Below are 71259 nucleotides of genomic sequence, written 5' to 3'. Positions count from 1 at the left end.
AAAAAATCAAGATCCTTCACTAATACAAATCAAGAATAAAAAATGGCTAAAGAGTTGGGATAATATGAACCATCTAATTTTGATCAGACAACTAAAAAAAGACACATTTGATTTTTTATTTTATAATTTTAAATACTGAATTTGAATCTAAACCATCCGATCAAAATTAGACGGCTTTCGATGTTTGATGTTATGATTGCAGGTTTTTGCTGACGGCAAGAGGTCTATAATTATGAGGAAAATATTGCAATAATAATACTCCTCTCAATTGAATTATAAGTATTAAAAAAAATAGTTGACCATATTTAATCTATGCAATTCCAACAAAAATTGTTATGGAGTAAGCTTTGGCCCCACAAAATCTCTTATCTATGTACCCCTAAAATATAAAGGAAAAGATCAAAATATTCTCATGTATAGTACAAATGACTATTTTTTCATTTTAACATTTTTGGAACACACAAGTGTCAAAAAATTATTTTTTTTTTTGAAATTTTTTTTTTAAGTTTTCTGGTACACAACTTCAACTTCGGAAAACTTGAAACGAAATATTTTTTTTTAAGTTTTCTGGAACTACTGAAAAACTTATTTCAAGTTTTCCGGAAAAAATACACTACTCGACAAACTTCAATGTGACGTTTCCGGAAGCTACCGGAAAATTTCATCCACAAGCTTTTGGTAGTTGTTTGAATTTTTTTTAAATTTTTTTTTATTTTTTTTATTATATTAGTATTTATTAAATTTTGATTTTAACTATTTTTTTTTTCCAGTAGGTAAGGCTAAAGATAGAGAAGTCAAAGTTGTATCAAATTTTGCTGTAAGATAAACCCTGCAGTCAATGACATATCTTCTCAAGAGTCGGTAGGGGTCACAACATCCTCTTTATTTTAATTTTTTTAATTAAAATAATAGTGATAAACTATTAAAATATTTCACAAACTTGTTTTGAGAAGCTGACATTGCCTTTACCCTCTCTCTTCTCTTGGACTCTCTCTCCCTCTTGGTCGCATTGCCTTTATCCTCATACTATCTCAATCTGTTTTTTATCTTTTTTTCTTCCTACTTAAGTAATTATTCTCTGTCAATAGAGAAAAACAAATGTCAATGGTTCTTAAATCACAACCAAGTCGTTAATATCATATTAAAAGTTACACGGTTGAGGAGATAAACGAGAAATGAAGTAGATATTTATTAGAATTTATACTAATAAACTTAATACACCGAGCTATATATACATATAAAATACTTAATATCGAATGATAAACTAATTAATATCGTAGAGACAACTTCTAACACATTAATTAACAACACAACTACTACCTATTAACAAACTATAACAAAATTTTACATGTTATGTTACCAGTTGATATATGATATGACGTGATATTATTTGTTAATTGTGAATTGTTTTAGTTAATTTGTAAACTTTATGATAAAACTATTTTCACATATTATATTGTTTTAGTTAATTTTTAAATGTCTCTTTTCATAGATTATATTTTTATTTTGTATTGATGTTTTGTTGAATCTTTGATAATACACTTTTATGAATTTCAATTGTAATATTTTAGTTAATATTTATCGCTCCCTCCAATATTTTATCAAGATCTGTCACTGACTGCAGCATTATTATTTTGTTTCCAGCAATCCTGACTATTTTGACATTGAAAAAACAGATGGAAACTGATCTTGCTATCATCCTCGCGCAGCTGACACTGAGAACGACAGTCAACATTGCGTGTTTGCAACATCTCCTATGCTTAGGTCATATGCAACTCTTTATATACTAATTTTACATGTTTTCAAATTGTTTTTCTTTTAGATAAGCAAAAAGTGTGATAATTTTTATATTTTTTTAGTTTTCATTTTTTAATTTTAATTCCAATTATATGCTTTGATATTTTTGTAGTTGATTATTGTTGTTGACATTTGATCCAAATACATCGATTTGCTTGTTCAAACTATGCTTATATTTCTTTACTTGATATATTGTGTTATTTGTCGGATATATGTTACTTGAAACAAGTTTCTAACACTATTATGCACATCTTAAATTTCAGTGATAAAATAAATAAGTTATACATTATTATATGGTCACAATTACATTATTTTTTTCACATCATCTTTATACACATTAGTCAAGGAGTGTAGCACTTAACCCTCTAAGATTTCTTCATATGAAGAATAATAAATATGTCATGTTTATGAGATAGACATGCCCACATTTTTAGTTTCTACAATTGTTTAATTTCTTCAAATTAAATATTACATAGTATCATCACAAAAAAAAAAAAAAATCATGTTTTGATGGAAGTTAGCTTTTTTTAGTGGGATCTATAAAATATATAATTCTATCTCACATCACTTATTAGATAACTAAAATTAATATTTAAACTAGATAAAGAGATATAATTTAGCATTAAGTCAACAATTGGTTTGTTGAAGTATAAAGTTCTTTAAATTCACATCACTTATTAGATAACTAAAATTAATATTTAAACTAGATAAAGAGATATAATTTAGTATTAGGTCAACAATTGGTTTGTTGAAGTATAAAGTTCTTTAAATTCAATATATATTGTTTATCGTGTCTATTATATCATCATTGATTTGGACTTAGAAGAAAATTTGTATATTCTCTAAAATATTGAATTTGTTTTGCATGGTTACATACTAAAATATATTTTTAACTCTTTTTAAATAGTAAATTGTTTTTTTATACAAAATAGTAAAAAATTTTATGTCCTTTAAAAAAACTTATTTCAAACACATATTTTTTAAGCATTTTTTTTTGCATTCTATAAAATTTATTTCAATAGACTAAAATTGTAATTTATAAACATCTATACTCTTCAATTCACCGAACATTTTTTTTAAAGACAAAATTGTGACACTTTATCTAAATTATTGTCAAATTATATGTATAATATTACACAATATTTAAGAAAATTATATGTTTACCTGCGTAATACATTAATCTTAATATATTTAGAATTATTCGTAAATTCATTCAAAAACAGCTTGTACACCCTCCTAACCGAGAAGGCTCCATACTTTCCCCCTTTCCATATTATGACATCCTCAAGTACAAATGTAAATAGAGGAGTATTAAGAACTATATGAGCATGGTGTGCACTAAAGATATTATTTACTAACTGCATTCACAATTTTAACTGACAATTCATTCAAGTAGGTTGACTCCCCATTGGGAATGGGGATTGTGATAGGATGGTAACCATCTCTTAACCAATTTTCATCCCATATAGGAATTCTAGAACTCGTACCTATCAAGGAGTCCCGGTTGGTAATAAAGTTTTTGTAATCCAAATGCTTTACCATACATAGCTTGTATTGTGACTAAGGTTAGAAGAGAGAAAATTACTTCACAAAAAATATCTAGCTTTGAAGAGACAAGTGATCAAACTCTTCGGATTAGACATAAGACATCAACATTGTTTACTAAACATAGTCATGTTAAAAGTTGAGTTGTTTAACGCTCATTCTGCCATATCATTCTTGGAAATAGAGAGTTTGCTCCATGATAACCAATTGATGTCTTTAGTGTTCCTATCTTGTCAAAAAGAGTTTGTCATTCTTTCAATATTGTCTATTAAGGAAAATGCTCATGCTATATGTTGGAATAGACTGCAACATCGGCTTAATTAAAATTTTCCGACCTACCCGAGAAAGATTTTTACTAGTCCACCAATTAGTTTTCCTCCACACTCGATTCTTAATAAAAAGAAACATAGATTATTTACTTCTTCCAGTGATAGATGGAAGTCTTAGATACTTCCTCGTTCCTAGCACAACTTGAATGTCCTAAAGCTCAACAATTTTGGTTTTTAACTCCTCGGACATATTCCAACTACAAAAAACCTCAAACTTCTGTAGATTTATACTTTGACTGGATGTTGATTCATAGGTGGCAAGAATATTTTTCAGAATCCATGCTTTATTGGTGGTTGTAAGAAAAAATAGGAAGCAGTCATTAGCAAACAGTAAACAAGAAATAATCAAAATATTTCTACATACCTTTGCACCATGTAAATCACTCATCTCCTCTACTTGTTTAATAAGTCTTGATAGTTCTCTCACACATAATGATCAAATATAGTGAAAGTCCTTGCCAAAGACCCCTCCATGGAATTATAGTCCTTATTTGATCTCTGCTAACTAGAACTAAATATTCCAAGCCTAATAGATTTTTTTAAAATTGACCTATTTAAATAAGTAAATTCTTTTAAAAAGTTTGAATTTAATCTTTTTACTAAATGCATCAGATCGAATCAAACTTTTAATAGGTCATATCATAGGCTCTTATCCACCTATTCTCACCCTAATTGAGATTATGGCATTGTGACTCAACAAATTTGGATGCAAAATTTATATGTTGTCAAAAAGTGTATTGGAGCCTTGAAACCAACTTGCTTGCTCTTCTCTCTCTATCCCTCTCTTCTCTCTCTATCCCTCTCTACTCTTCTACCACCAACTTCCTTGCTCTTCTCTCTCTCGCTTCTCTTTGTGTGTCTCTCTCAACATCATAACATCTAGTTTTATTATTTCCTTAGAATTTTGAGTTTTGTTAATTTTTTATATTTTTATATTATTACGTCTTGTGTTTATAATTTTATTATTTTAATACATCCTTTGATTGTTTAAAAAGTAATAGTTGTGATTTTGAGTGAATTAATTTTTAGATATACTAAAAAATCAATCCTTTCTCCAATGGACAATGATGGTTGGGATCTGATATGATCCTAATAGTCATAGTTCACTTTAAAGATCGTTCTAGGTCGGAAACTTACAAATTTGAGTGAAAATCGCGTTTGGCTGGAGAACGTGATAAACGGCGCTGCGAAACTCCGATTCGGCCGATTCCAAATCGAGGTGAAAGATGACGTTCTGAAACGCAAGTTAGGCTTTTGAATCACCGAAAAACAATATATAGAACTCGAGATATGAACGCTGGTTACTGATTACGAAAATTGAAAGAATTGGAGTATTAGGATTTGATGTAAAGGAAACTCAATATTATTATTCAACAACGAAACAAAGGAACAAAATGGCGCCACAATCTTGAGATTGATAAGCCAAAAAGAACGCCACAAGGATTAACAGCCTTGATAAGTTCAAGATGAATTCTTTCAAGAACTCTAGAGAGCAAAGCCTCACAAAAATAATAATCAAAATCTGCCTTCAGAAAAATAAGGGTTTGCCTTTTATAATGGCAACTCCTAAAAAGTTCTCTAAATTTGGCCCAACTGACATTTTTTTCAGTTACACCCAAATTCTTATTAATTTAGTCTATTACTTTAATTAAAACTAATATTAAAATTTGATAACACATAGATGCCGCCTTCATTCCTTAACTTCTTCAATTTGGGTTAAGCAATTGACTATCTTGGGCTTTAATTCTTCATGAGTTGTACTTGCTTCAAATAAAGTGGTTATCAAGTTATTTAGAACCTCCTTCGCCTTCTTTGACCTTGCTCTTGTCATTGGGGTTCCAAGACCTTGAATATCCTCTAGGCTTTCTTCCTTGGTTATGCATTCTATGTCCTCATCATTCCCTCCTTCTTGAACTGAATTTGCCCTCAAATTGCAATCTTCTTCAGCTGCATCATAAAGAGACAAATCAGCCACATTAAAAGTAGGACTAACACCATACTCACCTGGAAGATCTATTTTGTAGGCATTATCATTAATTTTGGACAGCACTTGAAAAGGTCCATCTCCCCTTGGTTGGAGCTTAGATTTCCTTTGAGAAGGAAACCTTTCCTTCCTTAAATGAACCCAAACCCAATCACCAGGTTCAAACACAACCTTTTTCCTTCCTTTATTAGCTTGTCGAGCATAGCTATCCACTTTCTTTTCAATTTGTGTTTTTACCTTCTCATGTAATTTTCGAACATATTCAGCCTTAGCATTCCCATCCTTATGAATTAGAATAGAACTATTTGGCAAAGACATTAAATCAAGAGGGGTGAGAGGGTTAAAACCATAAACAATTTCAAAGGGAGAATAACGAGTAGTGCTATGAACAACCCTATTATAGGCAAACTCAACATGGGGCAAACATTCTTCCCATGTCTTAATATTCTTTTGGATTACAGCCCTTAGAAGAGAAGAAAGAGTTCGATTTACTACCTCAGTTTGGCCATCAGTTTGTGGGTGGCAAGTCGTGGAAAAGAGAAGTTTAGTTCCAAGCTTACCCCAAAGTGTCCTCCAAAAGTGACTAATGAATTTAGTGTCTCGGTCACTCACAATGCTTCTGGGTATACCATGAAGTCTAACTACTTCTTTAAAGAACAAATCTGCCACGTGACAAGCATCATCCACTTTTCTGCAAGGTATAAAGTGAGCCATCTTGGAGAATCTGTCTACCACCACAAAAATTGAATCTTTTCCGCTCTTAGACCGAGGAAGACCTAAAACAAAATCCATAGAAATATCAATCCAAGGGGAGTTAGGTATTGGTAAAGGAGTATACAAACCATGAGGCATAACTTTAGACTTAGATTTCTTACAAACAATGCATCTTTCACACAATTTGCGTACATCACGTTTCATGTGTGGCCAATAAAAATGTTCATGCAACATGTCTAAAGTCTTTTGTACTCCAAAATGTCCCATTAATCCCCCCTCATGTGCTTCCTTCACAAGCAAATCCCTAATGGAACCTTTAGGCACACATAACCTCTTTTCTTTAAATAAATAGTCATTATTCTTAAAATACCCATTTTGGGCAGCATGCACACAAGATTTATATATTTGAGAAAATTCGGAATCATGTTCATACAATTCTTTAATTACCTCAAAACCAATAAACTTAGTTTCAAGAGTAGAGAACAAAACATACCTTCTTGAAAGTGCATCAGCAACAACATTTGACTTACCTTTTTTATGCTTGATCACGTACTGAAATTGCTCAAGAAATTCAACCCACTTGGCATGTCTCTTGTTGAGCTTACCTTGGCTCCTTAAATACTTCAATGATTCGTGATCACTATGTATTACAAATTCCTTTGGTAAAAGATAGTGCTGCCATGTTTGTAGTGCTCTCACTAATGCATACAATTCTTTATCATATGTAGGGTAATTAAGGGCAGCACCATTAAGTTTCTCACTAAAATAAGCAATGGGATGTCCCTCTTGCATCAAAACAGCCCCTATCCCCACATTTGATGCATCACATTCAATTTCAAAAGATTTAAAGAAATTAGGCAATGAAAGAATAGGTGCATGAGTCAATTTTTCTTTGAGGGTAGCAAATGCTTGCTCTTGTTTTTCACCCCATTTAAATCCCACATTCTTTTTAATCACTTCATTTAAAGGTGCAGCTAATGTACTAAAATCTTTAACAAACCTCCTATAGAAACTAGCTAAGCCATGAAAGCTTCTTACCTCGTTAACATTCTTAGGAGTTGGCCACTCTTGAATAGCTTTGACCTTTTCTTGATCAACCTGCACTCCCTGTGAGCTAATAACAAAACCAAGAAAAACTACATGATTTGTATATAAAACACATTTTTCCATGTTTGCATACAATTTCTCACGCCTAAGAGCTTCCAACACACTTCTCAAATGCAAAAGATGATCATCGTAAGATTTGCTATAAATCAAAATGTCATCAAAGTAGACCACAACAAATTTCCCTAGAAACTCCCTTAACACATGGTTCATCAACCTCATGAAAGTGCGAGGCGCATTTGTTAGTCCAAAGGGCATGACAACCAATTCATAAAAGCCATATTTTGTTTTAAAGGCTGTTTTCCATTCATCTCCTTCTCTAATCCTAATTTGATGATATCCACTTTTAAGATCAATTTTTGAAAACACACAAGCACCATGCAATTCATCCAACAAATCATCTAATCTAGGAATGGGATGTCTATACTTTACCGTGATATTATTGATGGCTCTACAATCGGTGCACATCCTCCAAGTTCCATCTTTCTTAGGTACAAGAATAACGGGTACTGCACATGGACTTAAGCTCTCTTGCACCCATCCCTTTTGCATCAAGTCTTCAACTTGCCTTTGGATTTCTTGGGTCTCTTGGGGGTTAGCTCTATATGCTGGCCTGTTGGGCAATGAAACACCTGGAATGAGATCAATTTGATGTTCTATACCTCTTATAGGTGGTAGGCCTTGAGGAACCTCTTTGGGAATTACATCTTCAAAATCCTGCAACAAAGAAACAACTTCACTAGGAAAAGAATTGGTTAGATCTGCAACCTTTAAGTCACTCTCCTTGCTTAAAAGCAATAGCATTGGCTTTTTTAATTGCATAGCCTTTTTAACCTCTTTTTCTTTTATGAACAAATTTTGTGTTTTTCTCTCTTTCTTTTCATTCTCTTTTTCTTTTCCCTCTTTTTTTTGACTATTTTTTTCTTTTCTCTCTTTTTTTCTTTTCTCTCTCATTTTGGATTCATCCTCACCAACCTCTCTTGGAGACAAAGGAGCAAGAGTAATTTTGCGTTCTTTATGTATAAAAGAGAACTTATTTGTATAACCATCATGGTTGCTTTTCTTATCATACTGCCATGGCCTTCCAAGAAGTAAATGACAAGCCTCCATCGGAACTACATCACATATAACTGTATCCTCATACCTCCCAATAGAAAAATTCACTTCCACCTGCTCACTCACGATTTGCTCGCCTTCCTCACTAAGCCATTGAAGTTTGTATGGTTCTGGGTGGGGTTTAGTCACGAGGTTCAATTTTGATACCATTCTTGCACTTGCAACATTAGTGCAACTTCCTCCATCTATAATTAAAGAACATAACTTACCTTGGATGAGACATCGAGTATGAAAAATATTTTTCCTTTGTGTTTCATCTAAGTCTCTTGATTGGCTGCCCAACATTCTTCTAACCATAAACAAGTCTCCTCCTTCAGCAATTTCTTCCTCATTCTCTTCATCACTAGATGCAGCAGATTCAGAAGATGACTCGCTAGAAATATCTCCATTCTCCTTAAGCAACATGGTCTTCTTAGTTGGACATTCAGAAGCTATGTGACCTCTTCCCGAACATTTGAAACATTTAATTTCACTACTTTTTGTTTTCTTATGAGCATCACTGGATTTATTTTGAATTCTCTGAGGTGCAACCGTGGATGTGTTTGATGATGTACTTCCCTCCTTCTTATTTCTATCCTTCCAACTATAGGAGTTAAAGTTAGAAGAGTTCTTTCTGACACCTTTTCTTTTCAGTTGTTGTTCTACCTTAGTAGCTTGATGCACTAAGTCCTCCAACTCCACATAATTTTGCAATTCCACAACATCACTTATATCACTATTCAGCCCCTGTAAGAAACGTGCCATAGAAGCTTCCCTATCTTCACTAATATTTGCTCTAATTAAGCACACCTCCATCTCCTTATAATAATCATCCACACTTTTGCTACCTTGTGTGAGCCTTTGAAGCTTATTGTGAAGATCTCTATGATAGTAAGAAGGAACAAATCTCTTCCGCATTAACCTCTTCATCTCCACCCAAGTATCCACCATTGGTTCTTCACATCTCACTCTTTCTTTTTGTAATTGGTCCCACCAAATGAGTGCATAATCAGTAAATTCCATGGCTGCCACCCTTACCTTCTTCTCTGCTGTGTAATTATTGCATGAAAATAGTTGTTCAATTTTCATCTCCCACTCAAGGTAGGTCTCCGGATCACTTTTTCCTTGAAAAGATGGTATTTTAAGCTTCACTCCCTCTATTCTATCTCCTCTACCACCACCTTCAGTTTCTCTTCTCCTCCTCCTACCTCCGTCATCGCCATAATTTTCTTGATTTTCTAACTGTTCAATTCTAGCATGTAAATCTTCAGTATGTTCCCTCAACATTCTTTGCATTTGAGCCGTTATAGCCTCCACTAACAATCTGTTGTTTACTCATGGAGGAGGGCTATCATCACCACCTATTCCTGCCATACTTTAAACAAACGGCCGATTCCAAATCGAGGTGAAAGATGACGTTCTGAAACGCAAGTTAGGCTTTTGAATCACCGAAAAACAATATATAGAACTCGAGATATGAACGCTGGTTACTGATTACGAAAATTGAAAGAATTGGAGTATTAGGATTTGATGTAAAGGAAACTCAATATTATTATTCAGCAACGAAACAAAGGAACAAAATGGCGCCACAATCTTGAGATTGATAAGCCAAAAAGAACGCCACAAGGATTAACAGCCTTGATAAGTTCAAGATGAATTCTTTCAAGAACTCTAGAGAGCAAAGCCTCACAAAAATAATAATCAAAATCTGCCTTCAGAAAAATAAGGGTTTGCCTTTTATAATGGCAACTCCTAAAAAGTTCTCTAAATTTGGCCCAACTGACATTTTTTTCAGTTACACCCAAATTCTTATTAATTTAGTCTATTACTTTAATTAAAACTAATATTAAAATTTGATAACACATAGATGCCGCCTTCATTCCTTAACTTCTTCAATTTGGGTTAAGCAATTGACTATCTTGGGCTTTAATTCTTCATGAGTTGTACTTGCTTCAAATAAAGTGGTTATCAAGTTATTTAGAACCTCCTTCGCCTTCTTTGACCTTGCTCTTGTCATTGGGGTTCCAAGACCTTGAATATCCTCTAGGCTTTCTTCCTTGGTTATGCATTCTATGTCCTCATCATTCCCTCCTTCTTGATCATCAGGATCTATCAGCCATTGTGCGTAGTTGCAAAGCTACCACCTTTACTAATCCCACCACCGTTTTTGAAACTCCCACCCCCAACACCTCGACCAATAACACTAGATCTCCTCTTAAACCAACTGATTTCATAGAGCTAGAAAAATTGACAACCATCATAAATCCCAATACCACTATCTCCACCCCCACCCCCACCTCCACCTCCACCTCCGCCTCCGCCGCCAATATCCTTAAACCCACATTCACTATCGGCACTCCCGCTTTCACTTACACCAGTGTTCATAACACCAATCAAAATTCAACTTTTTATGATGTCTCAACACTCGGGATACAACAAGAAATGCAATTAAATCCACAAACTGATTTATTCACAAGAAAAAATCAACAAATGAATCTGGTTTGCCATGTGAATACAGAGAAGCTCTTAGAAGATCCATGGGCATGGAGAAAATATGGACAAAAACCCATTAAAGGGTCTCCTTATCCAAGGAATTACTACAAATGTAGCAGTGCCATAGATTGTGCAGCAAGAAAGCTTGTAGATAAAAGCACTTCCAAAGAGGACATTTTTGTTGTGACATATGTAGGACAACACAATCATGAAAAACCAGTTAATCGGACCTCTCGAAATCGAAACCAGGCTTTAAATACTCTCTTTAGAATGAAATATAAGTAAAAATGTTAATTAAAAATTAAGATTAGAAACATCAATTTTTCAATTATATTATTTATATTTCATTTAAGAGTAGTAATATATTTGATTAAATGATTTTTCTAATGGTACAATATTGCATAGAATAAAAATTATTAATTTATCACTTTATTAATTACTTTCTATTTTAAAATAAGTGTTGTTTAAAGTTTATCTTGAATGAAATTTTTCATGACCTTCTATTTTAAAAGTGAACAATTAATAGTCTTTATTGTGTGGAATATTGTACAATAGAAAAGCATTCAAAAGATTATATATAGATTTATGGCTGCTTACCTTTTGTATTTATATTTTGAGAGGGTCTTTCATATTTTTATTATGCATTATATTTATTTTGATAGAATAAATAAATTATATACAAAAAAATATATATATATATTAGGGTTCTATAAACCTTTCCACAACCCATTAGGGTTTGGCGCTCCAACCAACTGAGGTAAAGAGCTAATAGCACATAATACCCCATGAAGGTAGCCCTTATAGGTAGGGGCAACAATTGGGTGGTAAAGTTTACTTTGAGAATCATTATTATTTGCATGGTTAGTGGAGGATTTTGGTTGATTGTTATGAAGAGATGATTGAGAATTATCATCCTGGTTTTGGTGATCATAGTGGCTACTTATGACTCATTTTGTGGGGTGTAAACCATGTGGAAAATTTGGAGATTACCCTGTTGAAGGGTGTTTGAAACAAATGGATCGTGCTTATAATTTTTGGGATAATAAGATATTCCAGATGTATGATTTTACTCACAAGTCACTTGCTAGTAGAAGGGATTGGATTTTTGGTGGAGGAAACTCTCCTGCCTTTGTCGTGGCAGCTGCTGCAGTCCTTATGAGTAGGCTCTTAGCTGACAGGTTTGGAAGATTTGCAATTCAACTGATGGGATTATTCTTGGTGCACGATTATTCTCTCTTCGATGGTTCCAGATTTGCCCTTAATCTCCAATTTTGATCAGCGAAAATATGTGTCATTGTTCAAACAACCATTATCTCTCCTGTTTTGGACGCATTTTCTTATTACGTTGATTGATCATGACTTTGTTTCGTTAGAGTCGCGCTGGTGTTTGTCATGCAATTTAGTTCTTACTAATATATTATAAAAGTGGCTTTTATTCCCACCGACGATCATTTCGGTGGTGTCCCTTTTTCCACATATGAATTATATTAGTGATGACTTTTTCCGTTAGTGGTTATTCTAACGGTGCCTTTTATTTTCATGACTTACTTTACCTTGGCAATTTGTCCCAGATGCACTAGCCTTGCCTTTCTCTCCTTAAAGCACGCCTCTCTCTCCTTGAAGCAGATTTAAGTTTAAATATTTTGAGTCTCCATTATTATTGGTTTGAAGCTTCCAAATGCAGTTTTTTAGAAGAACGAAACTTGCTTTGTTCAATTGTCTGCCATGAATTTCTCTCAGGCTGATGATCAATCAGACTATCTGGCTAGGCTATATTTATAGCAATTCTCTATTAACATATTTCTTCTTGGCTCTATTGATAAAGATTCATATATAAGATTTGCAATTCAATTGATGGGATTCTTCTTGGTGCACGATTATTCTCTCTTCGATGGTTCCAGATCTGTCCTTACTCTCCAATTTTGATCAGCGAAAATATGTGTCATTGTTCAAACAGCCATTATCTCTCCTGTTTTGGACGCATTTTCTTATTACGTTGATTGATCATGACTTTGTTTCGTTAGAGTCGCGCTGCTTCTTCTTCGGTGTTTGTCATGCAATTTAGTTCTTACTAATATATTATAACAATGGCTTTTATTCCCACCGACAAATCATTTTGGTGGTGTCCCTTTTTCCACATATGAATTATATTAGTGGTGACTTTTTCCGTTAGTGGTTATTCTAACGGTGCCTTTTATTTTCATGACTTACTTTACCTTGGCAATTTGTCCCAGATGCACTAGCCTTGCCTTTCTCTCCTTAAAGCACGCCTCTCTCTCCTTGAAGCAGATTTAAGTTTAAATATTTTGAGTCTCCATTATTATTGGTTTGAAGCTTCCAAATGCAGTTTTTTAGAAGAACGGAACTTGCTTTGTTCAATTGCCTGCCATGAATTTCTCTCAGGCTGATGATTAATCAGATTATCTGGCTAGGCTATATTTATAGCAATTCTCTCCGACTTCGCATGCATCCCTGAGTTGCCTCTCCATATTTTTTATTATTTTGTGGAGCAAAATATTTTCTTGTAGCAAGCTAAAGTTTAGTAAGCTTTAGCTTGAGGGGGAGTGTTAGAATATTAAAAAATATCTTATAATATCTTTTATATTATATTAGAGTATCTTAAATTATTTCTTAAGATCAATTTATAATTATAGAGATATCTTAGAATATCTCTTATTATTATTATGATTTATTCCTAATTTAGGATTTAGTCTATGTTTCTCTATAAATAGAGATTAGTATTGAGTCTATTGTAATCAAGTAAGCATTAAACTATTATCAATAATATTCAAACCCTTATTATTTTCTCTCCTCCTTTTCTCTAAAATCTCACACTTTCAACGGTTATGAACCCAACTCACCTGAATATTTTTTACCATAAAAAAAGTAAATCCATCATTCTGTAGCTATGAACGCAACTCGCCTGAATATCTATTTGACCACACATGACTTATAGCATTAGGGCTAGAGTGGAAAACGAATTTTTTCCAACGGTCATAATCTAGCTGTCTGATGATGTTTACAAAAGCCGGAACCAAAAGGCCCCACCTTTCAATTCAAATGTCACATGAATTCCTCTCAAAGGCAGATACACTGAACTATGCTGTAATATTTCAACTATACCAACAGAAATTTTGTTCTAACTTTACAACACATTATATGCATGACTAAGAAACATCTAGCTTCTGATATGCGTGAGCACCACCAAGTATTTGATTCATTATCATGTTATAACACCTTCATGGAAGTTGCAAGACATCAACTGTCCCCACCATTTGTTTTGGCTCTCCAAATTCGCCAACTAGAATCTTTCCTTTTAACTGCAAAAGATTACTTCAAACAGTGCAGAAGCAGGACATAAATGTCCAAAGAACCCCCCACAAAGGCATCATCATAAATACATTTGGGGCAACAATAATAATCTGTCTCCTAATAAATTAAGTTACCAACACAGAAGAATAGTTAGCAAATTCCTGGACTCCATTTAAGTGTTACCACCATCTGAGCTGCTACCAGCTTGTTTTGGAAGGCCACCATTTCCAAAATCTCCATCTATGCTCATCTGTTGAACTTCTTGAGGAGAAAGTATTTTAATACAGCGGACACAAATAACAAACTCCCTGAAATATCCATAAAACAATCAACACAGCAAATTAACTAATCAAAAAAAGAAGAATAGGGTTTTTAAATTTAGTCTGATTCTAACATAGACAGCCACTACGTACTACAAATTCAAGAATCACCCCTTGTACATGATGCCAACTATCTAGTTATTTTATGCTTCATACTTTACATAATACAAAACCTCCAAAAAAATGTTCCTCCTAATTTTCATAATCTTTATGCTCAGAATAATGCAATAACTAGCGAGGTACTGAAAGTTGAACTGTTAGTCGTCCTAATCATGCGGCTCACGGAGAAATTAGATAATGCAGAAGCAGACATGTGGGAAAATTCAAGCCAACCAACTTTATTTTTGAAACGGCCTATGTTAGTAGTGTTATGTTAGTATTATGCCAGGGTGGGAATCAAACCATTGACCTCCTTATCACTCCACTCCGTAATTCTTCTGCTCCAACCACCAAGCCGGCCAACTTGAAGAATAAAACTTAATTTGTCTTTTTTTCCTAAGGAAAAGGGAGATACATCAACTCTGGAAATTATCCATCAGGTAGGCCACTAAGGAGACAAAATGTTTTTTAGTTCAGAAATGTAGTTTTACTCTCTCCACTCATTTTTAATTGTCATTTTTGCAAAAGAATTCTGTTCTTATTTATTTGTCGTTTTTAAAGTTCAATGTAATATTAACAATTGTTTTGTCTATTATAGATAGATGAATAAGTGGAACAAGATAATAAATAGTTAATGATATTATAGGAAAAAGACAAATAATTTTATCAAAAGTATAAACTTATTGATTCTTTTATTAAGTGTAAAAAATCTTAACGCGAAAACTAAAAAGGAATGGATGGAGTACATGTAAGTGAGGAGTATGCACATGAACAAAGGTAAATCTGATGGGAAAAGAAGCAGTAAGACTTACTCCCAAGGGTCATCTCCTACTAGCAGAACATCATTTTCATGATCTACATAAACAAGTTTCCATCCTATCCTTTGTCGGTCCTCCAGTTGTCCCTCAATACCAAACCTACGAGCCAGATCATGTTTAAGCTCCTCGTATCCTGAATATCTTGTTATGTCTATGGACCTTCCCACAGCTCCACGTTTATATACCTAAAAGACAAACGGCTAACTTAAAACAACAAAATAACTATGAACAGACAAATACTAATCAAGAAATAAACTAGTCAGGAATCGCATTTTCATCACTGAGACGTGATTGTTATTAAAACAACAGAATTAACAACAATACTAAACCTTGGTATATGTTCTCATCCGTTGAAACTGCTGTGGCGGCGGCGGTGGAGCCCATGGACCCGTATTCAAGAAGCTACTATCATTTACAGTGGAATCAATTGAATTAAAGGTCATATCAGGGAGTTCAAATGAATGTGAAACCATGGAAGATGAAAGTTCTGGCTGAGCACCACTGTTATTTTCATATCCCCCAAGCAAGCCTCCTGAAGAGAAATTATTTGACAAATCCTTGCCCGACCTTGTTGTTCCTTTGGTTACCGGAGAGTCTAAATTCAGTGGCATTCTCATTTGCTCATTGCCGTTGCCATATGCAACATTGCACCTAGCATCAGCCTGAACTTCCACGTTTTGAATGTTGTCCCTACAAAACATCGACTGTGGATTGTAAGGTAACTGGCTGTCATTCTGATGAAAGTGTGTATCGCTCTGAGAAAGGCAAACTGAAGCTGTAGAAGATGATGTATCCAAACAATCAGTCTGCACAGCACCGCCATTCAAGCAAGCCTGCGGGTAAAAATTCCCTTGATTGCGATTTTCAGACATGTTTAAAGAAGGTTTAACTTCATACTTTGGCTGTACATATTTCACCACGTTTGCATTAGATGACATGGTTTCTAAGGCATTCTGACTCAATATTGTTACAGCAGACTGAGCCATGTCATCCCCTATTGTGCTCCTAAGGATCTGGGTTGTTGTCACAGGAGGAAGCGCACTGGCACAGTTATTTGTGGAAGGCGAAGTGGAACAAGATGGGACATCATCAGTAATTACTGATGGCGCTGTTGCAGTTGCTACAGTCCGTATACTGCAACCATTAGCAGATAACTGATTAATTGTAGTTGCAGGAGGAAGTCCAACACGACTAGACATTTTAGACAGCAACCCGGGTTGCGTATGCTGTTGTTGATATTGAAGCTTTGGTTGCTGGGATGGATGAGAGAACTGAATATTGTTCTGGCTACTAGGAGTTGCCATCTGGTGGATCATAGAATTAGCTTCAGGTAGTGAGTTTTGAAGTGAAGGAGGAATTTCCAACACTTGACTAGGAGTTACGGTCCTAGAGTTCTGTGTTGCATCTAAAAGTTGCCGCTGCTGGTCTTGGTTTTGAATAAGTTGAGCAGGCTGCTGCAATGCAGATTGTTGGGCCAAGAATGTTTGTTGTTGCTGTTGAAGCTTCTGTAACAACTGAAGCCGAACCTGGTTGTCAGACATATGAAACTGTTGATTAATATGATCAGGTATAGTGTGTTGAATCATATTTTGCTGTTGGTTCTGACTCATTATAGTTTGTTGAAGCTGCTGTGGAGGGTTCTGAGAGAGACTTCTATGGAGTTGATGGTTTTGAATGGATGGTTGTTGCGGTTGAAGAATATTGTTCGATTGGACAATACTCGGGGGATTCAGAAGTTGGGTCTGAACTTGACTCTGTGGTAGAGTTTGATTTGCCATGTTCTGCCTAGGATATTGAGAAACATTACACAACTGTTGCTCTGGCTGCATGGCTGTTCCCAATCCACTAGATGTGAATGGCAGCTTCTGAAGGTGATCGAGTTGTTGGGAATTCTGATGTATACCTGGAGCATTGACATTGTTTGACTGAGAGATTTGTTGATTAGAAAAACCCAATTGATGAGCAATATCAGCGCCGGGATGATTTTGTAGAACTGATCCAGACATGGAAGACACGTGATTTGGTTGCAATGAACTAGACCGAGCAGGATTTTGTTGAATGTTCATCCATTGAGCTAAGCTCAAGCCATGGAAACCCTGGGGATCCTTTATACTCATATCATCACCAAGCCAAGGCATTGTACTCTTGAAAACGTTACTGAAATCAAACGGCTCATCATCTGCAAATTTTTTAAAACAAAATACAAAAACAACATAAATAAATGAGTAAAATAATATATATAACAGAAGTTTAGACGAAACAAGTGCAAAGGCATTGTACTCTTGAAAACATTACTGAAATCAAACGGCTCATTGTCTGCAAAAATTTAAAAACAAAATACAAAAACATCATAAATAAATGAGTAAAATAAAATAAATAACAGAAGTTTAGACAAAACAAGTGCAAAGGTCAACAATGAAAGAATTAAACAGAAATTTCCACAGAGAGAAGTCCAACATACTCCATTTTGCAACTAAAAGGTGTGCATTAAAATATTATTTACCAAGCATTCCGGGTTGTCTTGGTCTCTTGGATCTGAAGAATGGAGGCGGACATATGAAAAATGGGGCAGTCGCAGGTTCAATTTCCCATATTGAGACCCGGCTTCGCCTTTCCCCAGCTGCAGATTCATCCCAACCAACCTGAACATTTATGTGTAACTTAAAACACTGCTTGAAGAAACTTCCTTTCTAAAGTACAAGTGATCCAGGGTTCATCTACTTATGGATGATAAGTTATACCTCAATGAATTGCTAAAAGATGGCACAAACTTTACCTGCAAATTTCGCCACTGTGAATTTTTCCATCTCACAGAATCTAGATCACTGACACCTATAACTGTACCCATATATCTGCAATAAAATGAATGTAATATGTAATATGCCTTATCAAAATTATTTCCATGTTAAATATGAATTTCCAGACAATCATCTCCTATCACAATAATATTACTATATAAAACGTTATTTCGGAGTAAACTAAATAGAGAAGTGAAGTATTGCTTCAGTCAACAACTAACTTTCAGGCTAAGCTATTTGCATCCAGTTATAATATTCAACGACCCAAGTTTTCTTAGTCAAGGATTAATTTTCAACTTAGTATTTTTCACAAAATGACTCTTATGATACACGGTCAGAAAGTGAAGCACCTTCTTGTTCCTGAGTCTTCTGTTTCGAACATCATTCGAAAGCGCATGCCAGGTGATATTTGGTGGCTGTATACTGCCCTGTAGTACTTAGCCAATGGAATAACAAATTCTGAAGGACTGGCCCTGCATTGCATGTAAAGCAATGATGTAAGCTTAAAAACTTTAGAACTGAGAATACAAATCCATATGGCAAAGAGAATTGGTGGTCAAAGAAATTATGCATTAATACTGTCAGAATAAAGTCGGTGACAGATATTGACCTAGGATTATAAAACACGGTGAAGGGGCTACTGTTTGCGGCAGCATGAGCTGCTGCAGCCAAAATTCCTATGTGCATACTATCACTTGATAGTACCGAGGATGATAAATGGGTGGGTTGCCTGTTTGCTCGTCTGATACCCAAAAGCAACTGCTGCTTTTCATCTCTGCCAAGAAGAAATCAAAATCAGGAAATCTAGTAAAATTGTAAGTTGAGCCAAAATGGTAAAGTTTGTTTGCAGAGCACCAACATATTGAAATATAACTTTGTAAACCACAAACAACAGCAGAAGAAGAAGAAGAAGAAGAAGAAGAAGAAGAAGAAGAAGAAGAAGAAAAGGTATCAATTATTTACTGCTCTTACCGTATAAATAAAACAGAGTCTCCAGCTAAAAGCTTCTTTCCGCTGATAAATAGACTCCATCCAGTTGTAAGCAAGTGACGTTTCGGTTGTCCTGGTTAGGAAGATCATAGATAGGAAAAGTATTTTCAGAAGGGTGCTTAACAAAATGTCAACAGATTATTACAGATTTGATAGGTTTCTGATAGTACAACAATTCCAACTTATAGCTAGATATATGTAAACGTACCACGATATATATGGCGGAACTTCCAAACTTTACCATGCAAATCCCTTGCCACAAGTTCTTGAGCAGGAGGTTGCACCGAGAAATCCTATATAGAAATAGTAACCAGATTAAACTCTAAAGTTATATTTGGGAAATTCAGAAAAGAAAAATAAAATAGCATACAAGAGGAGGGAAAATTTTCTCTGCAGCACGGCGGGGTACAGAGAAACCTCCATGAGTACTCGTATCACTCGCTGTCAGTTGTTTACAGAAAAACTCGGGTTGTGGTTTGCTTGATTTGAGAGAAATATCTGATCTTAACAAGGCATCCATGTCAAACTGCACATACATAATGTCAACAAATCAGGTGAATTTGAAAACTTTCATAATTTATATGAACTAAGAAGAATTTGTTCAAGCCTTTATCATTCCAAATAAATAGGACAGCACATTTGATCCTAAAAGTATAGTAACATTGCATATGGTGCTTACAGAAGACACTGGCTGAAGTGTCATCCGGGCGTACACTTCATCTGTTTCTAGATCTGCCTGGAAAAACAACCAGAACAAGCATAGAGAGAATTAGAACGCATAAAACTCTTCTGAAACAGACAATTAATGAAAAAATAAAATCCAGCATACATGCAAGGTGAGACTGTGAAGGAGACACGGTAAGTTAGAGGGAAGATTGGAATAGTTTGGTATTTGGGCATCGCCATCTTTCTTCAAAGATGCTGCAACCTGAAACAAAATGAATGTAAGCTACAGATTATTATAATTAGCATATGCCCTGTTTAGATAAACAACTTAACAAAGCGTTTAACAAAAGTCAAAATAAAGTCAAACTGTTTCCAAAACAGCTTATAAACATGTCATAAGTTGTTTTGATAAGCTCTTCCCGTAGATAAGTTCAAATAAATCAATCCAAACAGATTCATAGTACTATGCTTTATTCAAGCTCTTCTGTCATCGATTATAGTTGTTGTTATATTAGAGAAATTGACAAGGTGAATTATAAGTAGATGATCAAAATTCAAATAACAGCATTAATTGATAGAAAGGGGGTCACAAGTCAAAATTACAAAAACACTAGACAAGGTTAATTAATACTGATAAGTGATAATAAATAAGTCTAATATGAGAAGAACACATTAAGTGAAACAAGGTTGACCTGTTCACTATGGCCTTGAGGGAAGTAAACGACATGAGTTCCAGCTAAAGGTAGATTAACAAGAGGACCAGCACAAGCTTGCCATAGCTCCTGGTTTATGCCGTTCTTCTCTTCTCCTACTAAACCATTATTATTATTAATTAAGTAAGTAATTAATTATTAGACAAAATCAAAGCAACAGTACACATAAATGATAAAACTATAAATAGAAACAAAACGACGGTTGAATGTATCGTTTAGGAACAATAATAAAAAGTTATGGAAATGAGAAACTCCACCTTCGTGAGCTGCAGCGACGGCGGCGGTGGCGGTGGAGGTGGTGGTGGCGGTGACAGCTTCTTTATTCAGCGTCGCCATTGCTTTGGTGTGCGTAGAATCTGTTACTGAATGTCAGCGATTCATTTATCGGGTGATAGATGATTAAATGGAAGAATCGTAATCGAGTGAATTCCGATGACGGAGGCAAGTTTGGGCGGAAAATAGTAAAGTCCGGTTACCGGCGGCGAAGAGGGAAGAGGAATAAAGTTTGTTAGTGAGAGAGCGAAACAGAATTGGTTAATCTGTTTAGAAAAAAGTGGTTATCACTCTCTCTCTCTTTCTCTCTTTCTCTCTCTCAAATAACTTTTCACATTCTTGCAGATCGTTCGGACAGCTTCTCCTTGTTGCTTGTGTTCTCAGTGTTGGAACTTGGAATGGAACAAGGTTGACTATTCTTCATTTATTCTTTTTTTCTAATTTCATTTTCTTTTTTTACTTTCTTTTTTAACTAAACCAAAAGCCATAGTTCAAATTAATAGTAAAAGTACTATCCCTCCTTTAATTATACTCACCCCACTATATCCACTACCTTCGACACCCATTTTAATCGAGGGTCCCATACCTAATTATTAATTTAACTCTTTACATTTTCTCATTCTTTCTTTATTGTAGTTTTTTTTTTTTTGTCGTTTTTTAAATTTCAATATGACATTAGTTATTGTTTAGCATTTTTAGTACTATTTATTGCATGAAAAAATAATTAGTATGGAAAAAATCATAAAAAGTTTGCATTAGAAATATAACTATCAAAAGTAATAAAAATTTGTTGATTTTATTGTCGTGCGTAAATAATTTTAAATAACATTTTTTATTATTCATAGCTAAAATAGTAAATAAATTGAAGTGAAATATGATATTCAGTTTAACGATATCGATATTTATCAGTTAAAATAGTTTTACAGTAATTTAAATAACACTGATGAAATAATTTAAAAATTTAACGTCTGAATATATTTTTGTTTCGTTAATTTAGTCCTTTTAAAAAATATTTTTAGATTTGTTTTTGTAAAAACAAATTTGACAACTCTTGAGTCAATAGATATCAAATTTATTTTAAAATAAAATTAAAAATAGTGAAGTTAGATGGAAAGAAAAAATTTAAAAATTATCGACATCAATACTACTTCAAATAACAGCTCAATAAAAGTTATAAGGCTGGAGAATAAACTTATATGTCTAACACCTCTCATATAAACAAACAAACTTATAAACTAGATCAACAAACTATAGCTTCTTAGTTAGACCAAACATAACATTAGGCAAACTAACATTTTTGTTGTCAAGATTCATTTATTTCTAGACAATCCTTGTCCATTTTGGGACCCATTTGTTGTCTTCTCTTTTCTGTTTTTCTTCTTAAAACAAATAATTGATCATTCATTTAGATTTTTTATTTTTTTAATATATATTTTAGTTATTTAACTTTTTTTAAATGTTTAAGCGTCAATTATTTTCTCCCAATAATACATTTAATATAAAATAGAAAAAAATAATGACTTAACAATCATTGTTCTAATTTGCATAATTATTGTCTCAATTTATATCCAAAATCTCAAAATTTGTCTTTAAATTATTACGTTTTTCAACAAATTCTGAAATGGAAAATAATAATATAAAGGCAATTTAGCGATTTTAGATATCACTTGATATGGTAATTATGATACCTCGAACAACTATTCCTAAGTTAACATCTTTAATATATTGTAAAAAAATGACTAATTTTAATCAATTTTTAAAAGATAAATAATTAAAATAAATCTTCCAAAATAAAATAAAAGAGTCAAATCGAATATCAATTAAAAGATAAAGAACTACATTAAGATAGAATAGAAATTTAATATTCTCAAACTTTAATTTTGAAATAAATTTATAATAGTAACACTTCATATGAAACAATTCTTATGCATAAAATTACATTTATAGTTTTTGAATATATTTGTTTGAGACATTAAAGACAAAATCCAACATGTAACATATTTCCTCAAATAAAAAATTAATTGATTTTTGTTTATATTTATGATAAGGGACTATAAACTAAAGGGGTTCAATATCTGCTGAAATGACTTGCACAAATCATGTTATGTGTAATGTCTTGTGAAGGATGTATGGATCATTTTTAGAATGATGTGTTCTAAATTACAAGCTTCGTAGAAAACTCACACAGGTCATCTATTCATCAAACTGTTAATTGTTACAAGTCAAACACAAGTTTTCAACTTTCAAGTCATGTTTTTTTTTTTTTTTTTCTTCTTTTCTTATTTCTAAAGATTTTAACGGTGAAATTTACAATTTACAAATTAAAATATATATATATATATATATATATATATTTAATTTAAATTTGGACCAATTGCATTTTTTTCACTTATAATTAATGTTGAAAGAGTACTTGCATAGTCTTTGCATCTAGTTCATTTAAATTCTATCGGATTCATTAAAGTGTGATTCCATTTGAAGTCTGTCTGCATGAACTACTTGTTGAATGTGCTTCAAGCATTGGTAATCATTTGTTCATTTTGTTATTTTCACGCATCGGTAATCATTTGTTGTATGTGCGATCTCACTCACACCATAATACAGTCAGACAGACATATGATACGTTTTAAATAATACTATATTTGGTCTCATTTATAACAAAAAATAATAATAAAAAACATCAAAATCAATATACTTATAAATTATTTTAATTTTTTGATTATTTTTACATATATATTTTTATTAAAAATTGTGAGACATTAAATATTCATTAATAATATTAAAAAATAAATATTTCAAATAAAAATATTAAATTAATTTATACAATAAATATACTTTAAATAATAGAGTTTCTTTTTATATATAAAATTGAAGGGAGTAATTTTTCTAATTTTTGATCGATGTGTACACAATAATACTATTTACTAGTAAGAGGTGTAAATCTTTATCTTGAGACTAATCTTTGACATTTGATTTAAAATATCTCAAGGAATTAATCTCTTGTATCAAAAAATAAATTTTAGAATCAAATATTTAAAATATAAACCTACGAACTACATTCACAGTATATGATTAACAAAATGTCCAACTATTCATTGAAAGAGAATGATAATGTTATGCTATCCAAATGTGACAAAATAGTAATGATAAATAATAACGGTGAAAACATAATTATAATAAAATTTTGTCCAATTTACACAAATAAAATAATCTTGTATTATGTGCAAAATTATTTTTTACTATTAAATTAATAACTCTTATTATATTTAATTTGAGTCAATTGTGATTAATCAAATAGTGAACGCAAACTTGTGTATAAAACAAAACTCTTTTTTTGACAAGACATAGTGAAAGACTTGTTTCACTTGTATACTATACAATTGACCGATAAAGCTACAATAAATAAACTAACATTCCTTGTCAGCCAAATTTAGGGCAAAGTTGAACAAGAGAACACACCGGAATTGTGGGATTATAACATGCCCAACATGTTAGTCTTAATATTTTATTTTAGTCCCTTATTCGAATTTAAAAATTTGAGTGCTTAATAAAAAATGTGATTTTAAAAATTATAAATTATTTTAAAATAATATATTTTTATCGAATAAAATACCAAAAATTTAAACTATTTTATTTAAATTTATTAAAATAAGTAAGTTATAAATAACATTTAAATATAATTTCAAGCTAATACTTACATTCTTACTAATTAAAAATAGTCACTCGTTCAACATTTTTTGAAGCAAATCAGTAATAGATCTAATAAATATTTATGAGTTCCAATTGTAAATCTAATCGATCCAATAATAGATTATCAAAAAACAATCTATTAGTATCATTGGAAATCACAAAATCAATAATGAGTTCTTAAAATTTAAAATCTTAAAATTTGGTGGTGGATGGTGGCCCAAGGTAGACTGTCGACATTGTCACATACTCACAGTGGTGGGATATTTTGTGCATAAGATGCAAATGTAAAATTTTAGAGTGATCGATATACAAAATTCAAAATATCAATATAATTTTTCATATTGAGAATCATGTGCCAATAATATGATTGTACATGTTGATTGCCGATCCTATTGCCCAACATAATGTCCCAATAAATACTATGATACAGTAACTTCTCTTTTTGTATTTATTAACTTTTTAGATTTAAATTTTAATTGTAGTTTTAACCCCTCTAATTTTTTAATTGTGCCATTTTAGTTGTGTAATTTAAAACGAACTATTTTAGTCTTGCACATTTATCTTCTTTCTGATTTTGTAGTCCCCCACTTGTTTTTCTCAATTTTTTGGTTATGTGGCAGTATAAGATAGACTTTTTAATAACTTGGCATGATGAAAATTATTTTGTTTTACTTAATTTTTTTACAAAAAATAATTATTTTAATAAAATTAAATTAAATTTTATTTACTTAATTAAAAAATCTAAACTTAGAATCCCTAATTTCAGTCTTATTCTATTATTCCTTTGTTTTGAGGTTTCTATAAGTTCTTCAACTACTTTCGTTGCTACACCATTGTCATTTACTAAAATTCTATTTTCAACTTCATTCGAGCATAAAAAAATACAACTTTGAAGCTCTGCCAAAAAGATATTTAAGGAAAACGTGAGAATATTCCAACGTAAGTAATCAAAATTTGATAGAAAGCACAATAGTTCGTGGAGAAAATCTCGAGAGAGCTAAGATTTCAACGACAATAAAACAACGGAGAAGGAAGAGGAAATCACGTATGAGACATTCTGATTCATACTCTAATTTATTTTTTTAATTAAGTAAATATAATTTTTTTATTTAATTAATTAAAAAAAAATTCATCATGTCATACCACGTCATTAGAAAAAACAAATAGATGGCTATAAATTAAGAAAGAGTAAAAATATAAGCGACTAAAATAATTCGTTTTAAATTAGAGAACTAAAATTATACAGTTAAAAAAATTAGAGGATAATTAAACCTTAAAATTGAGAGAGAGAGAGAGAGAGAGAGAGAGAGAAAGAAAGAAAGAAAAAACAGTTGTTTCATGGTAGGCGTGAATGTGGGCGAGTTTGTGTTGTTGACATTGGACGGACAAAAACAAGAAAGGCCACACAATTTACAATGAGAAACATATAAGTGTTGGTTCAATAATATAATATCTATAGGTATAGAGAAGACGAGATTCATTGAAGACAAGGCACATGGTGTATCACAAAAATGCATAATTGTATTTACCTTCCATAGAGACAGCCTAGGCCAGCTCCTTGAATTAGAACACTACTTGACCCTTCCAATTATTGTCTCAGAAAGTGACCCCAAAATGAGACTTATAACTTCTAATGAAATTATGTTACTGCCATGTGCATCTGCAGCTAAAGCTCACATAATTCGTGACCAATGCTATGTTGCCCATAATATACTGCTCGTATTATTTTTCTTTTTAAAATAATAGCAATCTATTATAGCTATAAAATGATTTTCATCTACTTTTTTTAATGAAAGGTCGCCATATGTCGATATCACATGATAAATTTTAAAATAATTATAAAATAAGTAGGTGAAGTGGCAAAATTCTGATTTATTATTAAATATTAATGTAAAATTATTTTATATTAATAAATATATACTCTTTAATTACTTTTAAAATTTGTCGAAATACACATTTGTATTTGTACATTTGACAATATGCATATCAATATTTTTTGTTTTGTTTATTATATCAATATATTTTGTTGTTAAATTAATTTATCAAATTTTTAAAGAAAATGTAAGTTTTAATTTTTACTAGAGACCATTTACAAGAAACAAAAGAATTATATGTGTCCATATTTCACTCCTTTATGTATGGTTATATATTTTCTAATTAGTCAAACACCTTTTTTTTTAATAGATTCTTCTCTTTTTTATATAAATCATTCGTAAAAAATAACGAGTTATTTTCTCACATTAACTATATGAGTCTCAACTAGATATGAATAGAAGTGCCTATTAAAAAAGTAATTTATTCTTTCACTCTCAATGTTTTCAAAAACCTCTATTACATTTTTAGATTGGTAAAATCTAGATTTGTATCTTATACACTCAAATTGATCAATATGAACATATATTAGTGGCTCTTGAGGGAAAATATTTGGTTGGCGACACACATATACAAAAATAAAATACCAATTGATCATTTTAAAAATATACTTATTTAGTTTTTTTTTCTTCTATTTTTTTGTATGTGTATGTCTAAATAGTATGCTCAAATAATTTGATTATGTAAGACTTCTTTGCTTTTGAGAACATGAAAGAATGAAATAAGGGGGGGCCACTTAGAAAAAATATGGACGTAACTTAACAAGGTGATGTCGTAAACAATACAAATTTCAACTTAAATTTAATTTGATATTATTAAAATATTGATTTAAATGTATTTTTGCCGGTCAATTATTTTTAGTAAATTACAATTTTAGTTTTTTTGTTACTCACAATTATTTCATTTTTAAATTCAAAAATTTAGTTCCTCAAATTCATACATCTAGTTTGAGCCTTAATTTTGATGACATGTCATCTTCATCGATGACATGAAAATATATTTGAAAATATAGTTTATAGTTTACAGCACTTTGTTGGTTTACAAGTTACATGTTTTCAGATATCGATTCTGGAACTGGGCATTGATTTTTATTTCCAATTTTGTATCAAACCAACAAAAAAACAATCCGAACTTGTGTGTGTGTTTTTCATTTTATTTTTTATTTTTTATGTTGCAGCATTATGCTTGAAATTTACCCTACCAATATTCTGAATGAAACAAAGGAAGAAGAAAAATGGGCTTAGAAGGCATATGTTATCATCAAAGAAACATGTATGAATCTCATTACCGATATCTTGTTTTTCACCGTTGATTTTGTAATCTAATGATGAAGAAGATTACAAAATGGAAGAACAAGGACGAATCATGATTTTTAGGATTCCTAATTTAATTTCAGATTTCAGTAATAATTAATATTTAAAATATTATTTTAAAAATAAAATCTCACATAGATATTAATTTAATGACATGTATAATATCATATTTGGATTTAATCAACACAATTTTGCCACATCGTCAATGTATTTTCATGTCATTAAAATCCTTATTCTTGTGAAATTGAGGGACTAAATATCTAGACTTAAAAATAAAAACTAAAATAAAAAAATAAAAAATACAATTAAATGTAAAATATTCTTATAATTTTTATTATTAACGCATTCTGTATGACAATGTTAATACTCATTCTGATCAAATTTTGGAATTTTTTTTTTTTTTAAACCATCTTATTTTTTACGCATAATTAAAAGAAACTAATATCTTAAATTACCTTATATCTATTTAAGAGATTTGATTAGTGCTTACATATATTTTTCTATACACTTGTCAAAGATCAAAGTCTCAACCAAAGTATTATTAAGAGTCCCACTTGTCACATCTTTTAAGAAACGTGTTTTGGGATTACATACCTAATTGTTCATTCCACCTAAAATTTATTTTTTCGTTGTCCATTCAAAAATTAGTTATTTTGAATTTTGTTAATTAAATAGTGTCCATATATTGAGTGATTACGTGACTTCAAATATCACCACATTTTATATGCTAAAAGAAGTTCCACATTTTATTCCAAAAAAAGTCCCCATTCTAGTATTTAAACGGTGTCTAATTGCTAGAGGTAAAATATTTAAAAATTAATATATTTTAATACTATTAAATCAAATCATTTATAGATGAATGATATCTCATTTATAAATGAGTTTGACTTTTATTTTAGCTATAATACCTCTAAAATTTTAAGTTTTATTTTTGAAGTTTATTTTAAAATAACATTTTTTGTTATTATTTTAATTTTAATTATAAAAATAATTTATTTAATTACTGAAATTAAAATTGATTAAATAAATGTATTAGAAAAAATTATCAGTCAAGTAATACTGATACATTTTTTTATAGTACAGTAGAAGTTATCATTTATTTGTCCAAGTTCTCTGTATATAAAATTGTCCATGTATTGAAAATGTGTGTCGGTCAATTTCAAATAAATTGAAAATCATGTCCAAAACCATGATATTTAACTAAGAATCTTAGTATAAAACTGTTGTCATATTGTAAATCGAACACGTAGACAAGTTTATTATCATGTAGAAATTGAAGAATTTTAAGAATAGTAAAAAAGAGAGTAAACTGAAATGCCTCTATTATTATCAATTGATTGCTAAATATTGGAATGAATCTTCCACGTTGATTACAGAAAACAAGGGCCACCTGCAACGAAAGGTGCAAGGACTAAGAGCTGAAAACTAAGCCTAAAAACGGATAGTAATTTAACAAACTTAACAGCTTAATTTAGTAAAATTAATCAGAAAATGTTACAACAGAAACTTGACATATGTACGATCAAACAGTTTCCACCTTGATTCTTCAGAAGAAAAAAAAGAGTTTATTTTTTTTAACTTCAAATACTTTCAGTTTTTGCAACAGATTCGAGTTCTACTTACAGCAAAAACCATAACTTCATTAAACAGAAGCATAATTTTCACTTCAAGTCAAATTTCCGTATATTTCTCTCTTGCTCGCGATCCCTGCATATTTTGCCTCTAAATTGCATATGCAATTTTAGACAACTCATCAGCACCAACCTTTAGGAGGCCACAAAATTCAGATCACACACCTAGCACTTAATATTTATTATCCAAGCCCACCAAAGGCAGAGAATAATAGTATGCAGGGTGTATAAATTGAAGCAAAATACATATAACGTTAAATTTGTTTAGCAGTAAAAAGGCAAATGTCCGAGAAGTACTTTAACCAAAAACTGTGAGCAAACAAATACTGAAGAAATCTTTACAATCACAAATTGAAATGGCTTGATAACTACCATAACTGACTCTCAATGATCATGATAAAAAACAAGCATGGTATAAAGTTAATTTTTTTCGAGAAAAACACATCCTCTATGGCTTATGATACTTCAGTTTCCAATTTAAACTTATATTGATAAGTGCATTTAGTACTATAAATGGGGTTAAACAGATGACTTAATACTTTTTCCTGAGAGCCCACGCAATTTGATCCCTCATGGATCTGAAATTGCCATGTTATATTTCTGGAGTCCAAGGCTTTTGATCCATTATGGGTTGGAAATTACCGTGTATAAATTTTTCTGGAGTCCAATGCTCCAAGCTCAAAATGTATGTTGGATTATAGAATAGAAATAATCTACGACTCATGATGGGTGATGAGTGATGACTATAACTCTAGCTGTATGATAGGATCCCCTCACTGAAGGTAGATCCTTGAAATAGGAAATGTCTTTTAATTTGCTTGGAGTTTTATGCTAGTACTAGTATAGGTCCACCAATCAAATTCAGCATACATAACTGAGATGTCAGCCAATGTAGACAGGTGAAGAGGCAGACATACAAAGCATATAAATGCAATTAGGCCTTTGGTCGGTTGGTCGCTCACTTTGAAATAAGTGGGTGTTTTACCTCCATAGGATCTGAAATTCAACCATCGTAAAACAAGTAAAAAATACACTAACTCAACTCTGACCAGCGATTGTTGCCATCCTCACTATAACAAAACTCCAACATTAGAAGTAATATCTATGGAAAATTAAACTATGAATACAGACAGAATTAGAACTATTATTATAAGTAACTAAACTAATGTGCATGTAGGTGTGTTTTGGCATGCACCAAACGTTGAAGGGAAAATGACTTTTCAATTCACTTTTAGCCTTATGTTCCATTGCTAACATACTTAAAATCCACCAAACATGGAACAAAACACATGCTATGTTTCCACCCCACAAAAACACGCCTATCAAAAGTGCATTCTATTCTCACAATTGCACCAAACACAGAAACATAACATGTGTGTTTTGATCTGCACCGTATTAGCTTGCCTACCGAAAACTATCATAAGTTAAACAGCCTTCCGTTCACAAGAGAGCATCATTTAGATAAGTCAATTGTTTGCTATTCAAAAACTTAGCTCTGACAATCAACCCTAACTATTTCCCCTCTCACAATCTAACTCAAACCAAAATTACTTATCTTTGAGGTACAGCCCATGTCAAAAGAAATTAAAAAAAAAAAAAAAAACAAGTAGAAATGTAAATATTAAATTTCTTCAAACCATAAGATGCATACAAACCCTCTTTTGGTCTCGAAAGATAAGTGAAACTAAATTGGTCCTCGAATTATAATGTTTTACCATCTGACTAACACATGCCATTATCTTGGTCCTACTTGTAACTTCTGAATATCAAAAAGTCATCATCAAATTGATGTAATAATGATTTGAATACCTAATCTATCTCCCCAATACCTTCCTAGCACCAAACCTATAGTTTCCTCTAAGAAAACTATCAATAAAGATAAAAAACATAAGTCACAATCACCAAACCAAATATCCTAATGGTTAATGCACAGAACAATCTCAGCCAGTGAATCGAAAAGCATGATAAAATAATCACGTTTCACCTACACAACCAAGCATATATACATAAACATGAAACACATTCAAATACAAATAAATCGACAAAATTTGAATATAGTAATTATTCTTCAACTACGTCTTCAATAGTTATCCAAAATCAAACAAACTACAGATAATCCACTCTGACTCCATCAAACAACATTAAATAAGCAAAAGAAACAATTGTTCCAAAAAACTCAAACACAATAAGGGGTGGAGGGGAGCTGAAGGTGGTTGATGTTGTGAAATGACACAGAAATTGCGATCAAACGGGGCTGAGGAGCTGAGAAAGTTGTGGTTTTGGATCAGAATTCATACCGATTAAGATGATCATAGGGATGAAACCGTAATGGGTGATAACCTTAGCTTTTCTCAAACCCCATGTTGTCCACTCTTTCATGCAATCCACATATGATCGATCCTCTGTTCCTTTCGATCCCTTTGAGCTCTTTCCTTTCGCCTTTAGAGAAACCCTCGACGCCATTCTAATTTCCTTTTCTCTCTTTTGACTGCAAAATTGGTTTGATTTTGAAGGACACTCACCTCAGAGCATAAACCCTAATTATAGTCGCCGTGTCGTTTAGGTTATATGTGGTTCGGATATGTTCTAGACTTTTTTAACCCTTCACTTTCGCTTGCTCTATACGACATAATATATTTTGTCGTTTCGTCGAATAATAACAAGTGAAAAACACCTCCCTTCATTTTTTTTTCTTAATTTTTTTTTTAATATATATATTTATTTGTTTCACATTGTTTAGTTTTTATTTAGTTAATTAATATTGGTATATAATCAATATTTTTGTTATTTTTAATTTAATTAATTGGAATAATCTTTTAAAATTATTTACTTTCATATTATTATTGTATTTAGTAGAATTTCATTAATTCTTTTCTGAAATCAGATATAGTTAATTTATTAATTATATTATAACAAAAATTATTTGAAAAACAATATCATATTGTTTTATAACTTAATTTTATTTTAAAACAAATTACACTCACTTCATCTTATCTCTTTTAATTTTTGTTGAAAGTGACAAATATCTCTCATCCCTTTAGCATTATGACTTTAGCTTAACTTTTTCACTTTTATCCAACTCTTAGAAGTTAGATATTACGGTTGCATTCTCTTAATTTTCTAGAGATTTTTATACAGACTTCTTTAACAGTAGTGTATTTGTAAATTATTTTATTTAAGGTAAATCTTTTTATTTTGTAACAACCTTTAATTTAGGTGTAAACTATAAGAACAATTAATACTCGTTTAGTCACTATTATAACAAAAAAGTGACAATTGTCACTATTATGAACAAAAATTAATTACCATTGATTCATTTAATGTTACTATTTTTAATAGATATTTACTTTAATAAAAAATATTTAATGTTGATAGTTAAATTTTTAAAATTTAAATAAACATTTTAGTAAATTTATAATATGTTTTACATAAAATAAAATAAAAATATTACTCCCAACTAATTTTCTTAATATTCATAGTTATTTTTTCTTAACATCAATTAAAGGATTTTAGAGCTTAACAAAAGGCAGTAGAATGATTCCAACACTGTTCAGCTAATTTATGTAGACACTTCTGCTGAATGGATTTCTGTTTGATTCCTTAATTGTTTCAATTTAACATTTTTAATTAATTTTGTTGAATAAAAAGGCAATAAGCTACTGATGAATAATGACGTATTCAGCCCTTTTCTTTGCCCTTGTTTTTTATTTTTCTTAACGGTAAAAGCTAATAATTAATTATTAATGTTAGTATTGTTTGAACCAAGACTTATAATTCTTTAACTTTTAATTCGAATTTCTTGAACTATTCACCCATTTATAACCTAATTAATTGTTTTGAACTCCACCATATATCAAACATATATGAAATCTTACACCAATGTGTCCACACATGAAGAGAAATGCAACCTTATTTTGGAAAAGTAGTTGAATATAGAGAAACGACAATAAGCACAAATAAAACTTCCTATGTCATCTCTAAGAATTCAATCACAAATTGTCATTGCGCCATTGAGAATAACTCACCATCTGTATTGAGGTCCACTGCTCCATATATTGGCATCGTCCAATTTGAAAAACCGCACTACCCGAAGAGGAATCAATTTAATCCGAACATTTCTAACCATAGAACAAGCTCAAAATGTTTGAAAGAAATCTTCAGTAGCACTGTTGCACATAAGGCAAACATATGTATTTGCGATTCAATTATTGCAGTGTTTTATTTTACCTTCTAAGACAAATTTCCTTTTCTATCATCCTTAATATTGGAGAAATCCAGATACAAAGTACTAAATTCAACTTTTAGAAAAAAATGTTAATCATATCTCTACAATTAATATTTTACCTTGTAATTTAGTATTATTCTAAGAATGTTTCTCTCAAAATTTAATTTAATAGGTTTTATTTTTTACTTACTATAAAAATGACTTTTACAATAATTTTGAATTAACTATTCCCAAACGAAGGGAAATATATATATTTTTTAATATCCCTTACAAGTTAAATATAGTGACATTGGTTGAAGGTGAAACATAGGAAGAAAACATGAGTCATGGGCTGAAATCAGGGCTAACGTATATGATCAACAAGTTTCTAATTGCACTCTTTTTCTAATACATTCTCATTTTTTATGTGTTTTCTTATATATTTTACAACTTAAAAAATAATTTAAAAAGTTTTTTGATCTGTAAATAAGTTAACTTTTAAAACTCAATTGTACTCTACATTCTCATTTTTTATGTGTTTTCTTATATATTTTACAACTTAAAAAATAATTTAAAAAGTTTTTTGATCTGTAAATAAGTTAACTTTTAAAACTCAATTGTACTCTACATTCTCATTTTTTATGTGTTTTCTTATATATTTTACAACTTAAAAAATAATTTAAAAAGTTTTTTGATCTGTAAATAAGTTAACTTTTAAAACTCAATTGTACTCTACATTCTCATTTTTTATGTGTTTTCTTATATATTTTACAACTTAAAAAATAATTTAAAAAGTTTTTTGATCTGTAAATAAGTTAACTTTTAAAACTCAATTGTACTCTACATTCTCATTTTTTATGTGTTTTCTTATATATTTTACAACTTAAAAAATAATTTAAAAAGTTTTTTGATCTGTAAATAAGTTAACTTTTAAAACTCAATTGTACTCTACATTCTCATTTTTTATGTGTTTTCTTATATATTTTACAACTTAAAAAATAATTTAAAAAGTTTTTTGATCTGTAAATAAGTTAACTTTTAAAACTCAATTGTACTCTACATTCTCATTTTTTATGTGTTTTCTTATATATTTTACAACTTAAAAAATAATTTAAAAAGTTCTTTGATCTGTAAATAAGTTAACTTTTAAAACTCAATTGTACTCTTCTTTCGTCCTCATATCATTATTTTATTTTCTAATCACTCCACAAATTCATTTGTGAATAAAAATCTGATATATAAAAATAAGAATTGAAATTGTCATTATCAGCTAAAATACTCGTGATATTATGTTTACAAGTGACAACTTCATGCAAATTTTAACATACAAAATTAACGTAGAATGAAAAATAAAAATGTTGCGAAAATATAAAAACATCAAAGAGAAGAAAAAAAATATAAAAACATTTTAATTTTTTTTTTTGCAACGATAAATATTAATAATTAATATTATTAATATTTTAAACATTAACACAATAATACAATTTTTTCATATGATTATATGGAATTTTTTAAGGATTTAAAATGATGTATTCTGTAGAAAAAAATGATATATTATATTAGAAACAATGACCATGAATCCTATTTAAAAATTACAAGGGATGTTATAAATTTAATACATATTATTTAATTTTTTATTACTTGTGTTGTCTAAATAAATAGTGTATAATTCTTACCATGACCGATAATTTCCCAAGAAGAAAAAATAGGGGTAGGGGGTGTTAATAGCAACTCCAATCCGAAATAAACAAAAGAGAATTGTTTAGCGGCTGAGGGTATGGGGTTATTTCTCCTTTTTCCGTAAAACCCAAAACCCTACTTCTCATTACTCTGAAATTATATTATCCTCCTCTTCTTCTCCTTTCTTCTTCTTCAACTCACTTCATTACACTCTCATATCTCATTTTCCCAACTGATTCTGTCCAATAACTTGCAATCATGGTAAATTTCTCATCCCTCCCAATCACTCTCATCTCCTTTTCATTTTTTCTGCTTCTAACAACCGCCACATCACTCAACTATCACCATAACCGAATTCGACACAATCTCACTGTTCGATCACCGCACCATTTCATCTTTCTTCGCTAGCTTCATTTACGATAACATTTAACTGTCTACTCTCTACTCTAAACTCTACTTAATTTTAAATTTCCCTATCGTTACTATATTTTTGTGATGCAGATGAAAGGCAAATAACACTGAACGCTATCCAAATACAGAGGAAGATGAGAGGCAAAGGAGCGATTGTTCCACCTTCTCATTCTCGCGGTGGTGGAAAATTGCAGCAAATTGAGAAAACTGTTGTTTTGTCAAATTCGAGATACGATGATATAGTAGTTAACGGAAACGGTAAGAAAAGGCGAAAACGGAATAACTGTCTTCAGGAGTTGTTAACAACAGGTTATATTGTAAACAACGTGTTGTTGAATGATGGTCCTCCTCTTGGACGGGAATTTGATTCTCTTCCTTCAGGTTCGTCTCTCTCAGTCTCTTATATTGAATGCTGATTAGTTAATAGTTAATACCACTGAATAATATTTTATCCTTTTTTTTTTGTTGTTGTTATTTCTACATTTGTGTTAGATGTTGAATCATGGTGTTGTTGGTAATAGATATGAATAAAAGGTATCATGTTTGGTGGTGATTAGTGGTGGTCACTGGTGAGTGAAGATCGGAAGTGGATACTGTGAATTTTTTTTTTTAATTTGTCAATTTGTTTACATTATTACTAGACATGTAATGTGGGCATTGCTAAGCTAATTAGGTTTTATTTATTAAAAAAAAAAACCTATATCCAAGAGTTGTCGATCTCAGATAATACCGGTTTGTTCAATTTTTGCCGCGCAAATGTACTATAGCGCCACTAAAGCCACTAGTTGACAATATTTTATCGTCATTCCCTTTTTCTGAATGTGAGCAAAGATGGAGGGTGTAGAATTATTTTATTACTTTCCTACGTATGTATTATGTTTATAGAAAAAATATTGCAATTAAATTCATTCCCTTTTTTTGAATGGAGTAAAGATGGAGGGGGTGGAATTATTTTATTAGTCATAATTCCTGCATCAAACATATGTATTATGTTTATAGAAAAAATACAAAGTTAAGCTATATATTTATCAAGCTTTAAATAATTCCTGCATCGTACATGTAATATGTTTATAGATTTTTTTTGAAGTTAAGCTTTGTATTTATTATGTTTTAAATTATAATGCCATCTAACTTTTTGAAATTTGTGTGGTAAAAGTGGGATTTTTATTTCATTTCCATCAACTCTGCTCTCTGTTATAAATTTTATAACTTGCCTTATTTTGTCGATTTTGTCTTTGGTTAGGACCCAAAAATTACACTTCTGCTGGTCATCAGGACCAAGAGCCTGTCAAAAGGAGGAAGGTAACTTTTGGTATTCTGAGAATTGCTTTAATGTTTCCTTCTATACTCTATTACATCTGTATCAGGTCTTCTTTTCCCAGGCTTCCAAGAGTGCAATTCAAAGTCACCCTAGTTGTAATATGAAAGCACCTGTTAAGAAACATGGTATGGGCAAAGGTCTGATGACAGTTTGGAGGGCAACGAATCCTGATGCTAGAGACCTTCCAAACGGTTTTGGTATTGCTGACCGGGAAGTTCATCCAATCTCTAATTCTAAAACATCTATACCGGTCAGCAGGTCACAGAAAGCTGTAACCATGAATGTAAGTTATCTAAACCCATGATACTGTGTTCACTTTGTTTCCTCCCGCAATACATGTGTGGGCATGTACATTCTGCTTAATAATAATCATATTAGATCCTGATGTTTTCTCCCTGAACAGGGAATGCCAAGAAATAAAATGCAGAATAGGAAAACTAAATTACAGGAGAAGAGGAAACATTTAGCGCAAAAAAGAATGGTAATTAAAAAGTCAAATATGTAGTGGTTACATTGGATGGTTTAGCTAGTTTACATCTTGTTCTTATCTGGCAGGGTGAAACAAATCTATGTGTTTCTCAGAACCAACCACCCATAGAAAAATGTGAACTTGCTTCGGTTAGCTCAATATCTGAGGAGGGAGTTGATCAAATTTCAATGTTAGTTGACGATGAAGAATTAGAGCTGAGAGAGTTACAAGAAAGAACCAATCTGCTTATTTATTCAGATCAACTTGCTGTCAGTGGAATGCTTGGTGGCACACTTTGTCCAGGTAGTTGAACAAGTACTGCCTAGTATTATTTGTAATGTTCTAATGGTTGCTGGTGTTCTGGTTATTACCAGTAACTGATTGCTTGTGGCTTCTACAGATGTGTTAGTCAAGTTCCCTCCAGGTACTGTCAAGATGAAGAAACCTATACATTTGCAACCTTGGGACTCTTCCCCAGAACTGGTGAAGAAATTATTTAAGGTGCATATTATCAATCAGTTGTAACTTGGAAGTTCTGATTTTTTAAATGCATGTGTCTTTGTTGCAATTAGAACATGTAATGATTTTAATAGTTTGTAGTATAAAGGAAATTCTTCTCAATTATAACTTATTATGGGGTATGTTTTTGTTATAACAATTTGACCAGTATGAACTAATACTCATGGTTGGATTTTATTAGTTACCCTGCAGGATTTATCATTAAATTTTTAATGAGACAGAAAGTTCTTTTATAGATTAGCACATTTTATTATTGTAAAACTTTACTGAATTTACTAATTGCATTGTTTTTTATTCTTTGAAACATTTTCAATACAAAAAGACTTAAATTTGACACAGCTAATTCTATGTTGGTAGGTTTTCCATTTCATTTATACATATGCTGTAGTTGTTGACGTTTGTCCCTTCACTCTTGATGAATTTGTTCAGGCATTTCATGATAAGGTAATAAGTCATCTTTGACTCAGGTTTACATTTTGAAACCATAGTTTCTTATTTAGCTCTTACTAGAGTCATATCAAATTGTAAATAACATCCAAAATGCCTCTCTCCTTACTGCATGTTCCTTCCAGGATTCGATGTTACTTGGAAAGATTCACGTGGCCCTTCTCACGCTGCTTCTATCTGACATTGACGTGGAGCTTTCTAATGGGTTTTGTCCTCATTTAAACAAGTCAAGTAACTTTCTTGCATTGCTTCACTCGGTGAGTTTCCTTGCCTTATTAGCAGAGGTTTAGTTTTTGCGTTTTGTCGATTACATTTATACAGAATGATTAACAATCTAACACTGTCTGAAAGGTTGAAAGTCAAGAATATTTCCTGGACGTTTGGAGAAGATCTCTAAACCCTTTTACTTGGATTGAAATACTCCGTCAAGTTCTAGTAGCTGCTGGATATGGTTCGAAGCCTGGTGCCTTACAAAGAGAGGTTCTTGGCAAGGTACTCCAACCAATACCATTTAATATATGACTAGAGTTGAAGATGTTTATATATTTTGTAAAGTTTCTTCATGTCATGTTTTAGGTGGAACACATCTGTTATCTTGTCTGTCATGTACTTTAGCTGAATTTTTTGTAATATATTATTTTCAATCTTTTATTTCATGTGACTGAAGGCTATAAGTAATATACACGTATATACTGTTCCGAACATTTGTCCCTCTACTGTCAATATTTTCCCTTTCCTAAGGAGGGGATACGTATCTTTAGTTTAGAAGCAAGTTTCCTTCCCCCAGAAGAATTCTCTTCTGTGATTTACTATCCACTCCATAATAGTTCCTTCAATAATCTCTGCTATGATGTGGTCATGTTTAAAAGGTTCAATAGTCTCTGGTATGATGTGGTCAAGTTTGAAAAGGTTCTGATCTTAAACAACAAAACTGTTGAAAAGAAGTTGTTAAGCATTTACTTAGTTTTCCAAATTGTAATAAAACCAGCTCAATTAGCAAAACCACTGTTTTTTCCATTTCATATATGTGCTTGTGAACATTTTCAATTGATAGAGCTACAACACCATATATGTATATACTCCCTCTGGTTATAAGAAAAAAAACTACTTTACGGGTATCAAGAAAAGTAGTTAAGTAGATTTTATGTAAAGCACAAGTCAAATTTACTAAATTGTACCTTTTTACTGTCAAACACTCAACTATCAATAATAAATGTTTTGAAATAAATGACGGGTGTATTAGGAATAATAGTATTAAATGATCCAAAATTTAAGTCACTTTTTTTGCTTATAATAGTTGACTAGAGGGAGTATATATATCTTTGGTTTTAATTCTAATACATGGATAGTGCTAAAAATTCCACATCATCAATGAAACATTTAGTGCCGCTTGTTTAATAAAACTGTTAATAATGTGTGTTTTGGTCTACTGTAATGTGAGCATAGGAAGCCAAAATTGCTGGCACATATCTTTATATTAAATAAATTTGCAGCCATGTATTCAGCTGTGGTTAAGTGGTGGGAATGAGAATTTGTAGTCAAAGTCATCACTTTCTAGTGTGTGAAATTTAGTCTTAAATGTCCAAAGATGCTTGGAGTTCAGTGAGCAGTGTTTATTATTTGTTGGGAAATGCTAATTGTTACAAGAGGTGTTTGCAAGAAAGAGAAGAATAGAATGTGACAACATGTAACACTTACAGATTGTAATCATCCACTCTCCTATGTATGGTCATCCAATTGTTAGTTGGTCAAAATCTTTCGTACTAAATAGCACTACTCTTATTTGTTTTCTTCTGTTTCTGCTTTCAAATTCATTTGGCTTTAGATTTTAAAGTAGAAATGTGTGTGTGTTTTTTTTTTTATAAAAAAAATAGGAGTTGAATATTCTTGTGAACTATGGCCTGTGCCCTGGCACCTTGAAGGGTGAGTTGTTTAAAATCTTGTCTGAACGAGGTAACAATGGATGCAAAGTTTCTGAGCTGGCAAAGTCAATGCAGGTAACTAACTATTTTGTTTGTACAATAATTATATTTGTCTTTATGTTGACGAATGACTTCAAAAATTATTTTGATTATAATTTCTATGTACAGATTGCGGAATTAAACCTTGCCAAGACAACGGAGGAACTGGAGTCTTTAATATATTCCACACTTTCAAGTGATATTACTTTATTTGAAAAGATTTCGTCGCGTGCATATCGATTGCGTATGAGCACTGTTATAAAGGACAGTGATGATTTTCAGTCAGATACAGAGGACTCTGGGAGTGTTGATGATGAGCTTAATGCCTCTGATACATGTAGCAGTGGTGATGATTTTGAAAGTGATTCCATAATCTCAAATATAAGAAAGTTGAAGCGTGCTAACAGTCGGAAAATTAAAAATAATTTCCTGAAAGTTCACACTGAAATTGATGAGAGCCATGCAGGAGAAGTGTGGTTGTTAGGACTGATGGATAGTGAATATTCAGATTTGAAAATTGAAGAAAAATTGAGTGCATTGGCAGCTCTAACCGGTCTTCTTTCATCTGGATCCAGCATCAGGATGAAGGTAAGCCACTAACCATTCAAGAGTTATGTCCTTGCCTTGGATTATCTCCCCTTCCAATTTTCTCTCTTCCTCTCCCAACTCCTAAACATAACCTAATGTAAACTTCTCTTAGTCTATAAAGTTCTGAATAATTTTTTTACAGGATCCAGTAAAAGTTACAGCTGATTGTAATTCTAGCATCCAGTTACGTGGTTCTGGAGCAAAAATTAAGCGATCAGTAGTGCAGAAGCCTGGTTCATTTGTGAACCCAATTGAGCAAATGCAATCTGTTAAGGTGGTGCCCTTGAATTCTCATCCCTGTCCAGTAGATTCTTCATTGCTAGTCTCAAAATTCAATATTCAGAAGGCATCCAATGAGAAAGGAAAAGGATCAGGTTGTTCACACCCCATACAATCAGTGTTTTTGGGATCTGATCGCCGATATAATAGATACTGGCTTTTCTTGGGCCCTTGTAATGCGGATGATCCTGGCCACAGGAGGGTGTACTTTGAATCCTCTGAAGATGGTCACTGGGAGGTGATTGATACAGAAGAGGTGAATTTCATTGGTTTACTTGTCAAATGTGGATTTAAATTATTTCCTGATTCATTAGATATTTTAGTTACATGGAACAATAAACAACTAAACATGCACATATTTGTAGGTCTAGTGTGTCTGATGCATGCCTTGTTTATTTAGTACTGATAAATCGTTGAATATGGTTAACCTGTGTGCAGGCATTGTGTGCCTTGTTGTCAGTTCTGGATGATAGAGGGAAACGTGAGGCTCTTCTTATTGAATCTTTAGAGAGACGACAAACATCTTTATGCAGATCTATGTCCAGGATTAAGGTTAACAATATTCGAATGAAGTGTATGTCACATTTTGATCAGTCTGAGCTGGATAGGGTTACAGAAGACAGCTGTTCTCCAGTATCCGATATAGATAACCTGAACCTGATTGAGACTGCTAGAGACTCTTCGTCTTCAGCTGGGGCTGTGGTAATTGAAGCTGGAAAGAAAGCAGAGGAACAACTGCAAAAATGGATCCGTGTTCAAGAATATGATTCTTGGATTTGGAATTCCTTTTATTTAGATCTCAATGTTGTAAAATATGGAAAAAGGTCTTATCTTGACTCTCTCGCTAGATGTAGGAGTTGCCATGATCTATACTGGAGAGATGAGAAACACTGTAAAATTTGCCATATGACATTTGAGCTTGATTTTGACCTTGAAGAAAGATATGCAATCCACCTAGCCATGTGCAGGGAGAAAGAAGACAATGGCACATTTCCAAATCATAAGGTCTTGTCATCACAGATTCAATCACTGAAAGCTGCAATTTATGCAATTGAGGTGTGTTCTGTTCATCGGCATCAATTTTCACCATTTACTCATGCTAGCATTGATGTCTAATTTTGTAATATACAAGATCAATTTAGGGTACAAATTCGATGTCTGCAAGTGTTTTATCCAGAAATTAAGAAACATATGCTTAAATCTGTGTTTGTCTGGGAAAATTGATACTTCATTTTTCTTGCCACCTGATTCCAATTTTTTTAGATTATACATTGGAAAGTGTATTGATTTACGTTTCGGTTTAAGCATACTCCTATACTGTGCAGTCTGTTATGCCTGAAGACTCCCTTGTTGGTGCTTGGAGGAAGTCTGCTCACACTCTATGGATCAAAAGGCTCAGGCGCACCTCAACTTTAGTGGAGCTTTTGCAGGTTTATTGTCTAACTTCATGTTTGATTGAATTTCCCATAGTATTAGCAACTTTTTTTTTTAACTTCTATTTTCTGTTCAATTTGTTATTTTTATAGGTTCTTGCTGATTTTGTTGGTGCCATCAATGAGGACTGGTTGTGTCGGTGCAAATTTCCAGACGGTGTGGTTGAAGAGACCGTTGCATCTTTTGCATCAATGCCTCATACTTCATCTGCTCTTGCTCTATGGTTGGTGAAGTTAGATGCCATAATTGCTCCTTACCTGGAAAGAGTCCAAACACAAAAGAAATAGGGAATTGGTAAGAGCTAAAGACTTTCTACGTTATAATAAATCACTCATCTCGTGGCATGAGATAAACTTATTCAGGCTGTTATAGTTGGGTTGGGTTTTGGTTGCAGTTTTCACTCATTTTAGAGTTTTATCTACTTGAAAATTAAGGATAAATGCCCTATTCTCTTTTGATTGTTGTTTAATGGTTCTCTGCCCACTACCCTCCTTCCTTTTTCACATTCTGTAATGATTAATACCTGCTCGGTTCAAGACATTTCAAACTGTAAAAGATGAACCCTCCTATAATAGATCACAGCGGCAAATGTGACAACACATATTTACCAAAACTTTAAAGCATTAGGTATATGAGTTGAACTTCAAAATCATTTGAGTTTCTAACATTCTCCCCTCAAATGAGTCATCTATGATCTCTCTCTCAAGCGGAAGCCACTATAAACTGATAATGGAGTTTTCAACAGAGAGCCAATGTGACCCACAACACAGGTCCACATCCCTGGGCCAAGACCAAAATTTATTAACATCAGCCTCTAAATATTTGCCAGCCAAACTATTGTACTGCTTAGGACCTTTTGGCTTTGATACCAACTAAAAAGAGGTGTGCATTTAGTTTTGGTTTATTAATGCGGACAAAAGAATGGGTATTATGTTGATACTTAAGAATGTGCCTGTATCTTGATGGATTGTGGAATTGAAATTTGTATATCTTATATGCTGCTAATTAGTCAGATATTAATACGTCCATTTTATTTTTTTACTTACTGCTACTGATTATTCATAAGAATTCTATGAAATTCCAAGGCAAACATTTTTTTATTGTAACCAGGAATAGGGGTAAATTGACAGGGTACAAATTGCGAAGTAAAAAACTGAATAGATTATGTTGTTAGAAGGAATATGCCTCTAATAGAGTGAGGATAAAGTTTTTCAATTATGGTTTTTTTGTTGTCGCAGATATTTTTAATTATATCGAACAATGTTGGTTTCTTTTTTTCAGGTAAGCATAGTTCTTGGTGACAGGCCTACTTACTTTTATACAGAGTAAAAATATATTCATGTTATTGGAATTGAAGTGTGAAAGAACTGCATGTTCTGCCCTTGACTCCCGGATTGTTTAATCTTGATCAGAGATACTTGTTTTGGCTTCAGTTGGTTCTCTGTATTTTCAATGACCACAAATTGATAAAGGCAAAACTGTGCACGTCAAATCACAGTAATTTTTTTATGACTTTTGGTTTCCCCTTTATTCATGTATATAGGCAAATCCCATTGATCTGATCCGATGTATAGTTTTAGGTTAGAACAATACTGGGTATGTTGAGTTTTTGCTGCGTAACCCCACTTTGTTTGTACACAAGGCCACCCGTGGTTCTTTATGGTTGTTTGTGGTCTTCTCATTTGAGAAATCAATTTTGCCTTTCTATCTTGCAAAATAATGTATGACTGATTGAGTAATAATTTGCAGGCCAAATTATACATTTGGTTCTTTAATTTATTGTGATTTCACTTTAGTCTTATAACTATTTTTATTCCACGTTGCCTACGTTGTATTTGCTGGGGGTAATTGGGATTTACATTCACTCATTGAGTTACACAATAAATCTCTCACCCTCTCACCTCATCACATGATTTTAGGTACACTATCACTATCATGCCCTCCTCCACACACGATTCCAAAATTCAAAATTTCTTTCCCATACACACGATCTAATAGCTCAAACCCTCATCTTCTATTTTACATGAATCTGATCATTCCCCTCATTGTTCTCTACTACACTCTGCTGCAAGTAAATACTTGGGATTGTTCTTTGCAGATTCAATCCCTTATTTTGTTCGATTCTTTTCATATTATAGCCTTCATGATCCAAGACTGTTGATATCGGCCGAACTTGCTACATGAGGTCAATGTGTGATGCACCAAGCTATTAAGCATACATCATTTAGCTCAATCAGACTCTAATATACTACCCACCATAAGAATTTTTATGAACAACTAATTAAATACAATGCCCAGAATTTGTAGCAGAATTTTTAAAATGGATTGTGAATCTGTTGAAAATATATTTTTCTGCTCATTATTTATGGACTGTGGTGATGAACTGATGATGTCGAGATTAATGTTGATGTACTACTCCAATCTAAAATATAAATAAAGTTAAATTAAAAAAAGTAAATATATTTAATCAAAACATTGAACTAAATACATCAATTTTCTTTGACTAATTTTACTTATATTTTAGAAGGGAGGAAATATGTTTAAAGCGTTTTAATTAAAATAATAATTGTTTCAGAAGTTAGTTACTACTTTATTAGTAGTTACAACTCCCTTAAGCGTTAATTAGTGCTTGTTAATAAATAATTAGATAGTCAGTTTACTGATTCTCATCCGCTCTATATATAAAGCATCTCATTTACTATCTTTTATCAGTTAACCAATATGAACTCTAAAGATATTATTTTTCTATTAATCTTGGCAAACTTATTTTCCCTATGAGATGAATCTTCATATCCTGTTTGAATCTATAAAACATAAGGCGGACAGGAATAGAAGAATAGGTGGTTGCTAAATGCTTACGTACTTTAACATTGCAAGCTTTATGCCAAAACAGTCCATGGGCACCAAACATTACTTCATTAACCACAGTCATTATATGCCTAGGGTCAGTAACCAGCCAAGTGCTATTCTTGGTATAGAAATGTACAAAACAATGAATGCAAGGAAACATGCCAACCTGTAGGTTAAATAATGGAACTGCAGTTTGATTAATTTATTACACAATTATACTAAACGAATACACTTCCGGTAATGAAACACTCAATTTCCAAAACTTGTCCTTGCAGAAGAAAGTTCCATAAGATACAACTTCTGAGCATCTACCCAGCGCAATAATGTCATCTGGGTTTGGAGTAAAAGTTCCAATATCAAACCAGAATGAATAAAGATTCCAAATTGAAACAAAAATAAAACATAGCTATAATCCACCCACCCCAAACACGTAAGATCTTATCAGTAGTACCTTTGAAGAAAGTTTTGACTGTCATCCCATCTATCTATATACTTTCTAAACCCAATTATGATCTTGAATGTGATACTTATTCGCAGTAAGTTGTGCAATTTGATAGCATGAAATTGGATTTGAACCGAAACAAGCCCGCCATTTCACAACAAAGTCAGAAAGGGTGCTGATACTAGCTGTATTAAGTTAAAGCAGAGACTGTTTCATATCCATCTGCCTCGATTGCTTCTACCATAGTTATGTCGCCTGTCCTCGCAATTTTTCCATTGTCCTGATAGTTTTTAAGAAGAAAAAGAAAGGTTCATTCGTGTCATTTCACAAAATAGACAATGCATTTGTCTTTTCATACACTGTCTGTATCGGGATCAGGATTGTCACTTGTCTTTTCAACATGACCATATTATGCGAATGCATCTCAACCATGTACCTTTTTTTAAAAGTAATCAATGGTGTAGAATTAAAATTGCAAGTTAGGGGGTAGTTATCTCAAATCATGCTATGATTGTGTTCAGAAAAATAAGTGTTGAGATGTATTCACATAATATGGTCTTGTTAAAATAACACATATAAGAGGAGGATCTTAATCCCTATAACTGCTTTCTAAGATAAACAATATTCTACTAGAAGGCTAATAAATGAGCATATAGTATATATATGAATTAATTCATGAAATTCACGGCAATGATAAAACATCAAATGGATCAAATAATCACAAGGATATATGTTTATTTCCAAACTCAAAGCTAGCTTTATTATTCTTCAAAAATAATTAAACTTATATCTAGCAGAGATCTATGGGTCCCAATTCCGTTAAAGTTGTCAACTCAGCAGATAAACCTTATAAATAATTGATAAAAAAATATACTGAATGAGCATGAAGTGTGTGTTATGTGATAGGGTACAGCCAATACTATGAATGAACATATGCAGTACAATGAAAATTATACACAGTAATCTTGAAAGTTATGTGACAGCGTCAAATATCTGAGGGTATAACGTTATCCTTTGAGAGACCGGGAAACTAATATATCTAAGAAATCAACTACTTTCCACTTCTTCAGGTTTCTCCTTCGATTGAAATTTTCAGATTCCATTTGCTCATGTCTACATGTTCTCCAGACCTTTTTATTCCCAACTTGTAAACTAAAAAACTATTCACATATTTAATGACATGCTTTTAACTACCACAATCTCCCAACCAAACTTTTCTCCGTAGTATCCCAGTGATCATTTGACAGAGGTAGAGGAGATTGAAAATTGGAGAAAGAATGCGATAAGACTAGCATTCTAACTTCATTTATCAAAACTCATTCGCTATACAATTATTATACGCAAAATTCCTTTTAGAACGTCGTTATGGGGACTTATAATCTGATAGGTGGCTCATCTACATTGGTTGGTTGATGCCATAAAGGCCAACTGTGTACTAAGGTCAGAGATTGACCATTTACCTCAAAATCTCTCTAAATAGTTTGGCTTATGGTTTTCCTGGATCTACCTCTAACTACTAGACTATCATTCATCTAATCTAAGCTCCTTACTGTTGCTTCTATAAGTGTTCTAATATATGCCCAAGCCATCTAAACGACAAGATTATATTATCTTCCCAACTACAGGGGTTATCCAATTTTCTAATATGCCCAAAGCATTCATCAATTTCATCCACCCTGCTTGGATCCTATGGTTGACATCTTGTTTTTATTGTTTTATCTCCACATCACTTGATACAATGGACCATAGATAATTTAAAATGTGGATTCAACTACAATATCAAAAGAAAAATAGTATGAAAGGCAGATTTTGTAATAAGAAACTTCCCATAAGATGCAAGTATATGCCTCAAATAGTTGTCCAACAGACTATAGAAGCTTCTTGGAAAAATACTACGTTTCAATTTAATCACAAATATCCGATCAAACCTTTGCTAGAACTAAATACATTCACAGATGTAAAGCAGGGTCAGCTCCTAAACTAAACCCCATTTTCCTCAAAACCTAGAGAAGGAAAACTATTCTCTCTCTGTTCACCTCACCTAAAGTCTGATAATGAACAATTCCCTTCAAGTCCAAAACTTGGAACAACATTAAAGATCAGTTGAGAATTTGTAACTTACCATAACATGGACATGGGTAGGTTTCAAAAGATCAAGAATTCGTCGATAGTGCGTAATCATCAACAGAGAATTCTCTGGGGTAAGAATCCGACTAACTGCACTTGCCACATCCCTGAGAGCATCAACATCCAATCCCGAATCAATTTCATCCAAAATAGCCAAATCTGCCCCCAAAACCGCAAGCTGCAAGATCTCATTGCGTTTGCGCTCACCTCCACTAAACCCTTCATTTACATTCCTATTGAGAAAGTCAGGCTTCATGTTAACAAGTTGTAGCTTCTCCATTAGATAAGAAAAACACTGCAAAACAGAAACAGTCAGCTTGCTTGTTAGAAACCATAAACAAGGCCAACAATCAGGGTTTCGAAAAAAGTCCCCAACTACAATTCAGTCGCTAAATCAAGGTTTTTGATATATATCCAATTGCAATTAAGGTCACATCAACTGCATTTAATAGTGATTCTCCACAATATCAAGATTATCCACAATATCTTATTAGCCCGCAACAATAATCTAAGTCAGGACATCAAGATTTTTTGATATCTACAGTACCATAATTAAAGTTATATAAACCACACTTGATCAAGTGTGTTTGGCTTCACACTAGAGAGAGTCAAAAGTTATTTCAAACACAGTTGATTTTGATATGTTTGAGTGATGTCGATTGAAATCGATTGTCTTAAAATGACTCTAAGCTGAAGCTAAGCATGTGTTTGGAAACACTTTTGCACCACGTCCCGATGAAAAATGGCCGCGAATTTTTAAAAGCTACAAACAGTGGCTTTGAACTTGACGCACATTTTAATGTCTGGCTACCGCAAAAACAAACCGTCCATAAGATTTGTAGTTTTTAACTCCAAACTTGATTTTTACACTCACATTTATTATTCAACCCACTTCTAATGTGAATGCATCTAATTAAATATCACTTCACATACAACTCACTTCAAACTAAAATAAATTTAACAAAATCAATTTTGTTGCATCATACCGAAACAATTGTAATGCCCCCATGATTAGAAAAACTTGAATATAATAAACAAATAATTAAATAAATAAATAAAAGGATAACCTACCTCAAGGGGTCCAAGTTCAGGAAGTCCAAGTTTCTTCCTCCGAGCATTATAAGCCATGACAAGAAATTGATCATTTGAAACACCAGGAATTGCAACAGGAGATTGAAAACTCATGAAAAGACCTTCAAGCGCTCTTTCCTCCGGTTCCATTTCAAGCAAATTTTCTCCTTTGAAAACAACACTTCCACCTGTAACTTCATAATCTGGATGACCAACAAGAACCTTAGCGAAAGTGCTTTTACCAGAACCGTTCTTTCCCATAATAGCGTGAACTTCTCCTCTGTTAACGGTGAGATTAACGCCTCGGAGAATTTCAACATTGGATTCAACGATTTTTGCCCTTAAATCGTTTACTTGAAGAAGGGGAATATCGGTGGTTGACGCCGTGACGCGAGTGAAATTGCGAAGAGTGTGAGTGTTGTTGCGACGGAATCGAAATTGAAAAGGAAGAGAAAGTGATAATGATGAAGATGAAGCCATGACTACTACACTCCGTTCTGTTGCGCTAAACTAAACAGATAAAAAATATTTAGTTTTTGTGTATTTTTTCTCTACTTTGTTCTTTCGTCCTTCCCATTATTTTATTAAACAAATTTATATTTTGTTTCACATATTATTATATAATTTATTGCCAAAATTAAGGTCTTCAATCATACATCTTTATTTTTCCTTTTTTTCCAACTAAGTATTAATTAACATTAGTCTCTATATTATATTTGTTTGCAGAAATATATTTCTCTTTATGGTAGTTGTTTGTAGCAATAATGTACTCACGCGACAAAATATAATTTTTTTAATTAATTTTTGAAAAATAAAAATTTTAAAAAAGTTATAAGAACTCTTTCGACTAAAAAAAATGAATTTTATTGTAGTCTTTTAAGTTTCACTCTTTTTTTAATTTAGTCTTCTGTGTTTTTTATTTTTTTTTTAATTGATCAAATAATTTTTTTTCTTTTCACAATTTTTTTTACCGTAAACGCATTATTTCATGTTATAATTCATATTTAAATTTATAGATATTTTAGATTTTAACTTCAAATTTTAAATATTTTTAATTTATTTAAAAGTTTCCTTATACTTGCATTAAAATTCATATATAAAAATGTCTTACTCTTTTTTTTTCATGGGATTGCAATACGTAAATCCGACCATGTGAATGATTTTTTTCCTCTATATCGTATCTCATATATAAGACTATCTATTGTCAATTAATTTTTTATAAAAAATAATTAATTATTAATTTAATAAATAAATAATAATAATTAAAAAACCAAATAAAATACATGTGTCCAAACAAATGTGGTATATTATTTTAACAACTCTTTTTATTTTACAATAAATTAGCTACTTGATTCTATTTTGTTAACAATTTTTTCATACTTTTCCTCTTATTTTATCGCAACTATTTCTTCTTACATTCAAAATTATATAAAAAATAGTTGTATAAAATACAAGTGAATTGTTAACAAAATATAGTGAAATTACTAATTATCTGCGATAAGCTCAAAATATAATAAAATTGTTAAAATAATATATCACGTTTGTTTTGGCACATCTACTCAAATTGCATTAACTTTGACATATTTTTTTTTCTATTAATTGTATTTTATTAATATAATTTGTTTTTTATTTATTTTTTATTTATTAAATTAAAAATTAATTATTTATTATAAAAAAAGAAACTAAATAAAGATGGTCGCATACCGGAGATGTGACCTCATATTGAAGTGCTAAAAAAATCTTTTAAGTAGGTGCATCATCGTCTTGCGACCTCCTAAAGATTTAAAAAATATGACATTTTAGTATATAAATTTCAATGTAGGATATAATGGAGTATTTTGAATGAAAAAATAATATAAATGAACAATATCCTCATATTTGCTTTGTTTTTAAGTCTGGATTTTTTGAAATTTTTTTAAGTTGATGATGACGATGAAAATAAATATTTTAATTTGTATTGTTGGAAGAATGAATAGCATGTACCTTGAAACCCTAAGCCTATTTCAATTGTGATGGGAGATTGACCAAGAAAATTTTGTTGAAATCCATAAAAACAAAATTAACAATTAGTTTGTGCAACCCATACAAAATCCTCCTTGAAACCCATAAAAATCATTCTTCAAATCCATAAAAACGAAAACAAATTCTACAATTAGTTTATGCAACAAAAAAAACAAAACATCTTGAAAATTATTAAAAAGAGTTAAATAAATTTTTAATCCCTTAAAAATACTCTTCATCTTTATCCCAAAAAAAATTCCAATTTGTTTTTTCTCTTTGTTTTAAAGTCAACTCATATTTATTTTTCAAATTTCTAAATGATTGTTTTCATGCATATTTAGAATTTTACTCAAAATAAATTTAGAATTTTTAAAAGAGAGGCGGATTAAACATGAATTTTTAGATTTTAAAAGCTTAAAAATATATATTTAATTAATAATTTATTAAAAAATTATATATTTTGTATGAGATATTTTTATAATGTTCTAAACACATATGAAGAAAAAAAATTCAAAAATTAAAATGATAAATATGAGTTGGATTGAAAACACAAAAAACAACATTAGAAAATGTTTTGGGGACTAAAGATGAAAAAAAAAATTATAAGGATTAAAGTAAAATATTGAAATTTTATAGAGACTAAAAATTTATTTAACTCTATTAAAAATGGGTCAAACAATTCATTTATTTACAATGTATTTATGGGGGAATTCTATTTATTTACAACAACTTCTTTTTTTTAATTCTTGTTAGAATTATGATTTTATTATTTTGATTATTCTCTAATTCATATGATCGACATTTTGAATGTTTCTATTGAAATTATAAATTTTGAGTTTTACATTTTTTTTTAAATATGGTGGAAGAAGAAGGTGATGAAGAGGAAGATGATGAAGGCGATAAAGACGAGAATGAACCTAAGCGGTGATTTAAACTTAGATGACTATAAGAGTGATTTTTCAAAGTATAAGCATATATATAGTATAATATGAATCAATACTTATGTGGAACTGACTATGCGAAGTTTTTTTAACAACTAACATAAAAAGAACATTTATGCAATTAGACAATAACATAATAAATAACGTTGCAAATGATGTATCACTTAAAGGACCTTGGTGAATAAAAAAACATCTTTAAAAACTGAATTAAATATAAAAGACTAAAATATAATTTAACGTAATTCATTTTAAAGTAATTTTAGTGTTAAACAAATTAATATTAATTTTTTTGATTATAATCATTCTTAATTTTTCATTATGACTTGTGGTGTATTCTCTCATTTCCATAAATATTATGTTTTAAAATAATTATGGAGGGGTATTTTCTTTTTTCAATACAATAATATATGTCATGTTTTATTTTTTGTCTATAAAAAAATATAATGTGCTGAAAAATAATTTATATTTGACTATATATTTATAAGAGTTGAATACTTTTTTTTCTCTATAAAATTGTAAAAAAAATAGAATGGTAAATAGATTTTTTTTTTTAATTCTTATAAAATTTTATATGATATTTAATCTCCACAACTTTTTTGTCATTGTGAAACGATTGAATCACTCTTAGAATAATCGTATAAATTTTTTAAAGTCTTGAGTATTAAATTGTGTGTTAATTAATTAGAAATCTTCTGCGTAACATCCATATGAGAAAGCCACGTGAACTTTCGCAGCCCCACAGGTTGATTTAAAAGTAAAAAACCAAAGTTTCAACGAATAATATTTTAGGAACGAAAACTCCAAGATAATGTTTATAAAGACTAAAATCACATTTAGTTTATAATAATGATTAATACTTCCATGGTTAATAAACATGTTATAAAAAAATAATTTAAAATAAATATGGTTTAATAAATATGGCTTAACAAGGAAAAGAATCTCAGGAGCAACTCTGTCCCATAAGCATAATAATTCATCAATATGAAACCTTGCAAAATTGGAAATTTGATCAATTAATTCCTATCCCTATTAGAATACCAATCATCCCTATACCACAGTCATCTTCTCTTTTATCCCCAATGATCTCACTCTCCTCTCCTTATTCTTCACCTTTTTTTTAAGTTAAATAAATATAATTTTTTTAATTACATTAGTTAAAATAAAGTAATTTTTACCGTGTCATGTTAAATCATTAAAAAGTTCAATCTATATTACCACATCAGTAAAAAATTAGAGAAAAAATGAGTGGAGAATGCAAATTCATAAATAGAGGTGTTCGTGGCCAGTTTAATTCGATTTTGATTGAATCTAACACCTAGACCAATCAAAAGTACATGGTTTTATTCATATTTAAGCATTTTTTTAATAAAATCCAAACCAAACAAAATCGATGTATAACAAATTAGTTTTGGTTGGGTTACAAAACAAAATAGTTATGTATAAAATATTATATTAAAATTTCAAACCTTAGAGTAGTGATAACTTAGAAGAAAGTGAAATTTTTATATATACTAATCCACTATCCTAATTTATATGTTTACCCAAAAGTCTAAAAGATTATATAAAGAACATTTACATAATATTGTACACAACATCATATTTTATTAACAAATATATATAAAAAAAAATGACTGATTCGAATACACGTACACCTAAGTCTAATATTCATTACTTGTTATCCAAATTGTACCTATTTGAGTTTGGCTGGGTTGATTTGGATTTGGACCTGTTCAAAAAATAGTCTGACCCAAAGAACACAGTTTGGTTTAAATTATAGTTTGGTCTGGTTTTGCTCGAATCATTGCACATCCCTGGTCAAAAAAGGATAAATATGAAGGACTAAAATTGCACAATTAAAAAATTAAAAGGTCAAAGATACAATTAAGAGGTTTCTATGATACATTTAAAAATTACTATATTTTGATACTATCAAAATTAAATTATCAATAGTTGAATAACAAATTTTCTATGTATCAAAAGTCTTTATTTAGTTAATTTTAATAGATATTATAGTAATACATTGACAAATTAAAGATGATTATTAATAAATAAAAATTCATAATACTGATATACTCTATTTTTAATGTACTGTAGAATTTATTTATAATTAAACCTTTATTTAATACATGTTTGCACAAATAAAACTTTTGAATACACAATTAATATCTCTCATTCAATAATCTTATTTATATCCTTATTAACGCTTCTAAGACAATTTATTTCCCAATTGGTATTGGATAATAATAGTAATATTATTGACAGTAATAGAATAAAATAATAGAAATATATTGAAACAACATGTCCAAATGTGTTTTTATTTGTTTCTCTATTTTCAATTTAATCTAATTACAGTTGTCAAATAAATATATAAATCTACATAATATTCCACGCACTATTATGATAAGAGAATAAAGGTGTAAAGGCAGTGTACTTAATGGTGGAGCTTAGTGAGGGCCAATAGTGGTCATGGTCCTACAAATATTGACAACTGTATGTTTTATGCTATTTCTTTTTTAAAAAATGGGTCATACAACTTTATTCATTTATTTTTGAACTCATCGTGATGCAAGTTTATAGCTTATAAGAATAGTTCCAGGTACTCTAATTATGATGCATTATTCTTATCCAAGTTAATGCTCCAATTTTAATTTTAACAAAATCAAATAACTTCCATTTTTTAGTAAATCTAAGTGAGCAATGTTTTCAAAAGTAAGCTTATAACATTAATGAATTAAAAGTAATAATATATTAAGTGAGCAAGATTTTCAATAATAGTTAAGTAAAAAAAAAATTAAATTATAAAATTAAATGAAATAGTTATTTACATAAATCCTTTAACTAAATTTAAATATTCCTTATGTAAAATAAATTTATAAATTTTAAGTATATTATTGAATAATTTTAACCCCTTCAAAATATTTGGTCAAATTCTGCTATTGATATAAAATAATTTTACACTATTCAATTATGGTTACGATAACAAATAGTTAATTAAGCCTTTGACTCCCTCTTCCGAACAAGTACTTGAAGTTGGATTTGGAAGATGTCTTTGTCTAAGAGTGTGGAGTTCTTCACATGGTAGACTTGCCATGACTCTCTTCCCACTAGAGGAGTCTTTGGCCATTGAGATGTAAATATCCCTCTTATGTGTCCTTTTTGTGTCAATGAGGAAGAAACAATTAACCACTACCTTTTCTTTTGTCACCATGTTGTGAATATTTGGACAAATTGTGGTTTGAATTAGGTCCTGAAGATACATTGTTGTTAGTTTCTTTATTTTTTTTTTCTTCTCTCATCTAATAAAAAAAATATTTGACACTGCATATCCACAATAAATTGTCATTCTTCTTCTTAGCACTTATGTTCCTATTCCATTGAATAAAGGTGGTTTAAGCTTGGGTGTTCAAAAAAATAAAAAATTGATGAACCAAACTGTTTTTGAATTAAACTGGTTTATAAAAATTGAGAATCAAATTATTTTTGAACTGATTTTTTAAAACTAGAATCGAACCGAACCAGTTTTCAATTCAAAAAAACTAGATCCAAATTTGTTTTTTAGAATTAATTAGAGGTAATTATGTAAAATTTGGCCTATAGGAACAAAAAAACTAAGTTAAATCAGTTTGGTTTGGTTCAAATTAATAAACTAATTCACTAATTTATAAAATAGTTCAGTTTGATTTTTTGAACTGAAAATCGGTTTGGTTTAGTTTTTTCAAACTGAAAACCAAATTTGATTTAATTTTCAAACAGTTATAATTGAAAACTGAACTTTGTGCACCCCTATTTAAAACTATTCTATTTTGTCTAAATTACCTTTTTTAACTTTTTCTAATCACTTTTTTACTTAATCAAATGGTTTCTACATATATTTAGTGGTGTTTTATTTGTAGTTTTGTCAATTGAAGTGGCGTTATCTTGGTTTGTCGTTGTTTCTTTCTCGTATTATTATGGTGTTTGTTTAATTTAAATTAACAATTTTGTTTCGACCAATTATATATTTAATCAATGATTTTTACATCATAAAAATCACAAATTACAAATTTAAGCATTTTAAATTTATCACATTTGTAACATTAAGCTGTTTATATTACTAACATGAAAATGAAATTTTATTCACAAATTCACTTTATTTTTTAATTTATTTTAATAACTTTAAATTGATATCATTTTTGAACAAATAAATATATTCCATCCACGTGGAAGAAGATGACTAGTACAGTATTCTCTATTGGAAGCTACGATGGGGACCACAGCATAAAGAAAGCTTGTGCCACGTAAACCCAATGAATGGCTCATTTCTTTCGTTTTATTTCGTGTGAGAAAACAACAACAAACAACTAGAAGCATAAATAAATCAATCAATATCATTGGTGCGTCTCTTTCTCTTGCCTCACATATTTCTCTTGCATTCTCCAACCACATTTATTATTACTATTAAATTAAATTAATCACAGATATTTTACTTTCACATTGAATTCAATGAATAATAGTCTCAAGGTTAATTATGACTTGTCGACGTAAATAAACGGTTAATTATGACTTGTCCATTTTAGTTTCATTAATTAATAATTATTATTGAGAGTTTCATTATTAATTATTAATAATACCTTTATATTCAGACAAGAGGATATTTGCAAAAAAAAAAGCTACGAGGTAGTTTTTTGCGTTAGAATCCGTGAGAAGAAGAAGAAGAAGAAATAAGAGGAGACACAGACTCAAATCAAATCGTAAGCTTCAGATTCGATCTCTTCTTTCTCCATTTCATATTATTCTAATTAATATTATTCCCTTTTTTAATTATTATATCTAATTAATTGCATCGCATAAAATTCAATTTCTCGTTTTTTCGCACTTTCTTGCTTACTCATCATTTCTCGTTTTATTCTTCACGATCTCAGGTAGCTTTTTCACTCATGTTAATGAATCTGGATACTTCATTCTTTTCATCAAAATTTCGTTCCAGTAAATATTGCATTTATTTATTATTCACTATTATATTATTATCATTAGCTAGATCCAGAATATAAGGAACCCCCCAATTTTTTAATTTTTTTCTTGTTATCTATCTCAATTTTACATGCAAATGCGTTGATTGTTTAGTTTATGTTTGGTTCCACTTTTAATGGAGGCAAAATTGATTCTAGATGTGTAGAATTTATTTTGGAATGTTTGGATGTTTTTTAGTATAATTGATTTTGATTCTTGAATTGAATTGATTCTAGCTTGAAGCTGGAACTTTGAGCTTTTGTCTATAGAATTGATTTTTAGCGTGAAATTTATAGTTAAATCAATTTTTGTTACTGCAGAACCAAATTCACAGTTAATTTCCTTGTGGTGGGGAGCTATTCGATTTCATCCCCATAATGATTCTGTATATAGGATTTTGGTGAGAATGAAATTCATTTTGATTCCCTTTTACCATGATGGTTTGTTTTCAGGTCTGTGCCTCCTCTACGATATAGTAGTTTTTGGGACCAAAAAATAAAGGTCAGAGATGGATTATGAAAGTAGTAGTTGGATTTGGGAAGGGGTATACTACTATCCACATTTGTTTGGTGGTTTAATGGTTACAGCAGCCTTGTTGGGCTTGTCAACTAGTTACTTTGGTGGGATTGGGGTTCCTTCTTTGCTACTGCCCTACTCTTGGTCTAATTTGGGGATTTTCCACAAGAAGAAGAACATTGGGAAGAGACGTGTTCGGGTTTACATGGATGGGTGTTTTGATCTGATGCATTATGGACATGCTAATGCACTCAGACAAGCAAAAGCTTTAGGTGATGAATTGGTTGTGGGACTTGTGAGTGATGAGGAGATTGTGGCCAATAAAGGACCTCCCGTTTTGTCGATGGATGAGAGGTATAGATACTTGTGTCTTTTTATCTTCTTTCTAAAATGTAAATTCATGCATGTTTTGGAATCTTATAACATGCCAGATGCCCCCTTTTCTTTTTAATTTGATTCTTCTAGATGAAGTAAGAATAGGACGTACATGTCATTGATGGAAACTTGGGTTTGCTTGAACGACACATGGTAGAAGTAATAGAAACATCGAATAATCAACTCTAGAAATTTGATGCTGTATTAACTTATTGTTATCAATGCTAAAACTAACATATTATGATTGATTCTTCTTCTGTATTAGTGATTTTGAAAACTGAATCTTGGAAGCTAACATATATGATTGCCTTTTCTTCTGTATTTGTCTTCCAGGCTGGCCCTTGTTAGTGGATTGAAGTGGGTGGATGAGGTCATAACTGATGCTCCTTATGCAATTACTGAGAAATTCTTGAACCGCCTCTTTCATGAATACAACATTGACTATGTCATACATGGCGATGATCCTTGCCTGCTTCCTGATGGAACAGATGCTTATGCTGCGGCAAAGAAAGCTGGCCGTTACAAGCAAATTAAACGTACTGAGGGAGTTTCCAGCACAGATATCGTAGGTACTGTGTTTCTATATTTATAGCAGATGAAATCCAGGAGTTCTGTGAATTGTGGCCACATCTTTTGGTTGATAGATAATTTTATTTTAATTATTTTTGTGTGGGTGGGTATGGGTCCAAGTGTTTTGCTGGTAGAAAAATTGATATATGTTTCAATACAGGAAGAATAATGTCTTCTTTGGAAGAACAAAAAATTCATGAAGATCGCAATGGTACTGATGTAAGACCTCAAGAAGATAGCCAGTCAAAGGTTTCCCACATATCCCAATTCCTACCAACTTCCCGACGTATTGTGCAGTTTTCTAATGGCAAGGTATTTGGTTGCTTGTGTAGGCTCTTTCAAATAAGTATTATATATTTGGTTCATAATTCTACAAACCAAAAATTTGTGTTTCACTAGGTGAACTTATAGTTTAGTATATTTCTGCTGTTTCTTTAAGAGCTATGCTAAACCATATCATTTTTTACGTGGACTTAGTACAACAAACGCTGATTTGAAACTTACATGAAATTTGATGGTTTCAAGTTGATATTGGGTAGTAGAGTAAATATGTCTGTTCATTATAGTTTGCCGAACATTTTGTTTGACAATCTATTGTTTATCTTATTTTAGGGTCCTGGACCAAATGCTCGTATTGTATACATTGATGGGGCCTTTGATCTCTTCCATGCCGGGCATGTTGAGGTACAAATAGTTTTCATGTAGGGTGTGACTTATTATCCTCAATTGAACACATAAGTTCATTGATCACCATGGTTCAACTGGCAGGAACCATTTGATTGTGATATGGTGGTGTTTCCTTATTTATTCTGTGTTTTATCAGGTACTTAAGAGGGCTAGGGAACTTGGAGATTTTCTTTTAGTTGGTATACACTCTGATGAGACAGTGAGGTATACAGATTTTTATCATGTTAATTTCATGGGTATTCTTCTGGTATTCATGCCAACCATAGATGATAAACTAACTAATTTCCTGCAGTGAAAACCGAGGAAAACACTATCCAATTATGCATCTACATGAGCGGAGCCTTAGTGTGCTAGCTTGCCGTTATGTTGATGAAGTCATTATTGGTGCACCTTGGGAAATTACAAAGGATATGGTATGTCTCCGATTCTACATTATCTGTATTCCATTAAAGTTACTTGAAATAGTAGTTGCTGCATTGACTCCTACTCATTGTTCTTCTGCTGCTGGACTCTTTTTTTGACAACAACTTTTCTGGTGTACTCAAGTGAAGGATTTAAATATTTTTAAAGAGAAACATTAGCAGCACACACCTTGATGCTCTGGTCTGGGTTATATTGTGGAGCCAGCATGATATATTGTGTTGAAAATAGTGTCCATGAATGTTTTGATTGACAGCTTTTCTCGTTTCACGAAAAATCATTCCCATTCACTTGTTTTCTTCTTGAAATGATTGAATTGCATCTTCTTGTGCACATACATTGCATCCGCTCGAGAGAGGGCATCTGAAATGTTCCTGAACATGATTTGAATCCATTGGATATTTTCATCTTCATGAGGTTTATTTTTTGGAATCGAACAGATAACAACTTTCAATATCTCACTAGTTGTGCATGGCACTGTGGCTGAGAAGTCATTATACGTGAGTTCACCCTTTTCTTTACAGTTCATGTGAAATACAATATCACTTTCTTTTTTGGCTGGCCTTTTAGTGAACAAGTTGTATTGCGCAGAGTGAAACAGATCCATATGAGGTTCCAAAGAGCATGGGCATATTCCGCTTGCTTGAAAGCCCAAGAGATCTTACTACTTCTTCAGTAGCACAAAGGATAATGGCCAATCATGAAGCTTATGTGGTAATTTCTTTAGGGAGTAATTTTTCCTACCCTACATTTCTAAAAAGAATCACTTATTTCTGAAAATGTACTTCAAACAACATAATTTGTTTGAAAGTACTGTATACTTCTAGGTGGCACAAAAATTGTTTTTATTATGAATACATCTGAAGTCACGTTTGGCATGGAGAAAGCTCCTCCCATTTATTTTTTCCCCCTTGGCTTTCTTTCTGAATATTCATATAAATGGTTAATTGCGTAAAGCCATCGTAGTCTTCTTGAAGCGTAAGGTCTTATCAGTTCCTATAGCTAGTTATTTGAAAGTTTATAACACTATTGAAGTTTTCTATTACTTATTGCTTTATATTCAAAATTCTGATGGATATTTTAGTTTAAGTGATGACATAGTTTTCTGGTTTTTCCTTTTATCATCTGATGATGCAGAAACGTAATGCAAAGAAAGCTCAGAGTGAGAAGAGATACTATGAAGAGAGAAAATATGTCTCTGGAGACTAGCATGTATAGACTTAGTTTGTTAATGCTCCACAAACTTAACCCTGTGATGGAGATGCTTGATATATCAGGAAATCTATACATTTGTGAAGGACGACTGGTACAGAGTATTATGACATAGAATGATATCGTAGATTACTCAGGAATACCATTGTACTATAGTGTCCTAGCATTTTTCTTGTCATCTGAAAGGCTCCAATGTGGTTAGCCCGTCAAGTTTTATGGCATTTGTATTTTGCTCTGGTTTTGCTCTATTTATTTATTTAATGTATTCCAATATCTGTCGGAAGTTATACGCGTCACATGATCTTGCTTATATTTTTTTCAGCTTAATGGAATCATATTTTTTGAACGTGGAGAACATGTTCGATTGTTTCTCAAGATTAAAAGATGAGTAAATAATTAATTAATTAAAAGGGAACTTATTATTCTCCAAAACCCTCAGACATTGCACATGTGATGTAATATTTGTGGTTTATATACAGTATACATACTCTAATGTATAACTTCTTCTATTGAAGAAAGCCATTTGCATTTGAGTTAAATTATAAATAAAATAGTGTTTAATTCCCCTTTCTTTGGCTCTTTCCTTCTCTATCATCAGTATTGTGACAATTGCGTCTTGGCTAGAGGAAAGGTTAAAATTGGATCAAATTTGAAATCTGAAAGCACTTTACAGAAGGGGACGAAAAACATCAATTCACCCATTCACTCAGTGGCAAGCAATAGCTTCAATGCTACCATCATAATGCCTTATCATTATCATTGATCATTATAATTGAAGATGCATTTAAATTCCACAAAAGTAAAATCCAAACTCATTTAGGTTCATCATTGAAGCGAAGCTAATCATCCATTGAGATAACTTGTAGAATAAATATCTAAGCTCATTTAACAATCATAAAATATTGTATCATCATGAATGAAACAAAATAGAAGACGAAACAAAAATAAAACATTGATATCTATCTTTGTTACTTGAAGGGTCTTTAGGAAAAAGTACAAGCAACCCCATCATCCCATTCCCATCTTGGTCACTATTATAGACATTGACCAGCTTCCCCCAATCCATCCCTTGGTGAAGAAGCTAAAGCAAAAACCCATTTTTTTTTTCTCAGCAAAACTAAAATCTAATCTCTAGTAGTCTGTCTAGTGTAATCTAACTAGTAATAATAATAATGAGAGATTTTCAACGAGTCCAAGTGATGGGAGTTGAATTGTTTTGAGGAATATGAGGTAACAAACAGTGTTGTTGAAACCCCTCTGACACCATAAACATTGTTGTAGAGTTATTATAAGCATTGTCACAGTCTTGTTCTTCTACATCCATCATAACTCCTTCTTCATCAGCTTCCATCAATTCTATTGTATCTGTGTTGTCATTATCTTCAGAATCATCAAAACTGTCGGAACAAGAGGGTAAGTGTTGTTGTTGCTGTACCCAAGGCACAATAGCTAAACGACAATTATCACTGTCGTCGTTTTGTTCCTGCTCTTCTATTTTTAGAGGATCACAGTAATCAGAAGAATAATCACATTGTTTTGACCACGAAACTTGATCTGCAATTAATTAAAATTAAAATTAAAATCAATCTTAATAATAATAATAATAAATTGACAATACCATAATTAAGGAAAAAAGACATACTGGTCTTGATTTGAGAGATTAGGTCAGAATTGAGAGTGAGAGAGAAAGAGGAATTATTATAATCAGGGGAATGAGGAAGAAAGGGTTTAAAAAGCACAAGAGCTCTTTCCTCGTTTGGAAGCGGTTCGTGTTCTTCTTGTTCATGTTCTTCAACAATCGGAGGTAACTCACCATGGAGGCGGCGAATCTTGGTGGCGGGAGAAGAAAGAGAGAAATCGGAGAAATCATCGCTGATTTGATCGACGATGCCGTGGACTTTTCTCTTCAACGATTTGTGATGTCCAGTAGGCATGTTTTAAAAGTGATGATAATAAAAAGCGAAGAGATTTATTAATGAAAAAGTGAGTGAGAAAGAACAAATTATGAAAACGGTGAGAAGCGTTCATTAATACTGCTATTTAGGAAGCGGGTAGTGTCTAGAGTTTTCTGCAACTCTTCTCTTTTTCCATCGCGAATCTTCCACCCCTTTTCCTACGTGTCATTATCCACTTAATTATTATTACCATTCATTCTCTCAAAACTAATAACTACTGTTCTATCCAAATAATAATAATTAATAAAAATAATACACATTTAATTTTTAATGTTTACTGAATTGATATATATTAATATTATTAAGTTGAATACTGTATTTTGAATTTAAAGACGAGATATTATTTATATAAAAAATTATATTTTTTTTATTATCAGTTATAAAACATTGAATTTTTTTTAAATTTAAATTTAGTTATTTTAAAATTTCCAAATATTTTTTATGATAATTTTTAAATCTTTTCTAAAATATGGTTAGAATATTTTGAGAAAATAACATGTATATGTTAAGTTATAATTAAATTTAGCAGATTAAACTTTTTGAATTAAAAAGTCTTCAATTATTAATTAAATTTTTTTTATGTGTATGTTAAGAAGTTCAAAGTTTGACATTTTCATGTAACAATAAAATTTTTTTTCTTTATCAGATCACTTTTCAATTAAAATGGTTATAATATAAGAAAATCAATTAGTATGTACCAACAAAATTAAAAAGAAAAAGTAAAATTAATGTGTTTTATTTCTTTATTCTAATATCTTATCATTCATATTATTAAATGCAATTATTTTTGTTTATTTAACTCATCAATGTATGTAATTATGCTTTCACATTATTTGTTACTAAATCTCTTTGTCTTCTAAATTTAAATTTATTTACTAATGAACTTTTAAGACACTCACCCTTCCTCAATTAATTTGTTAATGTCCAATCTATTGTAATCAATGTATTTTTTTTTTTAATTTATCAATTAATTTGTAATATAAATTTTAAATAATCAATTCGCTAAGTTGGAAAGAGAAAGTTGTAACAAATTATTGCGATATTATAGAACCCTAAAGAAGGCCAAGATGTTCGATCAAATCTTTAATTCTTAAAGAAACAAACATGCATCATGTTTAAATCTTTAAATCTTGTTTAAGATTTGTTATAATATTTTTAAAAATATTTTAAATTAAAAAGTTTAAATAAAAAATATTAATTTAAATAATTTATTTTAAAATATAATTATAAAGATTTCTTTTAAAAAAAAGATTAAATATAAAAAGTTATTTTAAGAAACTTTTCATAAAAATTAATTTTAAAAGATAACTTTTTTAAAAAAACTAGATTAAAATTCACCCTTTGCGCGGGTAAACATATAATTTTCTTAAATATTCTATAATATTATATATATATATATATATATATATATAATTTTATCGTTAGAAAAAATGTATCGGTAGATTGAAGTGTATATATGTTGTTTATAAATTATAATTTTGATGTATCGAAACAGGTTTTATATAATACAAACAATATTTAAAAAATATGTTGTTGACATAACTTTTTTCTAATATTGAAATAATTTCCTATTTTGCATTAAAAAAAATTACTATTTGAAAAAGTTAAAAATATATTTTTGTATATAACCATACAAAACAAATTCAATATTTCATAGAACATATATACAAATTTTCCTCTAAGTCCACTTCTATAATGATATAATAAGAAGAAATAGAAAAATGTACTTAAAACAATATAAATTGAATTTAAAAAACTTTATACTTTAATAACAGATCGTCGGCCTAATTCCAAATTATTTCCCTTTATCTACTTTAAATATTAATTTTAGTTATCTAATAAGTGACATGAGATAAATTTGTATATTTTATAGATTTCACTAAAATTAGCTACTTTTTATTAAAAGATATTTTTTTGTAATGATACTAAAAGAAAAAAAGTTTGAAAGCATGTAAATGAACATACAAAGAGCAGCATAAAAATCTAATATGAAATAATAAGAAGGTCGAAAGAGGACTTGTTAGATATGCCACATCAGATTTTTTTGAGGTAATAATATTTGAATGAAGTGACATAATATTTGATGACATGTCGTAATAGCATATAAAAATTTATTTTAGTATATTAGATGTGTTTTTTATCAAGTTAAAATCTCTAATAATGAATATTTAAGTTATTATATGTCAATTATTTTTTTAATTAATAATAAATAAATCTAAAAAATTTCTATAATTTTTAAATAAATTTTCGTAAAAATAATTTTGAAAAATATAAATTCAAAATCACATCTTAAAAATATTAAATAAACTGATCCTTTGTTTGAATCTTAACAAAATTATTATTTATAAGGATACTTAAAGAAAGGCTTCTATAAAAATAAAAATAAAAAATAAAAATAATAAAAATAAAAATAAAATCATCTTTTATGCTTCATGTGACCTTTGTTGTTTGCATTGAATCATTTATCATTTTCATCTAACCATCATTATTCCTCTTAAACTTGCTAGTTGCTATGCAAACATAGAGTAGAAAAGGAGAATTAATAATTACAAAAAAAAAAATAGAGGAGAAGAGATGGTCGGGGGCTGAGATTTTCTTAGAAGGGACTAGATTTTTATTGATTCTAAGTGTATTGGACTCAATCTATCATAAATAATGATTTGAGTTTGATACAGTCTAAAAATTAGAAATAAATAAAAAAAATAAAAAAAAAAAATAAAAAACTGAGTTTAGATGACTCCTTGAGTTACCTATCTCAATTTACTTTAAAGATAAACAATTATTTTATATTATTATTAATTCAGTCTCTCTAAAAAAAATTATCAATCAGATAAATTTAAGACGAGTTGACAATATTATGAGTTACTACTATTTAATTAATTTACAAGTGATAACTAAATGTGACTTACGTTACTTTATGTTTAATTTTTGTTTCTAAAAGATTAGTATTTGTTAACTAGTCTTAAGGTCAATCTGGTCTCGTCTTTATTTTGTTATGTCCTAATTGAACCTACAACTCATCGGACTTGGTCGATTTAAAGGACAAATTATTATCTAAAAATTGGTTCAATAAAGTGTTATGATCGGATAAGGGACACACTAAATCCTTCATTTGTAGCCCCAAAATTTGAATCAACCAAAAACAAAATGACTAAAATTAACAACAGATACTTAGAAATGATAAAACTACCTTTAATAAGACATACTGAATTATGCATTTTAACAATTCTTCCACAAGGTAAAATTGAAGTTGACGCTACGAGAGTACGAGAAATTTTTATATTGAATTTAATTTATGTTTACAAAACTGTCTTGTATAATAAGAGATGTCACTCGTTATAAAATTTTATAGAACCTTATCTATGTCCAATGTAGAACTTGGATTTTTTTCGATAAAAATCAATCATATACTTAAATATTTAAATAACCATTGACATAAACTATATATAAATCATATCTCCTTCAATTACAAATGTAATATAAATAACCCTTAATTAAATTAACATATTAATGAACTCACTTATAAGTTTTATCTATTTAAATCCTTCAATATAAATAAGAGAAAAGGGACAATGCCCTGTCAATGTAAATAAATTTTATATTGACACTTAATAAACACATTTGATTATATCATTCCACCACATGATTGTAACTACCATCGCAAAATAACTCATAAATCAAAGACTTTTATTAGTTGTCGGTGTAACTAATTCCATTAAACCTTATAAATAAATTATACATAAATTAAAGTATCTAAAATTGATGCGGATACAACTTGTTCACTTTTCCAATATACATGATTCCATCACTAATACAACATTTTTCTTCATAATGTTACTTTCCTACATAAAGGAAAAGGAAAGCTTTCAATGCATTCTCTATGCTCAGTTCACCGATTCCAGCATACTAGGAAGAGTGTATCTACAAGGCAGCAGGATTCTCCAAGCTAGGCATTTACATCGGGAGTGCGCAAAAGGATGACGGAAGAGTAACTAAGCATGGGATACATATTTGCATCAAGAAAGTGAGCATACTGTTGTATTGCAATATCTCTTCCAGGAAGATCAGGGGTGAGAAAATCATATGGTGCAGATTTGCTGGTGTCTACGAGAGGTTCCCATCTGTAACCAGGACGCTCTGGCAAGGTAATTGTGAAAGGTAAATGACTCGTATTGAAAGCAATGTAAATTTCTCCCTTCACAGAGTCCATCTGAGTTGATTTTCATGCCAAAAAAGGGGAAATTGGTCATTTATGGAATATCCAAGCAAAGGTTATGTAAGAGGACAAATAATTTCAAAGTATAGCAGTTTTAGACTTTCAGTACACTAAAAGAGCTTAAGGAATTGAACTATTTTTTTAAGAAAAAATGATTAATAATAGTATATGAAGCTACTAAAAAGTCAAAAGTTCTACTGATGCTAATCTGGGCAGGACAGCATTACATGAAGGTTTATGTCCAGGACCAGCTTAACCTATATTTCACACCACGTGACAACATAATATTGTTAAACATTTGGCACTTCCAAACGCTGAGAATAAAATGCTTCTTTTTACGTGTGGAAGTACAAATTGGAATTGGAGACACAGCAAACAGTCACAATAGGAGATCTAACTTTTCTCAAGTCAACATACATCTTCCAATCTTATACAATGTCGAAGGGACTTCTGTTGTAACCTATATACATCTTTCTTACAGCAGAAACACCAAACTGATTATTCCTAAACCTAGCTGGGTATAAAGATACTATCTCAAACAAGGCATTCTACTGTGCTAGATGTAGAGTTGCTTTAGCCATTTTTAACTGGGATAGGTTTCTGACTTATGAAAAAGTCGTTATAAGTTTATAACTGTCAATGGAGATGGTAGATGAGGGAGCTTCTGAAAAAATTGAGCTACACAAACTAATTTCAACTCATATAGGAAGTTGTTATTTAGAGTACTCATTATCATTGAAAGATTATTTCAACTTTCTTTTCCTGCAAGTGCTTGTTGTTCATTGTCAAACATGTTGGCTCAAGGTTTGGTTACTGCGGAGAGAGTGGAAACATGTCCTAATTCTACATTTTAGGAAAAGATCATCAGAAATAGATCCTAAGATGTGATTCCCATAACTTTTTACCAGTAACAGAATTCTTATATCCCCGTGTCAATGAGTACGGGCAACAAAGTATCGTACCAGGGTAAAAGCCACAAAGCGGCTAGTTTCAGACCAGTCTGGTGTTGCAGGAAAATGACCGTGCCACTGCAGCCTGTCTGATGTTGGGAAGTCATCTAGGCCAAGCGACTCACATTGCCTGCTGGATTACAGCGTTAGAACATGCAAAAAATGCTAGACCAAGAAGAATGCAAAAAAGTACTTACTGGCGGAACTTAGTCAAAAGGCGGCAAAATCTGTAGAAGTCTGATGAGGATTCTTCCTTTTTGTCCCATCGGAAATAATTAAGCTGCAAAAAAGCTGAGGATAACTTAATGGAATTGACAAAATAGTGGGATGTGCATTGAAAAAATTTAGTAGATAAGGGGATCACATAATTATCATGACAGTAGGTATTGTTGTTTCCTCCTTTTGTATGTCCATATTCATCGCCCATATATATCATCGGAACTCCCTGATAAAATAAACTAAATAAAAGTCAGTAAACAAATCTGTGTTGTCAACAATGTCATTTACATTTAAGTCAGAATAATTTAATGAATTTAACAACAAAGTAGATACAACATAACATTAATCTAAGGGTCATGCCATCGGGTGGCCTAATATTAGATCTTGGATACTTTGATACGATCTTGAGAGAGAGAAATGAGAGAATCCATGTGCTCAAGGGAGGAAGTTGAACCAGAGTTTAACGGTTGACGCTCTTCAAACCACTTGTGGAAGTCAATAATGATGGTCATGGGTGTCTATGGATCAGATACTGGCAGACTGGGCTCAGAGGAAGTAAGAAGAGCAGTTTGTGTGCGTTGGCTATTTGCGGAGGGTTACGTGCAAAGCAAAACTTGTCAATAGTGTCGCCAACTTTGTGGCAATGATTGCACTTAGTTACAGGGGGCATGTCCGCGTCAGAATGACTTTGTTGGTAGACAGGCCACAGCTAGGTAGACCGGGCCTAGTTCAAAGTGGGTATACTGGACACAGCCAAAAATCTGATCACGAACAGATGAATATACCACATGTGACCTACAACACGACTTTTGGAAAACAGTTGCACCAATGGCCGTGGGTCCATCAGATAGGCACATACTAGGATTGTTTGGCCTCTGGTTGCAGATAGTAGATACCATATTAGAATTTAGGCTAAGCCTAAATTTATCCTGAAAGATACCTCAGATGGTATAACAAGTACTTTGACCATATCTCTAGTCAAAATGGGATCTCAAGAGGTACAATGATATACTTCCTAAATTAGATCACATGTTTAGACAATGAAGAAACTTCATTATATCTAAAACAGGCCCATGTTATAAAAAGAATTTAATCGTTCGTCATAAATCAATTGAGAGTCTGCATCGAATGCCATATATATAAACAAACAGGATGTCCATGTTGAAAACCATGTCAGGAGTTTTTGACAAAAATAATTCCCATCAAACAAAACGTGATAAAGAAATGCACTAACTTTTTTTTAGCAAAACTTGTTAGCTAGTATAATAGGTAACAGAAGTCCCTGTGGTCCAAACAAATTTATTAAAAAAAACTACAATTGTGCAGTTGACTGAGCCTTACCTGGGAAACCATGAGAGAGAGAAAGAAATTACGCATTTGTCGTTTCCTCAATTTCTTTACTGATGCACTAACAAACTCCCCCTCCTACATTTGTTCGAGAAATGAAATCAACATTTAATAGTAACTCATTTAACTTCAATGCACATAGGTTAAGATTCTAATACTTTGAGGGCACTATTTGAATTTTGAAGGATTCAGAAAGTGAGGTGTGGTGTGTCCCTTTAAGTAATAATTAACTAAGCCCAGAAACGCATAATATGTGCTACTGTAAACACGCACATGAGAGAAAACAGATAGAACGCTCTATTGAATTAGATAAATATGACAAGATATCAGGCAGGAATAGAGGTAAAGGCCTATAATTTAGACTAATGTCTGGTACAAGCTAAAATTATACTTTTCTTCAAAGCAGAGATTAGTCACATTGGACTCTTCATAATAGCAAACTTGCACACCCTAAATTATATAAAAACATGACGATGGATAGGTAGTGTCAGAATACTTGGTTTAAAAGCAGGTTGGTTGAATAATCTGTGAGGATGTACCACCATGGAGTAGAAAACAAAATTAGAAGGAAAAATTACTTTAAAGGCAACTCTGAAGCAGGTTTCTAAACATCTACCTCTCCACAGTTCCAGCTATTATTATGATTTTCTCCATCATTATTGTCTTCTCCGTTGGGCAAGTTATGCTTATTGTTATAAGTCACCAAATCAGCTAGGGTAAAGCCATCGTGAGCACATACAAGGTTAATACTATGCCATGGTTTTCTTCCTCTCTGTGCCAAAAATAGAGTATTGTCAACCACACAAAGAATGGGGTAGAAGAAAAAACAACAGAAACATAAAACCCTAGAGCTTTAAAATTTAGCTGAAATAAACATTAATCCCCTGAGAATAAAATATATTGAGCAAGTTCAAAGATTGGAAAATGAGATGTTTAAATGTAGAAATTTCAAATCAATAAGAGAAACCATTCAAACAACAATGATTACGACTACAATAATCATTATATCAATAACAAGAATAGAAGTGGGAGTTTATATCAAAAAGGAACTACTAGTGCAGTGTGACATGAGTCAACAGAGAAACCTGATACAAATTAGGACTCCCACAAACACATTCAGCAAATGCTCCAGCAAAGCCATCTGTGCCCTTGATAAATTGACGTACTGTGTCTCTATACTGAAAAATTCAAGAATGGCGCATTAGGTAGTTTATACACTTACTTCACCAAAAGTGCATGTTATAAGATACACTTTGTAGATGAAGTATTATTAAGAAAATTGGGGAGAATGCAATAACAAAACATTAGATTGCAGAGATTTGCTTACACAGAAAGCAATAAACTAACACAGGGAGCATGTAGAGGAAAATAACACAAGTAATCAGTGGTAAATGGCCCACATAGTTTGGTTATATTTCAGCATTTTAACTTGCATAAAGGGATTCAAGATTCTGGTTAAATGTAATATCACCACTCCTTCGGTTGTGGTAGTAGGACTGGTA

The 71259-nt window shown here is 31.3% G+C and overlaps 7 protein-coding genes across 19 annotated transcripts in view; 2 read left to right on the top strand and 5 right to left on the bottom strand.

The window, feature by feature from the left end:
- Nucleotides 1-14150: 14150 nt before the first annotated feature.
- ARF13 (auxin response factor 13) lies at nt 14151-21512 on the bottom strand. Of its 4 annotated transcripts, none has more exons than XM_073369839.1 (15): nt 21035-21512; nt 20757-20875; nt 20228-20326; nt 20078-20134; nt 19769-19924; nt 19607-19691; nt 19381-19471; nt 19019-19183; nt 18759-18881; nt 18387-18462; nt 18114-18252; nt 17891-17926; nt 15940-17789; nt 15605-15795; nt 14151-14681 (listed from the first exon to the last, which is right to left on the bottom strand). In XM_073369839.1, exons 1-15 carry the CDS (start codon nt 21111-21113, stop codon nt 14546-14548), a joined length of 3402 nt encoding a protein of 1133 aa, XP_073225940.1. In that variant the 5' UTR covers nt 21114-21512; the 3' UTR covers nt 14151-14545. The 4 variants fall into 4 exon arrangements, with proteins under 4 accessions (XP_073225940.1, XP_073225941.1, XP_004503551.1 ...); XM_073369840.1 differs by having other exon boundaries at nt 20757-20872; XM_004503494.4 differs by lacking the exon at nt 17891-17926 and having other exon boundaries at nt 21035-21511.
- Nucleotides 21513-31584: 10072 nt separating this feature from the next.
- Nucleotides 31585-32141, bottom strand: LOC101503756 (mitochondrial import receptor subunit TOM7-1). The gene has a single exon (XM_004503493.4). The coding sequence runs from the start codon at nt 32017-32019 to the stop codon at nt 31801-31803; it is 219 nt and encodes a 72-aa protein (XP_004503550.1). The 5' UTR covers nt 32020-32141; the 3' UTR covers nt 31585-31800.
- A 3379-nt stretch (nt 32142-35520) lies between these two features.
- LOC101503219 (homeobox-DDT domain protein RLT3) lies at nt 35521-44664 on the top strand. Of its 4 annotated transcripts, none has more exons than XM_073369877.1 (17): nt 35521-35701; nt 35942-36232; nt 37095-37153; nt 37219-37455; nt 37576-37653; nt 37755-37944; nt 38042-38142; nt 38518-38604; nt 38733-38864; nt 38959-39099; nt 40482-40604; nt 40698-41156; nt 41299-41691; nt 41874-42491; nt 42761-42865; nt 42962-43163; nt 44151-44664. In XM_073369877.1, the coding sequence occupies exons 2-16, from the start codon at nt 35986-35988 to the stop codon at nt 43154-43156; spliced, it is 3165 nt and encodes a 1054-aa protein (XP_073225978.1). In that variant the 5' UTR covers nt 35521-35701; nt 35942-35985; the 3' UTR covers nt 43157-43163; nt 44151-44664. The 4 variants fall into 4 exon arrangements, with proteins under 4 accessions (XP_073225978.1, XP_073225977.1, XP_073225980.1 ...); XM_073369876.1 differs by having other exon boundaries at nt 37728-37944; XM_004503491.4 differs by having other exon boundaries at nt 35522-35701; nt 37234-37455; nt 37728-37944.
- A 1202-nt stretch (nt 44665-45866) lies between these two features.
- On the bottom strand, nt 45867-49929 carry LOC101502889 (ABC transporter I family member 6, chloroplastic). The gene is made up of 3 exons (XM_004503490.4): nt 49360-49929; nt 48284-48583; nt 45867-46441 (listed from the first exon to the last, which is right to left on the bottom strand). Exons 1-3 carry the CDS (start codon nt 49837-49839, stop codon nt 46352-46354), a joined length of 870 nt encoding a protein of 289 aa, XP_004503547.1. The 5' UTR covers nt 49840-49929; the 3' UTR covers nt 45867-46351.
- A 6975-nt stretch (nt 49930-56904) lies between these two features.
- LOC101502573 (ethanolamine-phosphate cytidylyltransferase-like) lies at nt 56905-61416 on the top strand. 2 transcript variants are annotated; one of them, XM_004503489.4, is made up of 10 exons: nt 56905-57031; nt 57743-58160; nt 58515-58750; nt 58912-59063; nt 59364-59435; nt 59575-59642; nt 59731-59851; nt 60299-60358; nt 60450-60572; nt 60996-61416. In XM_004503489.4, the coding sequence occupies exons 2-10, from the start codon at nt 57799-57801 to the stop codon at nt 61065-61067; spliced, it is 1266 nt and encodes a 421-aa protein (XP_004503546.1). In that variant the 5' UTR covers nt 56905-57031; nt 57743-57798; the 3' UTR covers nt 61068-61416. The 2 variants fall into 2 exon arrangements, with proteins under 2 accessions (XP_004503546.1, XP_073226116.1); XM_073370015.1 differs by having other exon boundaries at nt 56926-57031; nt 57611-58160.
- A 583-nt stretch (nt 61417-61999) lies between these two features.
- Nucleotides 62000-63115, bottom strand: LOC101502258 (uncharacterized). Its single transcript, XM_004503488.4, has 2 exons — nt 62713-63115; nt 62000-62624 (listed from the first exon to the last, which is right to left on the bottom strand). Exons 1-2 carry the CDS (start codon nt 63002-63004, stop codon nt 62254-62256), a joined length of 663 nt encoding a protein of 220 aa, XP_004503545.1. The 5' UTR covers nt 63005-63115; the 3' UTR covers nt 62000-62253.
- Nucleotides 63116-66691: 3576 nt separating this feature from the next.
- The window catches only part of LOC101501510 (isoamylase 1, chloroplastic), a 10028-nt gene continuing 5460 nt past the window's right edge, over nt 66692-71259 (bottom strand). Inside the window, exons 12-18 of one of the 6 annotated variants that reach the window (XM_004503485.4) lie at nt 70843-70935; nt 70374-70529; nt 69752-69835; nt 68556-68636; nt 68389-68471; nt 68204-68324; nt 66692-67235 (exon numbers count right to left, since the gene is read on the bottom strand). In XM_004503485.4, the coding sequence (XP_004503542.1) occupies nt 66972-67235; nt 68204-68324; nt 68389-68471; nt 68556-68636; nt 69752-69835; nt 70374-70529; nt 70843-70935 (882 nt within the window). In that variant the 3' untranslated portion in view covers nt 66692-66971. Of the gene's footprint in view, nt 67236-68200; nt 68325-68382; nt 68483-68555; nt 68650-69751; nt 69836-70373; nt 70530-70842; nt 70936-71259 lie in introns of those variants that run through there. The other 5 variants (XM_004503486.4, XR_001144065.3, XM_073370251.1 and 2 more) reach the window with 5 other exon arrangements.

Source organism: Cicer arietinum, chromosome 6, assembly GCF_000331145.2.
Source record: "Cicer arietinum cultivar CDC Frontier isolate Library 1 chromosome 6, Cicar.CDCFrontier_v2.0, whole genome shotgun sequence".
NCBI classification, from domain to species: domain Eukaryota; kingdom Viridiplantae; phylum Streptophyta; class Magnoliopsida; order Fabales; family Fabaceae; genus Cicer; species Cicer arietinum.
The sequence above is the reverse complement of the archived record's forward strand: the minus strand, read 5'-3'. Positions and strand labels throughout refer to the sequence as shown.

Excerpts from the sequence above, each read along its gene's own strand:
- ARF13 (XM_073369839.1), bottom strand. The coding sequence starts at position 21,113 with ATGGCGACGCTGAATAAAGAAGCTGTCACCGCCACCACCACCTCCACC. Across the intron at positions 19,472-19,606 it reads GTTCCGCCATATATATCGTG|GACAACCGAAACGTCACTTG; the intron begins GTACGTTTACAT and ends CTTCCTAACCAG. Across the intron at positions 17,927-18,113 it reads AAGACAACCCGGAATGCTTG|ACAATGAGCCGTTTGATTTC; the intron begins GTAAATAATATT and ends AAATTTTTGCAG.
- LOC101502258 (XM_004503488.4), bottom strand. The coding sequence starts at position 63,004 with ATGCCTACTGGACATCACAAATCGTTGAAGAGAAAAGTCCACGGCATC. Across the intron at positions 62,625-62,712 it reads AATCTCTCAAATCAAGACCA|ATCAAGTTTCGTGGTCAAAA; the intron begins GTATGTCTTTTT and ends AATTAATTGCAG.
- LOC101502573 (XM_004503489.4), top strand. The coding sequence starts at position 57,799 with ATGGATTATGAAAGTAGTAGTTGGATTTGGGAAGGGGTATACTACTAT. Across the intron at positions 59,064-59,363 it reads TGCAGTTTTCTAATGGCAAG|GGTCCTGGACCAAATGCTCG; the intron begins GTATTTGGTTGC and ends ATCTTATTTTAG. Across the intron at positions 60,359-60,449 it reads TGGCTGAGAAGTCATTATAC|AGTGAAACAGATCCATATGA; the intron begins GTGAGTTCACCC and ends TGTATTGCGCAG.
- LOC101502889 (XM_004503490.4), bottom strand. The coding sequence starts at position 49,839 with ATGGCTTCATCTTCATCATTATCACTTTCTCTTCCTTTTCAATTTCGA. Across the intron at positions 48,584-49,359 it reads CTGAACTTGGACCCCTTGAG|TGTTTTTCTTATCTAATGGA; the intron begins GTAGGTTATCCT and ends TCTGTTTTGCAG. Across the intron at positions 46,442-48,283 it reads CTACCCATGTCCATGTTATG|GACAATGGAAAAATTGCGAG; the intron begins GTAAGTTACAAA and ends AAAAACTATCAG.
- LOC101503219 (XM_073369876.1), top strand. The coding sequence starts at position 35,986 with ATGAGAGGCAAAGGAGCGATTGTTCCACCTTCTCATTCTCGCGGTGGT. Across the intron at positions 38,865-38,958 it reads TTCTTGCATTGCTTCACTCG|GTTGAAAGTCAAGAATATTT; the intron begins GTGAGTTTCCTT and ends ACTGTCTGAAAG. Across the intron at positions 42,492-42,760 it reads CTGCAATTTATGCAATTGAG|TCTGTTATGCCTGAAGACTC; the intron begins GTGTGTTCTGTT and ends TATACTGTGCAG.
- LOC101503756 (XM_004503493.4), bottom strand. The coding sequence starts at position 32,019 with ATGGCGTCGAGGGTTTCTCTAAAGGCGAAAGGAAAGAGCTCAAAGGGA.